Source organism: Molossus molossus, unplaced genomic scaffold, assembly GCF_014108415.1.
Source record: "Molossus molossus isolate mMolMol1 unplaced genomic scaffold, mMolMol1.p scaffold_m16_p_10, whole genome shotgun sequence".
NCBI lineage: Eukaryota > Metazoa > Chordata > Mammalia > Chiroptera > Molossidae > Molossus > Molossus molossus.
In genome coordinates, this window is record NW_023425345.1 from 76712561 (window position 1) to 76783464 (window position 70904).

At 43.3% G+C, this 70904-nt stretch overlaps 2 protein-coding genes and 1 non-coding gene across 7 annotated transcripts; 2 read left to right on the forward strand and 1 right to left on the reverse strand.

Moving 5' to 3' along the window:
- Window positions 1–1938: 1938 nt before the first annotated feature.
- HNRNPA1 (heterogeneous nuclear ribonucleoprotein A1) lies at window positions 1939–6195 on the reverse strand. 2 transcript variants are annotated; one of them, XM_036251795.1, is made up of 11 exons: window positions 6116–6195; window positions 5456–5572; window positions 5013–5159; window positions 4655–4865; window positions 4462–4554; window positions 4285–4377; window positions 3839–3913; window positions 3450–3608; window positions 2760–2915; window positions 2519–2584; window positions 1939–2277 (listed from the first exon to the last, which is right to left on the reverse strand). In XM_036251795.1, exons 1-10 carry the CDS (start codon window positions 6128–6130, stop codon window positions 2529–2531), a joined length of 1122 nt encoding a protein of 373 aa, XP_036107688.1. In that variant the 5' UTR covers window positions 6131–6195; the 3' UTR covers window positions 1939–2277; window positions 2519–2528. The 2 variants fall into 2 exon arrangements, with proteins under 2 accessions (XP_036107688.1, XP_036107689.1); XM_036251796.1 differs by lacking the exon at window positions 3450–3608.
- A 623-nt stretch (window positions 6196–6818) lies between these two features.
- On the forward strand, window positions 6819–52301 carry CBX5 (chromobox 5). 4 transcript variants are annotated; one of them, XR_004958314.1, is made up of 6 exons: window positions 27677–27872; window positions 31806–31986; window positions 37155–37341; window positions 41359–41459; window positions 44128–46160; window positions 50211–52301. XR_004958314.1 is itself a non-coding variant. In XM_036251797.1 (5 exons), the coding sequence occupies exons 2-5, from the start codon at window positions 31850–31852 to the stop codon at window positions 44276–44278; spliced, it is 576 nt and encodes a 191-aa protein (XP_036107690.1). In that variant the 5' UTR covers window positions 6819–6926; window positions 31806–31849; the 3' UTR covers window positions 44279–44407. The 4 variants fall into 4 exon arrangements, 2 of the variants coding, with proteins under 2 accessions (XP_036107690.1, XP_036107691.1); XM_036251797.1 differs by lacking the exons at window positions 27677–27872; window positions 50211–52301 and adding an exon at window positions 6819–6926 and having other exon boundaries at window positions 44128–44407; XM_036251798.1 differs by lacking the exons at window positions 27677–27872; window positions 50211–52301 and adding an exon at window positions 27613–27633 and having other exon boundaries at window positions 44128–44407.
- Window positions 30589–30726, forward strand: LOC118624895. The gene has a single exon (XR_004958551.1).
- Window positions 52302–70904: the final 18603 nt, after the last annotated feature.

Below are 70904 nucleotides of genomic sequence, written 5' to 3' on the forward strand. Positions count from 1 at the left end.
ACTTACCTTTTAGCCATGAACTTGGACAGATGAGTTTCTGTTTTTTTTTTAAGACAGTTGATAGATAGCCTTTAGTAGTAGACTCCTCCCTAGAAAAGCAAACAACCTTTAAAACTAGCTTTTCCCCAAGACCAAGTCCCAATCTCAGGCTAAACCTCCCACTCCCCCCCACATTAATGGTCCACCCACCCTCCCCCGCCATCATTTTGGGGCAGATTCTAATGCATTACTTTGAGCCATTGTTTTAAGGAAATGGGTCAAAGGAAGGTAGGAAACAAATCAAAATTAAAGGGCTAAATTTATTAGTTACAGTCGAGACAGTTAAAGTGCTCATTTCCTTCAATTGATATGCACCAAAACTAGGGTGTTAATTTAAAACAATCCATCTCCAGAAAAAACAAGTTCAGCTTTACTGGACTAGTTTTGGCTCAATATTATAAGGAGAAAATGTAACAGAAAACTGGATTTTAGATAACTATATGGATGTAAGTAAAATCTGTTCTTACCTACCAGCATAGCAATAAAACCTTTCCTCCTCCTGGTTCTGACCGCTAGTCCTAAGAGTCAGGTGTGCCTTACTTTTGTCTGCCTCCTTCCTTGCGATGGTCACTGAAACTTCACTCCCTCCTAGCTTTCATGGAGCGTGCCGTGGCCTGCCCCTGGCTTATCTGTACTCCACATACCACAAGTGTCTACTCTCAGCTGTAGAGTGTCTGAGCTCGGAGCCATTCGCGCTATACTTGCTAGCAGTTCCTAGTAGCTGAACATCTCTCCTGGATCTTTAAAGGCATTGTCAGGAATCCTGAGGTATCTGCAAACTCCCTCAATAGTTAAGGTTCCACCTGCCATTGCAAACTCAGCCAGTATCAAAAACCCATGGCACTGTATCATCATCCATCCATGCTTTCCCACCCACCTCCACCTCCCCCCACACCCTCCCAACTTCCAAGTTAACACACCCAAGGGATGAAATACAGTCCTAGTGATAAACAAATCTCTATGCTACTAGGTAGGTACAATGGCACTGAAATTGAAGGTATCAAAAGGGCTCAAAAGAACCTATATACAAATAACAATGACTGGATATTAAGGAACTGTTAAAAGATTTAGAAATCATTTTCTATACAATTAACATTTTAGAATGGTTGTGTGATCTTGTGCCACGTTTAAAGGAAAACTGCAGTTACCATTTATTTGTAAGCAGTATGGTTCCTCAACATCTCCGTAATTTCCATCTCCAAACAGGCAACTATTGTTGATTAAAATCTATAAACCTCTAAAGACCCACCCAACCAGAACAAAGTAAACTGCAGTTTTCCTTTAATGTAAGCCTGGTTTGGTGTAGGGTCATGAAATTCTTACTGTTGCTGGTCAGTTTAAAAATGTCTCCCAAATACTTCTAATCTGTGGACTTTGGGGGATGGCACTAGCCAGCAGCTGGTTTCTATTCTCTGGCAAAGTTTTGAACTTGAATTGTGATAGAAGCAATCAACATTATCAAGGGTAGTGGGTAGGGAAAGTCCAAAGCTCTGCCAGTCCCAAATCCATACAGTTGTCATTCCATTCAAGAGGATATTAAATCGTTTATTGAGTACACATGATAATGGATGATACACAATCTTCATACCCATCTATAATTTTATCTGGTACCATAATTCAATTTAGATATATTGCATAGGATGTGCCAACAATCATTAATAACCAAATAAACTCCATGACTCTGCTTGGGTGACCCTTTTAATGGTGAACTCCAGGTCACAACACAGTAACTATCAATCCAACTATACCAAAGTTTCTGAAGACAATGGCTTCTGTGCCCAAGCAGGTTGTAAATAAATTTCAAATGGAACCTGGCATCACCCTGAAGGAATTCTAACTTCACACTGTTGGGGTAATTTACCAAGATGGCTTCAGAGCAGACTAACTTTACACAGCACATTTAAAAAAAGACACATTTATTCAGCGTCATGATCAGACTATTACATTTAGCAATCAACAGCATGGGTGCAAAAAAAAAAAAAAATCTACATTAAAACCCTTTGTTGGAATGCTTTACACTTTCCACAGAACAGAAACTAAAATAACCTGTTATACAATTAGTCACAAATACAGTCCTCGAGTTTTTTTTGCCCATTCACATGAGTATTGTCTAAAACATGTCTTCTTTGTAGCAGCTAGGCCCTGCCACCACTGTGCTTGGCTGAGTTCACAAATCTGTTGTAACCTGTAGCTTCCCTGTCACTTCTCTGGCTCTCCTCTCCTGCTAAGCTTTGTTTCCTGTTGAACAATATGGAATAAAGTTGTTAATCTAAACATATTAAGACTTAAGGCTACAATCCAATAGCAAGTTTTTGTTTCCCACAAATTTTGCTGATCTGAATATTAACTTAATATCCACAATTTTACTGAAGTTATAATGTTAACTATGTTGCACTGCTTGACTACATTAGGGTTACTAGGTTCATTATCAATTTTAAAAATTAAGCCAGAACACACACCAAAAAAGGTGCTTACTTACCTGGCAATAATTAAAACCTTCTGCCACTGCCGTAGCTGCTGCTGCTGCTGGAACCGCCATAGCCACCTAAGAATAAGAGTTATTCCTTTAAACTTTTGGAAACACCAAAAGTAACACTTTTATATTTGAGACAATAAAGTTCAAATCTGAGTTTAAGCTCAGACTATGTTAGCAATTTGATTGCAAATGTAGCAATTATAAATATATTTAATCCTCTAATACACACATACACGTACCATACCTTGGTTTCGCGGTTTGGCAAAGTATTGGCCTCCACCACCATAGGGGCCAGAGCTTCTGCCTCCAAAGTTCCCTCCTTTCATGGGTCCAAAATTTGAAGATTGATTATTGTAATTGCCAAAATCATTGTAGCTTCCGCCACCTCCAAAATTGCTTCCTAGGAAAGGAAAGAGGGCATTTATCTGTGACTTGAGAAAGACGATCATTTAAAAATCTAGCATTTAGAGTGGGGAAAAACAAACAAACACACGACCTGCCTTCCTCCCAAACTGATGGCTCCAATGTTTATCTCTGCATTTAATCTGTTCTGGACAAGGCATTCAGTTGAATAATCCAGGATTTAACTCACCATGACAACACAGGTATTCTCTAGCCTTGAAGGCTTTATCCACCCAGGAGCACTGCAAACACATTCTGGATACATCAACTAAGTGCCTATGGTCCCAAAGAAGACACTAAATCCTACTAGAGCTAATCTAGTTCCAGTTGAAGACTCCACTATCAACTTATTCAACTATTTGGGAGTGAGGCGGCCCCAGCTTTAAGCTGGGAGGTAGCATAGTAAGCCCATTTGAAAGTACCATGCAGTGTACCACATAATGCTTTAAGAGCAACTAATCCCCACATGGGCATAAATTCTACAAGGCTAATCTAGCTACTGCACCAAGTACCTGGATCACTGGATACCTACCACTACCACCGCCAAAGCCGCCTCCGCCTCCTCCGTTGTTATAGCTGTCATAGCTGCCACTCCCGCCATAGCCACTGCCCTGGTTTCCATAACCCTGTCCACCACTTCCATAGCCTCTGCTTCCTCCAGAGTAACCAGGGCCGCCTCCTCCATAACCACCTACAAGAATACAATTCTTCTCAATAAGACAAAAGTATTCAACAGTCAAAATCTGTTTAAGCATAATGGGGAACGGCCTGCTTTCATCATGCTGTTGTTATGGCCAGTTTAGCTTGGCATGCACTAGATGCACTCAAGTTTAGTCTCTACCAACCTATTCTATAGGTCGCCAAAAAACTTTTTACCTGTTTACTTCATATAAAAGGAGAAACACAAACCACAAAACTCACCATCATTACCAAATCCATTATAGCCATCCCCACTGCCACCATATCCACCACCACCACGGCTGCCACCAAAGCCACCTGGAAGAAAGCAGAATTTTAAAGGTTTGAAGTACATAAATTGCATACAAATCACAGCCCTGTTAAGTACCAATTTTAGGATCTCTCTCGCCTACCCCCACATTCCCTTAAAGAAAAAAAATCAATGGAGAAAAAATACCCTTGGGTGAAGATTAACAATAGTTCCGGCACTATAAATATTATTTCCATACCTAAGATTTTAACTTATGGTTAGTGAGAAGCCAGAACTACATGTGGATAAAATGTAACTTCGGAACTTTGTGGCAGTAGTTACAATACTGCCACAGATTGCACAAAAGACAAGTCATCAAGCTAATTAAATCACAGGCTTACTATTAATTAGTAGTATCAAAAATTACAATCAAATATACCTCGACCACTGAAGTTTCCTCCACGACCAAAGTTGTCATTCCCACCAAAACCACCTCCACGACCACCTCCAAAGTTTCCAGAACCACTTCGACCTTAAGAAAAGAAGTTTTTTAAAGTGTTAAACCATACAAATTAGAATTAGTCTTGTAGGCTTAAAAAAAACGCAACAAACCCACCTCGTTGGCTGGACGAAGCACTAGCCATCTCTTGCTTAGATAGGGCTTTCCTTACTTCACAGTTGTGTCCATTCACAGTATGGTATTTCTGAACTAAAAAATTTCAAAGATAAAAAAACAAACACAGTATCTCAGGGTTTGGAATACAACTTGAATTTTAGAACTCTTAGCACATTTGTCATCTGATACTCACTGACAATCTTGTCTACAGAGTCATGGTCATCAAAGGTCACAAAAGCAAAGCCTCTCTTTTTGCCACTGCCTCGGTCAGTCATGATTTCAATCACTTCGATTTTCCCATACTGTTCAAAATAATCTCTTAGGTGATGTTCTTCAGTGTCTTCTTTAATACCACCAACAAAAATCTTTTTCACAGTTAAGTGGGCACCAGGTCTTTGAGAATCCTAAGAGAAAAACACAAAAAACTAAATTTTTTATACTAGCAAAATCTAGCCCAAAATTGAGATTGAAGTTTGTTAAGAACCTCAATCTTAAGCCCACCTGTTCACACACTTCCAAGTGGCTACTGGAAAGAATAAACCATCACTTACTTCTCTTGAGACAGCCCTCTTTGGTTCCACAACTCTTCCATCCACCTTGTGTGGCCTTGCATTCATGGCTGCATCCACCTCTTCCACAGTGGCATATGTGACAAACCCAAAGCCTCTGGAGCGCTTGGTGTTTGGATCTCTCATCACCTGAGATGTAATTCATTTAATACATAGTAAGATCCCCCAAACCACGGTCTCTTCCACCTTAAATAAGTTAACAGGAAACTTCACACTAGCTTTAACACAAAGTCCTTTTTTCCTATTACCCGTCTAGTGTAAAATCTATTAAGGAGCTTTTTAATCACTTAAATCCACACCATCCCTTGCCAAGTTATTTCCAGCTATAACCCTGGTGCTTACCTAAGTATTCAACAAGAACTACAGCAAGACAAGCCAAGTAAATCAGCTAGTTCTATTGCCCTTTTGTCTCTTCCCAGGCTTACCACACAGTCTGTGAGCGTTCCCCATTGCTCAAAATGGCTCCTCAGACTCTCATCGGTTGTTTCAAAGCTCAAACCTCCGATAAAGAGCTTCCGCAGCTGTTCCGGCTCTTTGGGAGACTATGAATAGGGGGAGGAGGAATGGGTTAAGTGGGACTACAACGTAAAACACCTTTCACTTAAGAGAAGCAAAACTAGACAAGAACACTCGTAGCACTCATTGTTCCTTTGGGTCACTGCAAGCCATGTGCTTGTCCCCATTGGGGATACGGCACGCTGGGGGCTGAAAAACCGCGGGCGCATGCGTCCCTACTCTCTCCGACGCACGCGCAACAAAAGGTCTGAGCGGGAGGGGCTCCGCCAATAAGAAACTATAGCTGGTTTATAAAAAGCTCGCCTGAAACAAGGGGGAAAAAATCGACTTAACTTGCCTAAGAGTTTTACTGGGAGGAACGAGCAACGTGATAACTAAGGGTTGCAGAACCGCGGCCTCATGGCCACGACGAGGACAAAATGGCGACCTGAAGTTCGAGATGGGTAGGCCCTGAACACGACCAAAGAACTGCCGAATGTGCGGGTACAAGCGGCCAACCCAAACTGCATCCCCTCGAGGAAAGAAAGAAGCGGAGAAGAAAATAAAGTTGGAAAGAGTGTCTTACCCACCTCTGACTTAGACATGACGACTGCAGGACGGGAGACTTCAAAGATGCTCACTCGGCGACGTCCACCGGCAGAAAGGAGTGATCTAATGAACGTATCTGCCAGCCTACCTTCGGCCTCTCATTTTTATCCCGCCTCCTCCCTTGCGGCATTGGTAGACTCCGCCTCTAAGTAGCTCTGATTGGATATTTAAAATGGTTTCCCGCTACTATTGGTCTGTGGGGTCGCATTGATGTTGAACGTCATCCGTTTGGGCGTTCTACGCAATGCCAACCCCTCGAAGCCCATTGGTTTCCGAGTAATATTATTCTTAACTTGTCTGATTGGCTAGCCAACCAATCATTCATGTTTGAATGTACCTAGGGTATTTAAATAACTTTTTAGTCCTCCACGCCTCGAATATTACATTCTACTCAGTTGTCAGAGCATGATTAATACTATGTATCAAAAAACAATGTGACAATTTTATTTTTTGCAACAACCGCCTATTGAACTCCTGTGTAGTAAAATGGCGAGTTTACGCAGGCGCATTAAGAAGTTCCGCCTGGCTCAAGGAACACGTGAAATGGCGGGCGGGAGACGGCGGCGAACCTACAGCGCCTGCGTAGTGGCGGGAGTTGTGCCCCGTTTTGCGCAGGCGTAATGGGCGGAGAAAAGGTCTGGTCTCAGGATTGGTAGCGCAGGCGCAGGGAAGGATCTGTTTTGGCGGGCGGTTGGCGTTGCGCAGAAGACGGCAGCAGCGGCGGCTTGTGGTCCGACCTCATCACAGAGGAACAGGGAAGACATTAACGTGAGTGATCGGTTTCGATCCCGGGTAAGTAGCGGACAATCTTCCCTACCTGTACAAGGTCTTGAACCGACTCCAGTTGGACCCGTTATTGTGTGAAATGAATGGACCGCGGGGGTGGGGGCTAGTGAAGGGGGAGCGGTGGGTTCGACCAACCAATAGAAGAACGGGGGCGGATGTTTTGTCGTCTTAGTTTCTGCGGGGCTTTACCCCGAAGAGTTTGATTGGCAAGTGTACAGGCCAATTGGGTCTGTCTTTAGCTGCCGACTGATCAGTCCTTGGGCCATCGGAATGTGGGAGGCGGGTTTTCTCCTCCTGAGTAGCGTCTCATTGAGCCAATGAACGAGAAGCGCGCGGTAGGTTGGGCTCCTCCCAGAGGCAGCGGTTTGACTCCAATGGGAATGAAGGAGTCCGGCGATTAAATGGATGGACCAAATCTGTAGCCAGTGGGACAACAACGCGGCACTCCTCCGCGTCGTCCACTCAGCACTCCAAAAGACAGAGGTCTTAGATTTGGGATGGTGAGGAAGGGTATTCAATGCCTGTGATGACGCATCGGGCTGGATATTTTGTCCACGATGACTTTTTTAACGAAGCCTTTAGGCCTCCATCCTATAAACCTCCCTAGTAGGGAAACTGTACATTTGCTCCTGTATATCTCGAGTTTGCTATTTCCCCCTCACATCTGTATATCCCACCATCCACCGTAGGTTTTGGGGGGAGCAAGGGAACTCGACTTTGAAAACTAGCTGTTTAGGAAACTGACTTATGTTAGAACGAATGGCATAGATTTGTATGTACTGTCGTGGAAAGGCATCCAAGAAAAATCTACATACTGCATATTTCCACGGAGAACTCGGTATTTGTAAATAGAGAAAGTTCTAGAAAGCTACGGTGGGATGGAGGCAGATTGGATCTAGAATGTTTAAATCTTAATAATTTGTGATTAAAATATGGTCAGCGGTTTTTTGTGTTTTCATTCATAATCACTTAACACCATTCTTTACACCTCAAAAGAGTTCTGTTTTTCCCTTAGGAACTAGGGTGATCCTCAGTTTAAAAGGATAAGTAAAAAAGTATTTAGTACCTACTAGGCATCATACTAAGTGCTTTACAAGAATTATCCATGTTCCCAATACCTTTTTAGAGTCTTCTTTGAGGGATTTTCCCTACCATATGTCTCTTTCTTTACACCATTAAAGAGTTTCTAATCCCCTCTTTTTGCTATTTCTCTGAGCATGTCTGAATTTGGATAAGAAGGAAGCTGCTTGAGGAGAGTGATATTTAGGGTGTTGATGGCAGAAGGGCTTATCCATCCCCTGGATTCTTCTGTTGCCTTTTATATTTATTTCAAAGTGTTTATTTTACATTCAGTCCATCTTTCGTTGGTAATGCCTGTTCTTATTCCAAGATTTTTAGTAAAATACAGAAATTTTCATTACATTTTGGCTAAATCAAAATATATACTGCTCTCTCTATTCACTAATTTATTCAGGGTCAAGGGGAAAATGTTAAATACTGTAATAAGCAGCTACATATGAAGTACCCTAATGATTAGAGACCTTTCTATAAAAGAGAGATGATTTCAGTTGAGCTTAGAGTGTACAGAGGAGGGATTTTCATGTTCTCTGGCCTTTCAAAAGGACAGACCTATTTCATATTTGATTATAAACTATTTGTAGGAATGCTAACAACACAGCTGCTTAGCTTATAAAAACTAAAGAGATATAGTTAAGAGTATCTGTCCCTAATTTAGGTTTGAAAAGATTACAGTCTTGGTCTATAGGGTTTCTCACCCTCAGTACTATTGACATTTCTGGTGGGATGAATGCATCTCACCTCTCTCTAACCATTTTTGTGACAAGCAAAGTGTCTCCAGACATTGCCAGATGTCATGGGGGTTTAGAAGCAAAATCTCTACCAGTTGAAAACCACTGATCTGAAATGACAGATGCACCCTGGATGGTTTGGCTCAGCGATTAGAGCGTCGGCCTGCGGTCCAGAGAGACCCAGGTTCGATTCCTGCTAAGGGCATGTACCTTGGTTGCAGTTTGTCCCTGGCCCTGGTTGGTCGTGCTAGAGGCAGCCACTTGATGTGTCCATTTCACGTTGATGTTTCTCTCTCTCCCTCCAACTCTATATGAACAAAAAAATGGAAAAATGTCCTCGGGTCTCGGGTGAGGATAAATAAATAAAAATAAATAAAATGACAGATGCTAGCCCTGGCCCGTGTGGCTCAGTTGGTTGATCATCCCTCCGTGCACTGAAGGGTGACCAGTTTGATTCCTGGTCAGGACACATACCCAGGTTTCAGGTTCTATCCCTGGCGGGGCGAGTATAGGAGGCAGCTGATAGGTGTTTCTCACTTTGGTGTTTCTCTCCCTCTCCCTTCCTCTCTCTCTAAAATCAATAAAAACATATCATCAGGCGAGGATTAAAAATAAATAAATAAGTCTCTCTCTTCCTCCCCTACTCCCCTTCCCCTAGCCCCTCCCCCCTTTCTCCAGGCACAAAAAAAAAATAAAAAATAAATAAATAAGATAAAATGACAGATGCTTGAATTGATTTTCTTGTCAAAATCTTTTACCAATTTGAAATTTGAGGAAGAAGGTGGGTAAAGTGTTTAGAAGGTAGCCTTTGGTAAATGGATCACTAAATCCTGATGATTATCTCTTTAGATACAGAGTGATTATTGTTCCATTGAACAAAAGGAAAATTTCATTAAGTTTTTTTTTTCTTTTTTTATCCTCACCCGAGGACATTTTTCCTTTTTTTTGTTTTGTTTTGTTTTGTTTTGTTTTGTGCAGATAGAGCGGGAGGGAGAGAGAGGAAGAGAGAGAGAGAGAGAGAAACATCGATGTGAAGGGACACATCGAGTGGCTGCCACCTGCACGACCAACCAGGGCCGGGGACAAACTGCAACCGAGGTACATGCCCTTAGCGGGAACCGAACCTGGGTCTCTCAGGACCGCAGGCCGACGCTCTAACCGCTGAGCCAAACCGGCCAGGGCTCATTAAGTTTTTTACCATTGATTGTATCTTATGTTTGGCCTCCAAAAATAATGGCAATTGTGTTTTCTAATAAGGTAGACTTGCTTCTTGCTGTTTACCTGAGTTAAGCCTCTTTACTGGGATTCTTTTGGATCAATGTCTCAAACATTTTTTTATCCTCACTCAGGGATATTTTTCCATTTGTTTTTAGATAGAGTAGAAGGGAGGGAGGGAGAAAGAGAGAAACATTGATACGAGAGAGACACATTGGTTGGTTGCCTCACTTAGGACCCCGACTGGGGCCAGGGGTCGAACCTGCAACTTAGGCACATGACCTTGACTGGGAATCGAACTCGTTACCCTTTGGTCAGTGGGTCGACGCTCTAACTGCTGAGCCAAATGAGCCAGAGCTCAAACTTTTTTTGACCTTGATCTTCAGTAAGAAACTTTTTTATATGTGCCCCTGGTGACACCGAACCCGGGATTCTCTGGTCCGCAGGCCGACACTCCAATCACTGAGCCAAACCAGCCAGGTCAAGAAACACATTTTATTCTGACCCTGTGCACACAGTGAAACAAGTTTCACTGTACAAATAAATGTGCAAAGCACTCTGGCGGTTTTTTGCATCTATAGTACACTATTACATTTTCTTAAAAACATAGGTCATTTTCTACTGAACTGATTTCACAGCTGTGTACAGACCCACAGTTTAAAGAAAAAAGAAAAACAACTTATCTGTAGAATAGGTAACCAAGTGATGCCACCTTAAATTACTCTCTGAGTGGATTCCTCCCATCTCTACCTACTTAGATTTGTAAACAAATAAATTAGTGACTCTTTATTTGATTTTTTTAATATATTTTAATTTGAAAGATTTCAGGATTTTAACGTAGTCTTTTGGTTTACTGAGGTATACAAGTAAAAATTGCTTGTTTTATTGTGAATTCTTTTACAGTGCCATAGTTAATAGGTCTGATGAACATTTCTCTGGTGGGGACATTTTAGTGGGTCGTTTTTCATTGAAGTTCTGAGAATATCACATTGAAAATTCAGACTTTAGACTATTTTCTTGCCTTTTAAAAAAATACTGATTTTTTTTTTCTTTTTGAGAGAGAGAGAGGAAGGGGGAGAGAGAAACATCAGTTTGTTTTTCCACTCATTTATACATTCGTTGGTTGATGCTTGTATGTGCCCTGACCAGGGATCAAACCCAAAACCTTGGTAAGTTGGAACAACACTCTTAACCAACTGAGCTACCAGACCAGAGCTTTTTTCTTGCCTTTGGAGTACCTGGCTTGGTTGTTAACAAGATAAAATGTTGAGTCTGTGTTACAAAAAATTAAATTTTAAGCACTTGTGCTTAGTTCTTAGAGGCAGCCAAACCTAAAAGGGAAAATAATAAATTTTCACTGAAAACCAATCAGTAGGTGAGCAGAATGATGGTTGAAGGGGGAAGAAAGAACATAACCTCTGAAGTGACTGGATTTTTTTTTTTTTTTTTTTTAATCCTCATCCGAGGACGTTTTTACAATTTTTGTTCAGATAGAGTTGGTGGGGTGGGGGGAAACATCGATGTGAAAGGGACACATCAAGTGGCTGCCTCCTGCACGACCCAACCAGTGCCGGGGACAAACTGCAACCGAGGTACATGCCCTTAGCGAGAACTGAACCTGGGTCTCTGGACCGCAGGCTGACGCTTTAACTCATGAGCCAAACTGGCCAGGACTGAAGTGACTGGATTTCTATATGTGTAGGAAAGTTCTGGTGGTTTTCAGAGCCCTGACAGTAGCTCTAGAAAAGAGAAAACAGTATCTAGGGCACAAAGTTTTCTGAGGAAGACAAGTACTTTTTACATTTATTGAGGTACAGTGTTTTATTTAAACATAGAGCATGATTTATTTATTTATCTTATTGGAATAAGCCCATTTAACAACTCCTAGTAAAGCACATCTTTTCTTTTTTGTTTTTTTACTTGCTCTGTTTTCATTTCTATTCACCTTATGTAAAATTGGGCCTAACCCATGGCTGGTTTGGCTTAACGATGAGAGAGCATTGGCCTTTGGACCAAAGAGTCGAAGGTTCGATTCCCTGTCAAGGGCATGTACCTTTGTTGTGGGGTCATGCAGGAGGCAATCAATGGATGTATCTCTCTCTCCTTCCCTCCTTTCCACTCTTAGAAAATCAGTGGATGAATATCTTTGGGTAAGGATTAAAAATAAAACTGAAAAAAATATTGGGCCTAAAGCTGTGTGTTGTAGATATTGATTTTAAACAGTAATAAATTATAGTGTGAAATATGCCTTGTAACTGACTCAATCAGTATGGCTGCTATTTACACATTGTTGTTCATGAACTTGGACTCTGAGCTATCATCTTTTTTCCTATCATAAACTTAGGGGTTTTTTTCCTTCACTCCTTGTAGAGGATGGCTTTAGCTGATCATTGTACTAATGGGAAGGAGTCCAGGTCATCCTGAGAAAAGTTGGCTTGTGCAGAGTCCAAGATGCAGATTTGGATTTCTGTAAGCCACTTGAAGCCACATATTCATTTCTGATGACAACTTTACACTTCTGTTGGCAGAACACCCACAGTGACAACTGTTGCCTATGTTTAGTCTGTCCAGGAGCTCTACCAGCTAGCATGTTTGGGGGAAACCTACACTGTTTTTCTTAGCAGCTATGTAAATATTAAACTTTTCTGAGTTTGTCTTCTCAGATCTGCCAATATTTTTAGGTAAATTCCATCCTCTGATTGCCTCAATTTACCCTTTGAAATAAGGGATTTAGAGGTTTTAGGCAATCTTTGGGCCATTTGAAGCATACTTCTTTTTTTAATCAGTAATTGATTTTATATATGTCCAGTTTATGATTTTATTTATTTTTTTATCCTCACCCGAGGACTTTTTTTTTTTTCCGATATTTTGTTCAGATAGAGTGGGAGGGAGAGAGAGAGAGAGAGAGAAACATCAATGTGAAAGGGACACATTAAGTGGCTGTCACCCACACAACCCAACCAGGGCCGGGAACAAACTGCAACCGAGGTACGTGCCCTTAGCGGGAACCGAACCCGGGTCTCTCTGGACCGCAGGCCGACGCTCTAACCGCTGAGCCAAACCGGCCAGGGCTAGTTTATGATTTTAAAATTATTTCCCGTGTGTTCGTTTTTTGTCTCCCTGTGTGTTAAATTCTTGTGGCTGCTATAACAAATCACCACAGACTTGGTGGCTTCCATTAAAAGGAATTTATTCTCTCATAATTCTGGAGAACAGAAGTCTGTAATTAAGGTGTTAAGCTCTTTGCCTTTTTCAGCTTATGATAATTGTTAGCCTCATCTCTTTTCTCTGTTTTCACATTCTCTTCTCTGTGTATTTGTCTCAGAATTCCTTCTGCCTCTTTTATAAAGATACACATGATTGCATTTAAGGCCCACCTGGATAATTCCAAGATAAATTCTCTTTTCACATCTGTCAGTCACATTATTTGCCATATAAGGCAATACTGACAGTTCTAGGAATTAGGACATGGATATTTTTTACATATATATATATCTTTATTGTTGAAAAGGTTACTTATGTCCCTCCTTTTTTTTGGGGGGGGCATGGTATCTTTTTTTGTAGCCATCATTCAGATCAGTACACCTTGCTTCTCTAACCCCTATCCAAATAAATTTTACTGAATTCAAAAAAGAAAAGGTTACTTTGAAACAGCGGTTCTCAACCTGTGGGTTGCGACCCCTTTGGGGGTCGAACAACCCTTTCACAGGGGTCGTCTAAGACATAACAGTAGCAAAATTACAGTTATGAAGTAGCAATGAAAATAATTTTATGGTTGGGGGTCACCACAACATGAGGAACTGTATTAAAAGGTTGTGGCATTAGGAAGATTGAGAACCACTGATTTAAAAAGGGGGGGGGGGCAAAGGAAGGGAGGGGATCAGGAAACCTGGGTTCTTATTTCTGCCATAAAGTAGTGATACAGTAACCTTGGGTGAGCCATTTGTCCTTTTGGGTCCTTCATTTCTTTATTTTACATGGAAGAATTTGGGAAGGTGATAGCTAATAGCCTTCTAGACCTAACACTTGCATGAAATGACTCCTAAAATGTCTTAAAGTTTGGTTTTGAAGTCAGCAAATCAGGAACTCATCCAATATTTTGGGTCAATGTTGTTCTGTTGTATGGTCTTGCCTAGGACTTGAGAGACAGAAAACTGAGTTGTTGGCTAGTTGTCAACTCCCTGGGGTATTAACATTAACACAGTATAACAAACCTGTACTTGTTAATTGTGTTCAGATTTTCTAAAAAGAGAATAATGGACTAGCTGGGCCATTTTCTATTATCATGCAGATGAGGCTATAGATTTTGTAGTCTGGATTTCCTTTCTAGTAAGAGTAATTTGTCAAAATTAAACACTGACGGATTTTTCTACCTGAAACTAGGTCATGGGCCTAGTTTTAGAATATTTTAAACGTAGTCTTACTCTTCAAACTCAGAGTCCTTTGTGCTTCATTGCTAGGAATGAGACTAGAAAGCATAGGATTAGTTGTTGAAAGGACTATTTCAAGATCAAGTTTTATAATACTCATCTATTTCTTCATAGAGGAGGAACCAATTGAATTCAAGTATTTTTCTGAGTGTAATCTACATTTCTTAGAATAAAGCAAATTTATATCTGAGCCAGCAGGCATAATTTAATTATATCAGAATAAAATGCCCTGTGCTAAAGAGGTCAGTCAACAGGTTGGGAACTCTATCTTAAGTTTGGTTTTTGAGGTAAATACTTGAACTTCATGTGCCTTGTTTCTCATGAGGGCACATGGAGTAAATCAGTAAGACTCACCTCAAATGGAGTTGTAGAGTGTGATATACTGCTAATTTGTTCAGTACTTTACAACAATAAATTGTATCAAAGAATCTGATAAAACAGGCAAACCTCATTTATATGAGTAGTTGGAGACAAGCATAGATAAAACAGATAGTTCAGAAAATTCATTAAAGTTATTTTTAACTTCATCTATCATCAAACATTTTACTTTCTGTTTCCTGTATATTTTCAAAAGTGTTTTCTTCTTTTTCCATAACAGACATGAAGTAGGTAAGGAAAATAGCCAACACCAAGTTAGATGATAAAGGGATCAATTCATCAAGAGGACAACAATTCTAAGCTTTGTACCACTAATAATAAAGCTTCGAAATATATGGGAAAAAAAACAATAGGCTCTGGCCAGTTTGGCTCAGCAGTTAGAGCGTCGGCCTGTGGTCTGGAGAGACCCAGGTTCAGTTCCCGCTAAGGGCACGTACCTCAGTTGCAGTTTGTCCCCAGCCCTGGTTGGGTTGTGTGGGTGGCAACCACTCGATGTGTCCCTTTCACATCGATGTTTCTCTCTCTCTCTCTCCCCCTCCCACTCTATCTGAACAAAATATCAAAAAATGTCCTCGGGTGAGGACTAAAAAAAAAAAGAAAAAACAATAGAACTGAAATATATACATCTGCAATTGCGTTAAACAACACACTTCTAAGTAACCCATGGATCAAAGAAAAGATCACAAAGAAAATTAGAAAATATTTTGAACTGAATAAAAATGATAACATGAATATCAAAATTTGTGAGATGTAACTAAGTGTTTAGGGACAAAGTTATAGTATTTTTTAAAAATATATTTTTAGCCCTGGCTGGTTTGGCTCAGCGGTTAGAGCATCGGCCTGCGGTCCAGAGAGACCTGGGTTCGGTTCCCGCTAGGGGCACGTACCTTGGTTGCAATTTGTCCTCAGCCCTGGTTGGGTCGTGCGGGTGGCAGCCACTCGATGTGTTCCTTTCACGTTGATGTTTCTCTCTCTCTCTCCCCCTCCCACTCTATCTCAACAAAATATCGAAAAATGTCCTCGGGTGAAGATAAAAAATAAATAAATAAATAAATAAAGTAACTATTAAAAATAAAAACAAAAAAACACAAAAAGGTCTAAAGTTGGTGACCTATTTTTCTGTCTTAAGAACCTAGAAAAAGAACAGCAAATTAAACCAAAAGGAAGCAGTAAGTAATTGATGAAGTAAAAAACAAAAACACTAGAGAAAAATGAATAAAACTGAAAGTGGGTATTTTGAGAAGATAATAAAATTAATAAACCAAGTGTGATAGGGCAGGGGAAAAAAGGATACAAATTACTAGTAACAAGAATAAGAGAAGGCATATCATTACTGATCCTTCAGACATTAAAATAGTAGTAAGGGAATATTATGAATAACATGCCAGTATATTTGGTGTCTTAGATGAAATGAATAACCTTGAAAGACAAACTACTAAAGCTCACTTAGAATACAGAACTTCACTAGCCCTATATCTATTAAGGAAATAGAATTTGTAGTTAAAAACTTTCCCACAAGAGAAGTTCAATCTCAGATGGCTTTACTGGTGAATTTTTCTTTTTTTTATCCTCACCCGAGGCCATTTTTTCTATTTTTTTTGTTCAGATAGAGTGGGAGGGAGAGAGAGGAAGAAAGAGAGAGAGAAACATCGATGCCCTGGCCAGTTGGCTCAGCGGTTAGAGCGGGAGCCTGTGGTCCAGAGTCCCGCGGTTCGGTTTCCGCTAAGGGCACATACCTCAGTTGCAGTTTGTCCCCGGCCCTGGTTGGTCATGCGGTGGCTGCCACTTGATGTGTCCCTTTCACATCGATGTTTCTCTTTCTTCCTCTCTCTCCCTCCCACTCTATCTGAACAAAAAAATAGAAAAATGGCCTCGGGTGAGGATAAAAAAAAGAGAGAGACGGGGAAAAAATGATATCAATTTTTTCATCCTCACTCAAAGAAAGTTTTCCATTTTTTTTTTTTTTTTTAAGCTAGAGTGGAATGGAGGGAGAGAGAGAGATTAGCTGGGGATCGAACCTGCAACCAAGGTATGCATCCTTGACTGGTAATCAGACCTGAGACCCTTGACTCCTCAGGCTGACACTGTAACTGCTGAGCCAAACTGGCCAGGGCAGCATTTGTTATTTATTTATTTATTTTCTGGTACGTGCCCCTAGCGGGAACCAAACCTGGAAAACTCTGGTCCGCAGGCCAACACTTCAACTGCTAAGCCAAACCGGCCAGGGCAGCATTTGTTATTTTTACTTTCATCTTCTATCAGACATTTAACTTCTATTGCTTTACTTATTTTTTTAATCTATTATTTATTTATTTATTTTATCCTCACCTGAGGACATTTTTCCATTTTTTATTCAGACAGAGTGAGAGTGAGAGAGAGAGAGAGAGAGAAACATCTATGTGAAAGGGACACATTGAGTGGCTTCCTCTCCCAGGACCAACCAGGGCCGGGGACAAACCGAGGTATGTGCCCTTAGCGGAACCGAACCCGGGTCTCTCTGGACCGCAGGCCGATGCTCTAACCACTGAACCAAACTGGGCAGGGCTTTAATCTATTTTTTTAATTGATCTTAGGGGAAGGGAGAGAGAGAAACATTGATCTTTTGCTTCCTGCACATGCCCAGACTGAGGATTGAACCGCAACTTGGGTATGTGCCACGACCGGGAATTTAACCCTCTACCTTTTGGTGTATGGGATGATGCACCAACCAGCTGAGCCACACCGGCCAAGTCTATTGCTTTACTTTTTTTTTTTTTTTTAATCCTCACCCGAGGACATTTCTCCATTTTTTGTACAGATAGAGTGGGAGGGAGAGAGAGGAAGAGAGAGAGAGAGAGAAACATCGACGTGAAAGGGACACATCGAGTGGCTGCCACCCGCACAACCCAACCAGGGCCGGGGAAAAACTGCAACCGAAGTACGTGCCCTTAGCGGGAACCGAACCCGGGTCTCTCCGGACCACAGGCCGACGCTCTAACCGCTGAGCCAAACCGGCCAGGGCTACTTTTTTTTTTTTAATTAAGTTTTTTTGGTTAGTCCTTACTCAAGGATATTTTTCCATTGATTTTTAGAGTGGAAGAGAGAGAGGGAGAGAGACATTGATGTGAAAGAGACACATCAATTGGTTGCCTTACACATGACCCTAACCGGAACCAAGGATCAGGTATGTGCCCTTGACCTGGAATCAAACCTGGGACAGACACTTTGGTCCCAGGGTTGATGCTCTAACCGGTGAGCAAAACTGGCCAGGGCTGTTGCTTTATATTTTTGAAGTGTTTTCTAGTTTTGTTATTTTTTTTCTCACACAGCAGACCTCTGAGATAAGTAGGGCAAGTAACTAATACCCTAAGGTTAAGTGGACTGTTCAGTTCAACCTTTCAGTGATTTAGTTGGAATAGGACCCAACCCACATCTCATTCCTTCCTAGTTCTGATATATTTTCTAAATATGTTTTTATTGATTTAAGGAAAAGAGAAAGGGAGAGAGCGAGAGTAATACCTATGTGAGAGAGTAACGTTGATCACCTGCTTGTCACACACCCCAGCCAGGGATCAAGCCCATAATCTGGGCATGTGCCCTCACCAGAATTGAAGAGCAGACCTTTCAGTGTACAGCACGATGTTCAACCAACTGAGCCATACCCTCCAGGGCCTTAGTCTTAATAAAGTTACCCCTTTAGTTTCTTTTAATAACCTTTGGAGACAGGGCCAACCACTGACTTAACCAAAGACAAACTGTTAGAATCCTCAGCCACTGAGCTGAAGACTAGGCTATACTCAGTGCCCTTGCAATGCTTGACACTTACTAGGCCCTCAGTCCCTCAGTACATATGCCATAACCAAGCAAACAATTTTATTTTTTTTAATCCTCATCCGAGGACATTTTTTGTACAGACAGAGTGGGAGGGAGAGAGAGGAAGAGAGAGAGAGGGAAACATCGACGTGAAAGGGACACATCCACATTGAGTGGCTGCCACCCGCACGACCAACCAGGGCCGGGGACAAACTGCAACCGAGGTACATGCCCTTAGCGGGAACCGAACCCGGGTCTCTCCGGACCGCAGGTGGACACTCTAACCGCTGAGCCAAACCGGCCAGGGCCAAGCAAACAATTTTAGAGCAAGGATCAGAATTACTATATTAACCATCCTTTTGGTATAGGATTTGAATCGGGATTGTAGTTGGAGGCTAGACAAAAAAGAGATTCAGGAACATCTTACTTGTCTTAAGTAACATGTCAGAATGCTCAGTGGAAGAGCTGGGCGGTCTGAGATTGGCCATTCCTATAGCTGTTTATCTGATGGTGGCCTTTCTTTGCATTTAACTATCAATATATGTGAAGTGTAGAGCATACTTTTATGATATTGTGGCATAGTAACTCATACTTAAATGTCAATATAGATACTTGCAAAGACCTACAAGGTTCAATAATTTCTGGTGTGGGTTTGTTTCTCCTGTCATCACCCATTATGTATTTTTTTTTACAGCTTTTAAATTGCCACAGAGAGAAATTGGTCAGGATCATAATAGATAGCCAAGGAGCTGCCAAGGATATTGTTGTATGGGATGGGGAAAAGTTCGATACTGGCTTTATTTTATTTATCTAAATTGCAGGGTATGACAAAACTATGCCATATGTTGAAGGAATGTTCTCTTTTACTCCCTGAAGTTTTATAGTCTGAGATATCTTTCTTATTCCAATTATATAAAATCTCCATTTTTGTCAGTAAGTGTTAATCTGATTTTAGCATATTGATTTAAATTCTAATACCATCTCAACAGTTAGAGGTATTTTAGTTATGGTTATGCAAATTAATTTTTATATCTCTTTTTTTTTTATCCTCACCCGAGGACATTTTTCCATTTTTTGTTCAGATGGAGAGAGAGGAAGAGAGAGAGAGAGAAACATCGATGTGAAGGGACACATCGAGTGGCTGCCACCCACACAACCAACGAGGGCCGGGGACAAACTGCAACCGAGGTACGTGCCCTTAGCAGGAACTGAACCTGGGTCTCTCTGTACCGAAGGCTGATGCTCCAACCGCTGAGCCCAACCAGCCAGGGCTAATTTTTATATCTCTTGAATGTCTTCACTAAACTTAGATTATGAGAGAATGTGAATTGTATGGCATAGTAAAAACTCTTCCTTAAAATAGAGGATTTGTTGAAATGACCTGAAGGTGCCTTTGTAACCCTTAAGCTGCTGATGTCCAAAACTAAATGGTGCCAAGGTAAACACAAAGTTTTAATTTTATGGCTGTTTGAAAAACACTTTATGACCTTAATTTTATTTAGTGGTGGATATTTTAGTTGTCTTTTAACCCTTCCATATTTTGTGAACATACTTTGCTAAAGTGGTATGCAAAAATCTGAGATTCATGGTAATGTATTCAAACATGGCTGTTACTCAGTTTTCTTAAGATTTGTTTATGATGAAATCTCCAGGTTCTTTTTAAAATTTTTTATTTATTTTTTTCTTTATTGATTTTAGAGAGAAAGGAAGGGAGGGGGGAGAGAGAAACATCAATGAGAGAGAACATCGATTGGCCCACCTCCTGCATGCCTCCCACGGGGGATCGGGCCCACAACCTGAACATGTGCCGACTGGGAATCAAACCTGTGACCTATTGGTGCATGGTTTGACACTCAACCACTGAGCCATACCAGCTGGGAGAAATCTCCAGGTTCTTTATGAAAGATGAGAGGATGTAGTGCATGCATCATCACATTTAATTAAGAGAGGGTGGGTGTGAGATTAACACCCACCTGAGGCCATAGTGCTTTGAGTTCAGTACATTCCAAGGATAAAGTTGTTGGAAAGTACCATCTGGAAGACATTTGCCCATAGTACCGCCACATTCTACCTTATCATAAATCTTGGTATCTAACCTCTTGCCTAGTGATGGTTTAAGTGTGTCCTAATTGAATTTAATGAAGACTGACACTTGAGAGAAAAAATTCAGTAGATTTTAATAAAGGAAAAAAACGAATCCCATATAAAATTATTATTTTGTGGGAATGTGATCTGGTAATGAGATATCAAGAATTTGTGTATTACGGCTAAATAAACCAGTGAACCAGAGTTACAACTTCAAGGAGTTCTGAGTATTGTATAGCACATGTTCATTTATATTTTTTATTTTTATTTTTATTTTTTTTTATCCTCATCCGAGGATATTTTTCCATTTTTTGTACAGATAGAGTGAGAGGGAGAGAGAGGAAGAGAGAGAGAGAGAGAGAGAGAAACATCAACGTGAAGGGACACATCGAGTGGCTGCCACCCGCACGACCAACCAGGGCGGGGACAAACTGCAACCGAAGTACGTGCCCTTAGCGGGAACCGAACCCGGGTCTCTCCGGACTGCAGGTCGACGCTCTAACCGCTGAGCCAAACCGGCCAGGGCCATTTATATTTTTTAATGGTGGTTAATCTTGGAGGACAGTGCAGCCAAATTAAAATTTTAAGGCAGCCTTTATCTCCATTTATGATGTATATGTTTTAATCTAAAAGGAAAAAGGCCCTTTACTCCCTTGCTCAGTGAAGCAGAAGGCTTGGATAATCAATAAACAGGATACTTGGTCCCAGAATCACTCTGAGTGGTTGAAGCAGTGCCGTGGCCTGATTTTTAAAGGATCGCAAACTGGACCTGTGCTAGCCAAAGGGAGAGCGTTTCCTCTCTCCACACTTCCTATTAATAAAGTTTGTGTTGTCTATATGTGGCTTGTTAATGATAGGGGTGTTAATGACGACAGTTAATCTTTTTTCTCAACTCTTTCTGAATCCAGTCTCTTAAATAGGCATTTAGAAAGCTTTTAACTCCTCTTGAATTGGGTGCTCATGGGCTTTCGGTGGAGGTGGAGTGATAGTTATCAGCCCATTTAACAAAACCTGAGATCGCCCGGACAGCTGTAACGTGCATTTCTATGCTGTGATTTTGTTAAAATGGCACATGGCTAATACTTTGGAAATCATAAATCTAGTTGAAGCAAACATCTTTTTTTTTTTTTTTTTATCCTCACCCGAGGACATTTTCCCATTTTTTGTACAGATAGAGTGGGAGGGAGAGAGAGGAAGAGAGAGAGAGAGGGAAACATCGACGTGAAAGGGACACATCGAGTGGCTGCCACCCGCACAACCCAACCAGGGCTGGGGACAAACTGCAACCGAGGTACGTGCCCTTAGCGGGAACCGAACCCGGGTCTCTCCGGACCGCAGGCGGATGCTCTAACCGCTGAGCCAAACCGGCCAGGGCGAAGCAAACATCTTTATAGAGGGTATTTTAGTTTTATGGAGTATGTCTTACTAACCTAAAACTACTTGTACTTCTTCTAGATCCTGAAGAGCAAAGAACATAGACCCCATTAAAATGTGTTTGTAAATTTGGTTTCTTTTCATCTGTTTTGTTTCAATAAGGCTACATAAAGGACAATTTGAAGACAGCGCTATAGCTGACAATTTATAAGTCACTAACCTTCCCTAAGGGCGTTAGGGGAGAAATGGGAATTTCTCAAGCCTGGGCCTAGTAAAGTCACCCATCAGTGGCATGTTAATACTTGTGATAGGGAACTTTGCATATGCCCTCACCTTCTCCTACTTTTCAGGATGGCTTTTTTTGGGAATGATTTTGCCTTCTTAGTAGGCTTATAGAATTTATATTAAAACTCTAAAATGAAGAGAGAGCTCGTTGATTATGCTTTTTGACGTTTGGCCTGGCTACTGCCTCCAAATAGTTTAGTGGGTAGTTCAGTGAGGTAACTTACCAGTTACTTTCCATTACTTCTTAAATCATACAAAGAAAGCCTAGAGAAATATTTAGAATTGTGATTATCTCTCTCTCTATATATATATATGCTTTTGCTTGTAAATAGTGATGAAAATAAAATTTGTTACACCAAGATCTAAGAAAAGCCACCAAGACAGCTGGCGTTGAAAGGGGGCTGGAGGGCCCTCACTCTCGCTGATTTGGCTCAGTGCTTATAGCGTCTGTCCAGATTCCCTGTCAGGGCACTGCCTGGGTTGCAGGTTTGATCCCCAACTCCGAGCAGGTTGATCTGTCTCTCACATTGATGTTTCTCTCTCTCCCCTGTCTCTCTCACATTGATGTTTCTCTCTCTCCCCCCCCCCCGCCTCCCTGCCTCCCTCCCTCCCTTTCACTCTATCTAAAAATCAGTGGAGACATATCCTAGGGTGAGGACTAACAAAAGAAAAAAGTGGCTGTAGGGACTAGAGCAGAGCCTACGCAGACATGTCAGAGACCCAATGTGGGTGGTTCTGTGGTTCTAGGATTGATTGGTTAATGCAAATGTTAACCATCATCTGTTTTTCTGGATTTCCCCAGTTTTCCTCCTTAATTTCTGGGGATTGGCAGTTTTAACACTTTTTTTTCTTTTATCCTTATGTGGAATTTTTTTCCCCTCTCCTCTGTTTCACGTCCTCACCCACCGCCCTCTTTTTTTTTCTGTAAGATTCATCTGTTAAAGCCTTCTCCTGTCATCAGCTTGGAATGTGGGTTCTTACTGTGCCTGACTTCAATGCTCTTTGATGTTCTTCCAAGGCTGACTCTCACCAGATCCCTGGTTTAGATGTCTTTTCCCTGACACTGAGAGGCTTGTGAGGTGAATTTGTCTTGTGTCATTTTTATGAAGGGTTGGTGGGGCCTGCTCTTTTCTTGTATCATTTTGGGCAGTTAAATTGCCAGAAATGTTGTTGATCCTTTAACAGAGTTCCTGCATATATTCAAGAAAGGGGTGAGAGCTGTTATGCCTGAAAGACTCTAGGAATTTGAGATGCTACTCACCCCTTCCCATGAAGATTTCCACAAGGATAAGGTTGCGCTCAGAGTCTCATCCTCTCTTTCTCCTGCATGGTATCGGGATTCTACCTTAATCACTCCATCATCCTGCCAGCCATGTCTCATTTCTCATACTGGAACGCTCCCTCCTCCCAAGCTCAGCGTGAACCACCAGTCTTGATGCTTTATCTGGTCCAGGCTCTAGCCCTTAAATTGTCTGTCTGGCTTTGTGTTTCATTTGACCCTAATACACTGGGTCGCACTGTCTAAAAGAGAATTATGTCCCCTCCGATGTCTGAGTTCATTTCTCATTTCTTACTGCTGCTCCTGAGCAGATCTGTAACTTCAAGGTTAAGATAAGACACATTCCATCAGAACTATGTCGTCATCCTTGCCAGCTTCTGATCTGTGACTGTCCAGGAGATTTACAAGACAATTGCATGCCATTCTTTACAGAATATTATGGTTGGACTCTGACTTCTGGCATCAGGCCCAATTTGATTTGTCAGCTGTTACAAAACCCATTTCCCAAAGAATAAGGGACTTTAGGCAGGTCTTAAGAGTGGGAAGGAGGAATTGATCTGTTTATTTTCTGCTGTTTTAGGGAGAGGGGTGGACTCCAGAATATTTGTGTCCCTTTCCTCCTTAAATTCATTTTTTTCCCTGAAAGGATAGTGTTGCTAAAGTAGTAGTGTTTCTCTCATTCTTTCCTCTCCATTATCCCTTCGCAGAATTACTATTAGTCAGTCATCTTTTCATTCTGCCATCTCCTTTGTTTTTCTGAGTTTTAAGGCATAAGAATAAGTATTTTACTCTTAAGAGAGAACTTACCTGCCTATTCTCTGAAGATTGAATTTATTGTTGCCTAATTAACAGAGACACTGTTCCTTTTTTCTTGCTATCTACTAACATGTTGAGCTGCAAGAGTTACTGCATGTGATATGGTTTAATGGTTTAGGAATTTGGAAGGTCATATTTCTTGCTGCTGTTGTATTCGGCCCCGTAATATTTTTACAAAAGCTTCTTTTTAGGGGACTGAACAGCTATTTGATTTCAACATAAACTCACCCTTTTCCCTAGGAGGTAGACAGTGGGGATTTATTTGGCCCATTTTAGTGATTCTGGGGTTAGATCGAAAATTTATTTACTCAAGATCACACATGGCAAGTTAATTACAGAATCAGAACCCTGATCTAATTTCCTTGGCATTGTTTTCATATACCAGTTAAAAAAATTTTAACTTCTATGGCTGATAGTCTTTTTTTTTTTTAATCCTCACCAGAGGACATTTTTCCATTTATCTTGAGAGAGAGAGAGAGAGAGAAACATCGATGTGAGAGAGACATATCCATTAGTCACCTTCCTCACCACCTCTACCAGGGTCAGGAACTGAACCACAAACAAAGCACATGCCCGTGACCAGAATTTAATCCTCGACTCGGTCCTTGGGTGGATGCTCCAACCGCTAAGCCAAACTGGCCAGAGCTCAAAGTCTTTTTTAAAGCCCAGCCATGGCTCAGTGGATTAAACCTTGTCCCATGGACCGAGAGGGCCGTTCAATTCCAGGTCAGGGCACATGCTGGGGTTTGAGGCTTGGTCCCCAGTAAGGGCTGTGCAAGTGGCAGCTGATGGATGTATCTCTCTTCCTCTCTCTCTAACAAAAAACATATTTAAACAAAAATAATAAAAGGGTTTATCAGGCCATTGCTAGCAACAAAAAAAAAAGACCAGACTTGGGGCATGAAGTCTAAATCACCAGCAAGCATGGCTAGGTAGGAAAGACAACATGTCTGTCTTCCCTGAGTTTTGCAAGCATTTTTATACATTAGGTAGGGAGGAGAAAGATGTCATTGTTCTGAAAGGATTTAACATTAGCTAGAGACAAAAGGGTTGGGAGTAGGTGAAACAGGGCTAGTTCTGGGATAGGCATAGTGGAGTCCTTAAGAAAGAAGTATCCACTCCTATGATTAGCAATGGGCAGCAGATTGAAAAATTCTTGTGTAAATAAGATGCATAGGCTCCTGGGATTCTGTGGTACTTGGATAATCTCAGAAAAAGCCACCTGGAAATTAATTCTAAATTCCAACAGATTTATAGGAAATGTGAGCAGTCTTTTGTCACAGCTAGTCCACAGTTAGTAGTAACAGACTAATATTGTGTCTCTTTTTCTCATTCTCTGACTGCTGTAATTTTAATTCAGAATGGTTCAGAATATTTTTCTTGTCACCCCTAAACTCAAATTTTGTATTAGTTAGGGAAAGTTAAAAAAAGGCAAGTTTTACTTAGATTTCATGGTGGGTCCATTCAAATTTGAGGAAATCTGTAGTTGAAAACTGTCTGCTTTGCTCTTATACCCTGTAATTTCTTCTGTTTGATAACCAGAATAATCACTGTTCTTTGTTTTCACCTCAATAGGGTTGCTTTTTTTCCTCCTTATTTTAAAATTATTTTTTAATCCTCACCCAAGGATATTTTTCTATTTATCTTCAGATAGAGTGGGAGGGAGGGAGCGAGAGAAACATCAATGTGAGAGGGACACATGTATTGGTTGCCTCCCGCACAGCCCCAACCAGGGCCGGGGATGAACTGCAACCACATTATGGTGCCCTTGATCAGAATAGAACCCGGAGACTCCTTGGTCCGTGGGCTGATGCTCTAACTGTTAAGCCAAACTGGCCAGGGCTCGCTCGCTTTCTTTCTTTCTTTCTTTCTTTCTTTCTTTCTTTCTTTCTTTCTTTCTTTCTTTCTTATCCTCATCCAAGGACATTTTTTTTTCATTTTTTCTTCAGATAGAGTGCGAAGGAGGGAGGGAGAGAGAGAGACCGAGAGAAACATCTATGTGATAGAGCCACATCGACTGGTTGCCTCCTGCACTACCTGACCAGGGCCGGGGATGAACCAAGGTATGTGCCCTTGACTGGAATCAAACCTGTAACTCATTGGTCTGTAGGCCAATGCTCTAAACTGCTGAGCCAAACCGACCGGGGCAGATTGGGTTGCTTCTGCAGTCAAATGCTCTACTCCTGAGCTATACCCTCACGCCCTGCTTTAGGTTGCTTTTGCTTGTCCCTTTTTATTACTTTTATGGCAGCCACCTATGGCTCTAAAGACAGTTATCTAGAAAGCAGAGCAAGTTTTAGAGCCTTCTAAAATGTTCTTTAGGGCCAGGAGAAATGTAAATTTGTAGAACTGCAGGTCTCTGTATCTTTTCCTTGTCTCATTCCTCGTTTTCTCATGTACTAGGGATGATATACATAATTTTAAATTTTATATTGTTTGGATGGGCAGTAATTATTTTAAAATTTGTTATAGAACAAGTACAACTAAAGACAAGTGGTACACAGTAATGGTTGTAGCTGGACTGCTCTCTCCTCCCCTTTTAAAAACTACTTAATTTAAGGATTAAATAATTTTTCTATCTATAGTTCCAGTTGAAAGATTCTTTGGTAATGATTCTTTGGTAATGTTCTCTGGGTTTGTTTCTTTATCTAGTAATATCCCCAAGAAGGACACTTACATAGTATCCCAAATACTCTCCTTCCACTTTTTGCGTTATCTCCCTCTTCTCTCTCCCTCCCCCCAAGCAATTTTAATTAATTGTTCAGTGACAGATGGCCTGTGTAAAGTGCTTCTGGTGGGCTGGATTAGGGGGTGGGTGGTTTGCAGTGATTTTGTTGGTGGAAAGACATAGCCTTTCCCCTCCCCCTTCCAGTTGAGCTATAATCCGGTTAGATGATCTTAAAATGCTATTGATTAATTCCCAGTGGTTTTAGAGGAATAAGCACAAGTTTTGGATTTAAAACCCCAAAACGAATTCCCTTGAACTCTTGAGGCCAAGGAGGGTACCTTCCAACTTCTTTGCCCAGTCTTCAGTGAAAAGGAAAGTTAAGGCTTTTAACTTTTTAGTTTGTGTCTCCCCCTCTTAGTCTAGTACGGCTGCCAGTTGCCATGGCAACGGACTGGGACAGCTGCGCAGTGGCGCCCAGGCAGCTGGGTGGGGGCGGGGGAGCTGCCAGCCCGCCAAGCCCCAGATCTGGGAGGGGAGGCCCCTCCTGTTAGCCCAGAGGGAAAGAAAGAAGTGGGGCGATCCGGTAGGTAAAGGAGGGAACCCCCATTCATCTTCTCCCTTTGGGGAACCCATTCTGCTTGAAGGTATAAAGGGAGATTTTCCTCTTTTCTCCCTCAAACTGAAGAACACATGTAAATCCTTGTTTTTCCTCGTAAGGCTGGGGAGGCCATAGCCACAATGCTTAACTGCATGCATCTAACCCAGGGCTGGTTTTAACCCCAGCGCTCTGACCTAAACTGCTCAGCTCCCGGAAATTCCAAGGTGAGTGGGGGTGGGGTGGGGTACTCTCCCTGGAATATGACATTTCCTGTCTCTGGTGAGGTCGGAGGCTGTTTTTATTTTAAATAAATCAAATCAGATATTTTTTCTTGAAGCTTAGGACTCTCTTCTAAATTCATGGAAAAATTATTTCGAAATCCTTTACTTACATTCTTTTGCCCACCCCCTCTTCCGAATAAAGCATTTTTAATGAAAACTTAGTTTTATTACAGGGCAGTAATGGTTACGGACAGTTTTTTGAGTAGGCAGACCTATTGCTAGTAAGTTCTGGAGATTCGGTGTCCAACTATATATTCTTGGGATAATTCCTTAAATTTTGCTATTTGAAGTAAATTAAATGCAACTTTTTATGCTACTTGACCTGAACAAAATTCTGAGATTAGTAGTGGCCTTCTCTGGTCAAAATGGAAATATTTTTATAGAGAGTGCTGAAAATTTTTTTAAAGATCACAGCAAAATAAATATGGAGTTCAGCTATGAAAACAATTCCTGCTAATCTATAATCCAGACTGTAGGGACCATTTAACATGGTTAAAGGAGAATTCTTAAAAATGATTACGGTAACAACGTGGGAATTTAAAAAACTAGATTCTCTGTTGAGTACCCTCTGGTTCTGCATATTTCTGAGCTTAACTCAATTTCCATTTGTGTTGCCTTCAGCTTTCCTTGGGCCAATGAATGGTTCCTCTGTGTTTTGAGGCTTCATGTTGATGTGAGTCTAGGGCCAGACTTCTCTTTCCTCCTACTCTTTTTTGGCCCAAAGTCAACTTGAGTTAAAAGGAGAGGTACCTCCTTAACTATTTGTATTAGTTGAGCCTTGAGAATTACTGAGCAAATCCAATGACTAATTTTAATTTTTAGGACTAAAACATTTTTTTCTCCTCTCTGCCTCCCTCCCATCCCCAAATGAAAAAGGAGGCTTAGTGTGTTTGAGATGTCAGTCTTGCTTTTGTGAGCTGATGGATGCTCTGAAGAGACAAGCTCAATTTATATACGGGAAATGTACCGAGTCACTGAAAATGTGGTGAAAGATGCCTGAGCAGGCCTTTTTTTGTGCTAAGAGAACAACCGGTCAAGATGCTCAGAGCAGGCGAAAGTTACATTTTGCTGGCTTTTCTTTTTTCATTTTTATAAAGAACCTTATTTACCTTGGACGGAAAGGCTTTACTTCTATCATGGTTTGCTCTTTCTCTTTTTTAAAAAATTTAATGAAGCATTATATATTTAAATGTTTTTAACCAAAGAACTTATATGCATGTATGCGTAACCAGTGGATATAGACAACAATGCTGGGGTGGGATGGGGAGGAGGGTGTTTGGGGGGTGGAAAAGGAAAAACATCTGTAACAAAAATAAATTAATAAAAGTTGAAAAAATATGTTAATATGTTTTTATTGATTTTATTTTTTAGAGAGAGAGAGAGGAAGGGAAAGATAGAAACATTGATTGGCCGCCTCCTGAACGCCCCCTTCTGGGGATCTAGCCTGCAACCTATGCATATGCCCTGACCAGGAATTGAACCGGGACCTCTCAATCCTGGGACGACACTCAATTACTAAGCCACACTGGTGGGGCTATCATTTTTTTTTTCTTTATTGATTTTTAAAGAGAGAGGAAGGGAGAGGGAGAGAGAGATAGAAGCATCAATGAGAGAGAACCTCGGTTGACCACCTCCTCATGCCCCCCTACTGGGGATCTGGCCCACAACCTGGGCATGTGCCCTGACTGGGAATCGAACTAGCGACCTCTTGGTACATGGTTCGATGTTCATCCACTGAGCCACACTGGCCAGGCTATCATACTTCTTTTAACTACAGATTTTCCATATTTCTATTTGAGTTCCTGACTTGTAAACAGTTACAGAAGTAGCCAGGAGAAACATACCACACTACTTGTCTTTTGGAATCTGAAATTAGAGGAGTTAGACAGTGTGCCATCTAATTTTGGTCTTGTTAGTCGAAGAGAAAGTTGTGGTTGGGAAAGTGGCAGTAGATCTGTTGTTTTTTTAATCCTCACCTGAGGGTATTTTTTCATTGATTTTTAGATAGGGAGAACAAGAAAGAGAGAAACATCGGTGTGACATGGATTGGTTGCCTCCTGAACGACCCTGACCGGAATAGACCCATTTTTTATTAAATTCTTTGGATTCCTATGTAGAATGCTTCAAGGCCTGAGAGAAGAGTACAGAGCAATTGTGTTATGCCCTTTGCATCTCGTCAAGAAGAGACAGAGCCTTGGCCATTGTTGTTCAGTTGGTTGAGTGTCATCCCATGCACCGAAAGGTTATTGGTTTGATTCCTGGTCTATGCACATGCCTGGTTGCATGCTCAGTCCCCATTAGGGAGCATGGAGAAGGCAGAGTATCAATGTTTCTCTATCTCTAAAATCAATAAAAATATATTTTAAAAAAATAAAGAAGAGCCCTGGCTAGTTTGGCTCAGCGGTTAGAGTGTCGGCCTGCGGTCCGGAGAGACCCAGGTTCGGTTCCCGCTAAGGGCACGTACTTCGGTTGCAGTTTGTCCCCGGCCCTGGTTGGTCGTGCGGGTGGCAGCCACTCGATGTGTCCCTTCACGTCGATGTTTCTCTCCCTTCCTCTCTCTCCCTCCCACTCTATCTGTACAAAAATGGAAAAATATCCTCGGGTGAGGATAAAAAAAATAAAAGATAAAAAAAAATAAAGAAGAAGAAGAGACAGAAACTTGTCCTGGCCTGTGGTTTCTCTGTTTCCCTGTGCTCAGTTGTAACGGGGGAGTCTGGCAGGACACACAGCAGTCTTTCTCTCAGTTTAGGAGGGCCGTCCAGAGGATAGGGCTGGCTCTTTTTTTTTTTGGATCCTCACCCAAGGATATTTTTACATTGATCTTCAGATAGAGCTGGAGGGAAAGAAGGAGGGAGAGAGAGAGAGAGAAACATCGATGTGAGAGAAACACATGGATTAGTTACCCCCTGCGCAACCCTAATCGGGGACAGGGATGAACCACAACCCAGGTATGTGCCCTTGGCTGGAATCGAACTTGAGACTCTCTAGTCCGTGGGCAACACTCTTACCACTGAGCCATACTGGCCAGGGCAGGGCTAGCTCTTAAAGACATGAGAAACTTGGTTGGCTCGGTTGGTTGGTGCATCGTCCTATACCAAAAGATTGTGGGTTCTGTCCGGCCAGTGTGGCTCAGTGGTTGAGCATCAACTCATGCACCAAGAGGTTATCGGTTCGATTCCTGGTCAGGACACATGCCCAGGTTGTGGGCCTGATCCCCAGTGGGGGGCATGCAGGAGGTGGCCAGTTGATGTCCTCTCTCATCAATGTTTCTGTCTCTCTCCCTCTCACTTCCTCTCTCTCAAATCAATAAAGGGGAAAAAAAGGAAAAAAAAAGAAAAAAGATTGTGGGTTCTATTCCCATCAGGGCACATACCTAGGTTTCTTTCAGGTTCGATCCCCAGTCAGGGCGTGTATGGGAAACAACCAATTGAGATTTCTTTCTTACATTGATGTTTTTTTCTCTCTCTTTTCCCCCCTTCCTTTCTCTCTAAAATCAATAAACATATCCTTGGGTGAGGATTTAAAAAAAAGAAGAGACAACTAGTTTTTTTTTAAATCCTCACCCGAGGGTATTTTTATATTTATCTTCAGACAGGGAGGGAGGGAGGAGGGAGGGGGAGAGAGAGAGAGAGAGAGACAGACAGACAGACAGACAGACATGGATGTGTCTACACATCAATTGGTTGCCACCTGCATGACCCCAACTGGGGCCCGGGACGAACTGAGATATGTACCCTTGGCCAGAATTAAACCTAGGACTCTCTGGTCTGCAGGCCAACACTCTAACTGCTGAGCCAAACCAGCCAGGGCAAGAGACAACTAGTTTTAACTCCTCACATGGATTCTGACCATTTATTTTGTCCTTCCCATTTGCAGGAACCCAGTGGCCTTAGTACTTCAGGTGGAACCGCGTGTACGACATGGGAAAGAAAACCAAGCGAACAGCTGACAGTTCTTCTTCAGAGGATGAGGAGGAGTACGTCGTGGAGAAGGTGCTAGATAGGCGTGTGGTTAAGGGGCAAGTGGAATATCTACTGAAGTGGAAAGGCTTTTCTGAGTAAGTGCCTTCTCTTAGGCCTTAGGACTCTGAAGAGGTAGACACACTTGGTTTATTTCCTCATGAACCACTGCCATTTTGTCTTTGTCTTTCCCTACCTGTACTCTCCTAAGAGTCAGAAGATACAGCAATAAACTAAACAAAGTTTTTCCCTTTTTGGAGCTGGTGTTCTAATGGTAATGCTTTTGAGAGGCAGTATAATGAATTGATTAGAAACATAGACTTGGGAGCCAGATTGCCTGGGTCCAGATTCTTTCGACACCACTCAAGATAGAAGCTGGGTGCCCTGGCCAGTTTGGCTCAGTGGTTAGAGTGTCAGCCCGTGGACCCAAGAGTTGCGGGTTCGATTCCAGGTCAAGGGCAAAAACCTCAGTGGGCAGGTTCGACCCCCACCCTTGGTTGGGGTCTTGCCAATTGATGTGTTTCTCTCACATCGATGTTTCTCCCTCTCTTCCCCTGCCTCCTACTCTGTCGAATAATCAATGGAAAACTATCCTCAGGTGACGATTTAAAATAATAATAATAATACATTTTTTTAAAAGATATGAGCTGAGTGACCTTGGTTAAGTTCCTTAATCTATTTTCCTCCTCAATAAAATAGAGATAAGAAATAATACTTGTAATACAGATGTTGGGTAGATATACTGAACCGACACATAAGCTCAGTGTAAGTAGAAACTTTATTGTTACTATTCTTTTGAATATAACTGAGCTAAAATATGTACATTGAAGATGGTGATGAAGAAGAAGTAGTTATCGTCATGGATACCGTAGCCCATAGCTTTCCAAAATGATCCCTGGATCCTAGAACTGTCCTAAGATGAAGCACTTACCATTTTTTTTTCCTTTTTATGTTTCTTCCAGTTCTATTGTTACTTAATTTTTAAATTGATTTTAGAGAGAAGGAGAGAGAGAGAAACACTGATTTGTTGTTCCACTTGTTTATGCGTTCATTGGTTGATTCTTATATGTGCCCTGACGGAATCCAACCCGAAACCTTGGCATATCGGGAGCATGCTCTTACTAACTGAGCTACCTGGCCAAGGCTGAAGCACTTATCTTTTTTTCTTTCCCTTTTTTTTAGAGATATTGGAGGGAAGGACTGGAGGGGGAGAGAGAGAAAAACATCTATGTGAGAAAGACACATTGATTGGTTGCCTCCCTCATGCACCCCAACCAGAGCCAGGGATCAAACCTGCAACTCAGGTACATGCCCTTGACTGGGAATCAAACCTGTAACTCGGGTCCACGGGCAGACGCTCTAACCACTGAGCAAGACCAGTCAGGGCTGAAGCACTTAATCTTAATGAGATTTAAATCTGAGGTCACAGTCCTGTATCATTGTACATTGTCAGCAATGTATGTATGTATTTTTGAAATTTTCAAATATATAGCTGAGGCCAAAGAAACTGAGTGAACACTCAGACACATACCACCTAGTTTTGTTACAGATATTTCTCCTTTTTCCCCCCACTAATTCCCCCCTCCTGGTTATTCTTTTTTGTGGAATAAATAGAACTAGACACATTGAAGCATAGAAGAAGTACCTTGAAAGGTAAATATATATGAAGCTGTGTAATCATTAGGCATTTTGCCTCAATTGTTGGTTAATTCTTTTCTCAAGATGCCTGATAACAAAGAATGAATTTCTGAGAACCCCAATGAACTGATAGGAAATGGTTTAGGCTCCTTAGAGTGGTGCTGTCCAGTAGAAATATAATGCAAAGCACACGTGTAACTTAGAATTTTTTTGGTGGCCACATTAAAAAAAATGAAATTAATTTTAATATGTTTTATTTAACATAATATACCAAAGTGCTATTTCAACAATAATTAATTTTAAAATTGTTGAGATATTTTACAGTGGTTTTTCATAGTAAGTCTTCAAAATCTGATGTATATTTTATATTTTATAGCACATCTCAGTTCAGATTAGTCACATTTCAAGGGCTCAGTAGCCACATATAGCTGTTAGCCACCATATTGAACATCATAGCTTTAATATATAGGACTTAAACATATTAAAAGATTCAGTGTTTTGACAGTATCTTTGACAAAGGTATGAATCAGGAGCCTTCGGAACATACTTAAGGTTATTTCATTATATGAATCAAAGATTCTAATCCAGAGCACTGTTTTAGGTGGGACAGTTTGTGCACTACAGGTTACTTAGTATCTCGGGCACACAGAGCACTAAATGTGGGTAACACAACAATCAGAATATGCCCTCCATGTCTCTAAAGAAAGATAAAAGAGGAAAAGACAATGCTTGAGTTAGGCAGACTAAGCATTTATCCTTTGTCAAAAATGCCCAGGATTTTATTAAAGACTGGAACAAATTTTACCCCTTTGGCATTGTCTACAACTAAGTATCTATTGTTTGCTAGGCAGTGGTCAGATTCTACCTTGGTTGATGTAGAAAACAGCAATATCAATATGGCAGGAAAAGGATAATCCAATTAAAGGACTTGCTTTTCATGCTGTGAACAGACTTTCTCCTACCCCTACATCTAGTGTTGGCATGCCTCATGATTTTGGTACTTTAAATTTCTTCTGCAAATTAACCATATGGCCTGTGGATTTGGGGAAAAGTTACTATATGAGGATTTTTGGGGGTGGGGTGGGGCGGGAAAAGGGTTATGAGTGAAAAGCTTTTCTAGTTCTAGCTCAAATGATTGTTAAACATAAATTTTGTCTCATTCTTAAGCTCCTTTTGCAGAAAGTTGTTTACGTCTAAATATCTCAAAATTTTTCATCATTCTGCTTCTTATTTGAGTCAAGTATGTCATTTGTTAACATCATTCCTAAAGATAGCTGTTTTATTTATTTAGTTAGTTTTATCCTCACTCAAGGACATTTTTGCATTTATCTTCAGACAGAGAGGGAGGGAGTGAGAGAGAGAAACATCAGTGTGAGAGAGACACTTCCACTGGTTGCCACCCACACAACCCCAACCGGGGCCAGGGACAAACTTCAACTGAGGTACGTGCCCTTAGTAGGGATCGAACCCGGGACTCTCTGGTCCACGGACCGATGGCTCTAACCGCTGAGCAAAACTGGCCAGGACTAAAGATACCTGTTTTAAAAACAAAAACAATAAAACATCTAAAATAGATAGTACATAAAATAAAAATGTTCTCAAGTCAATGAAAGTACTGTAGAAACTGCTTTGATATATTTACAGATGTATCTTAATATAAACTAGTCCTCACTATGTAACCAGAAGAACCTCTGCCACTGGCTAGGAGTAAAGAGGATGTCTGGTGTAGTTTTTCCCATGTAGGTACTTTTCTTGCTTTGATTTCATAAGCTTATGATGGAGTTGGGGGTTTGGTTTTGTAAAACCCATGCTAGGAATACAGAACAACTGTGAATACCAATTATTTGTTTTTCTCATAATAGGAGTCCCTTGATCCAAGTTTAATTAGACCCAATTTAGTTTAGTTTTGTTTTTTTCTTTTTTATCCTCAACCGGGGACATTTTTGCATTTATCTTCAGATAGAGGTAGAGAGGAAGGAAGAGAGAGAGAGAGAGAGAAACATCAACGTGAGAGAGACACATTGACTGGTTGCCACCCACACAACCCCAACCAGGGCCGGAGACAAAACCGCAACCGATGTGCACGCCCTTAGTGGGAACTGAACCCGGGTCTCTCTGGTCCACAGGCGGACGCTCTAACCATTGAGCCAAACTGGCCAGGGCTAGTTTTTTTAAAAATTGCATTTATTAATAGGACTTATTTTTGACTACTTAGTAACAATAGACTTGAATCCAGACCATTGAATTAATGCACTCAAATTCCTACTTCTGAGTCTTCTTATGGTTCATCTATATTCTAATGATTTAAGCACTTACTGCCTTTTTTATAAATAACGGTTTCCAATCCTCCAATAATTGGTTGACATTTTTTCAAAATATAAGTAACATATTTAACTGGGGGTAGATGATCTGTTAGATTGTCCTCTCATAATTTGCATAAATGATTATATGTATGAAACCACATTATTTTGCCACTTATAAAGTAGAATTCATATTTGAGTTATAAACACTTCTATTGAGGGTATAATTTATAACCCATAAAAATCATTCATTGAAAGTGTATGATTCGTGATATTTTTTTATCCTCACCCAAGGACATTTTTTGTTCAGATGGAGTGGGAGGGAGAGAGAGAGAGAGAAACATCGATGTGAAAGGCACACATCAAGTGGCTGCCACCCGCACGACCCAACCAGGGCCGGGGACAAACTGCAACCAAGGTACATGCCCTTAGCAGGAACCGAACCCGGGTCTCTCCAGACCGCAGGCTGATGCTCTAACCGCTGAACCAAACCAGCCAGGGCTGATTTGTGATTTTTTTAAAAGTAAATTAATTAATTTATTTAATGTTTTTATTGAATTTTTTACAGATACGAAGGGGGAGAGAGAGAGAGAGAAAATAGAAACATTGATGTGAAAGAGAATCATCAACTGGCTGCCTCCTGCACGCCCCCCTACTGGGGATCGAGCTGGCAATCCAGGCATGTGCTCATACCAGGAATGGAACCAGGACTTCGCAGTCCATGGGACCATGCTCAATCCACTGAGCCACACCAGCTGGGCTAAGTAAATTTATAGAGTTGTGCAACCATCCTCACACTCCAGAATCTCCCCATGTTTTCTTGAGCTTATATCTAGTTAATCTCAAGACCCAGATCCAGCTTCAGGGAAACCACCAATCTGCTTTCTGTTTCTAAATGGTTTTTCCTAGACATTTCATATAAATAGAATCAGATAATATAGTCTTTTGCATCTGGTTTCTTTCACCTAGCATGTTTTTTAGGTTCTTCCATGTTGTAGCATGTATTAATTAGTATTGTGCTCCTTTTTGCTGTTGAGTATAGTCCATTGTATAGATATAGCAGATATTGTTTATCCATTCACCAGTTCATGGACATTTGAATTGTTTTGGCTATTAAAATGCTGCTATAAATAATTGTGTGCAAGTTTTTTTTGTAGTTATATTTTTAAATTTTTTCTTGGATAAATTCCTAGGATTAAATATGTTTATCTCCTGTAAGTATAGGGTTTCTTTCCCTTTTGCCTACTTGTCTTTTTTAAACTAAGGCATTGGATTCTCCCCACCCCTATTCACTGTAATTCTTTTCCTTTTTTCTCTGTTCTTTCCAGGGAGCACAATACTTGGGAACCTGAGAAAAATTTGGATTGCCCTGAGCTAATTTCTGAGTTTATGAAAAAGTATAAGAAGATGAAGGAGGGTGAAAATAACAAACCCAGGGAGAAGTCAGAAAGTACCAAGAGGAAATCCAGTTTCTCAAACACTGCTGATGATATCAAATCTAAAAAAAAGAGAGAGGTAAGCTTTCTTTCCTCTTTTTCCCCACAAACTACTCTTTTGCCACCCCTGTATCCTCCCTTCCCCTCCCCACCTCCCCGTTCTCCAAAAAGAGCCTTATTTTGTTTATTTCTGTTCTAAGGATGGCCTGCAAGGTAAAATTGTTGAACAAAAGAGCTTCCAGGGAGGTATGTTGATTAACTACAGCGCCCCCTCCTGGCTGAATGAGAAATGTAATATATGTACACTGAATTGTATTAAGGTGGCAAAATTAAATCCCTGTAAAACATTCAGCCACTCTCTGTTTTCTCCAAAGAAGAAGGCTAAGGCTCAGCTATCTTTTTTTTTTTTTTTTTTTTCCCGACGTGCCCCTAGCGGGAACTGAACCTGAGACTCTCTGGTCTGCAGGCTGACACTCCAACCGCTGAGCTAAACCGGCCAGGGTGGGCTAAGCTATCTTAGAGGGGAAGGGTTTTGGTGAATTTTTTAAGGATAGAAAAGGGCTTTAAAATGTTTACCACTTCACTTCGTTTTTCTTTTGTTCTAAAGATAGCCCTTACTTTCAAGCCTTTATATTCTCTCTCTCTTTTTTTTTCATTGAGATGAAATTCACATATATACAATTGACCATTTTATTTATTTATTTTTATTTTATTTTTTTTGTTAATCCTCACCTAAGGATATTTTTTCCATTGATTTGGGGGCGGGGGGGCCAGACTTCACTGAGAGAGACACATTGATTAGTTGCCTCCTGCACTTGCCCTGAGCCCCTGCTGGGGCTGGGGATTGAACCTGCAACCCAGGTCTATGCTCTTGACTGGGAATGGAACCTTTCAGTGTGCAGGCTGATGCTCTGACCACTGAGCAACACCAGCCAGGGCTATAATTAACCATTTTAAAGTGTATAGTTCGGTGACATGTATATTCTCTTTCGATCTTATTTTTATGTACTTAACATAAGAAATTAATTTTATTTTCTTTATAAACTCCACCTGAGGATATGTTCATTGATTTTTTATTTTTTTTTTAAAGAAGGGAAGAGGTGGAGAGAGAGAGAGGTGAGAGAGAAACATAGAGTGGCTGCTCTCCTGCATGAGCCCCAACTGGAGCCAGGGATCAAACATGAAACCTAGGTATGTGCCCCAACCCGGAACTGAGCCTGAGACCTTTCAGTGCACGGAACAGTGCTCCACCAACTGAGCCACACCAGCCAGGGCTTCATCTTTTGTTTGAATCTTTATTGTTCAGTTTGGAAAGTCTGATGATGAAATTTTGGTTTGATTCAGTTGCTTTAGTCTTTTTGATCTTTAGGTCTCAAGTAACTAGTATAAGCAGTGTTATTGCCTCCTTTTTCATCTTTGCACACATATACGTACATATACCGCCCTCCCCCCACCCCAGCTTCCACTCCTTTCATTTATTTCAAGGTTGTGAAGTATTTTGTGAAGGATGTATATCATACCCTTAAAGTTTAATAAAATAAAAGCATAAGCCTGCTTCTGAATCTTCTAGCATCACTGTCATAAGCATGCCTATTTATCTTCATTCTACTTGGATACCTGTCTTTCTAGAGCATTAGTTCTCAGCTCTGGCTGTACATTAGAACCACAGGGCTGGGTGGGGGTGCTTTTAGAAACCTCCAGAGTACAACATGCCCCAGACCAGTTAAATTCAAATTTCTGTGAGTTGGATATAGGCATCAGTGTTTTATAGACTTATACAAGTGATTCCTGGTCTCCATAGGAGAGAAAATGGGAGACCAGCTTTCCTAAAAGGATTGATATAAGAGGGAAAGATTGCAGGCTGCAAGTGAAAAAGGGCTCTGGGTTTGTGTCTGTTTCCTTATTTGTTTCCCTCATTAATTTTATTTTTTATCTGATTTTTAAAACTGCCCTATTCTGGTGAGGTGTGTATATCATTATGATAAACTATATCATTATAATAAACTGCTGGTAAAGAATTTGAGAATGCCTTTCCTTCTCTAAGGAGCTAAGATTTGGTTCATTCTTTCTTTTTCTTTTTCAAATGTATTGAGGTAGCCCAGCAGGCATGCCTCAGTGGATTGAGCATCATCCTATGGACTGAGAAGTCCCAGTTCAATTCCTGGTCAGGGCACATGACTGGGTTGCCATCTCAATCCTCAGTACATTATATACATTTCAGGTGTACACTTTTATAATAATTTTTTTTTAAAGTAGTCCTTTGTAGTCTGGCTTTTGTCATTTGATTAATTCTGCAATTAAGTAAAGAGACCAAAAAACAACACAGTGTAGGACTTCTAACTAGCCATTTGTGACATAGAGTGTGTATTTCCTCAACTAAGGTTTCTGTCTTTTTAAAAAGGAACAATCTGGCTTCGAGCCACTGGCCATTGCAGAGTTTGTTCCTGAGCTAGATTCTGATGCTGCTGACCTTGAAAACAACCCCCACTCGTCCCTTACATTGTAATGTTTATCTGGGGTCCCTGACAGCATTCTCAACAGTACTGGTGGCTGTCAGCTAGGCAGCTAGGAAGATAGGTGATTGTATGTTTTAAAGGTACAGGAGGGGATTGCATTTCTTTCTTTAGACCACTGCAGAAGAAATTTGTTAGTCGGCATTATGCCTGATTTAAGATTACTGCCTGTGTGATGATTTTTGCATTTTCCTCGCCTCGTCTCCTATTCAGCAGCTTGAACATTTTTCTTCTCTTTCCTTCCTATGTGGCAAACTGTTTTCAGCCGCCGGCAATGATTTATGACTCAGTTCATGTGCCAGCATTCCAGCTGTGAGCAGCTGTGTGCACATCTGGGAACCTCCTCCCCTTAAGAGCCCCCAAAAGAGACTTAGTTTTTGAGTCAGTATCTCCCCTGATCCATGCATGGAATTTCCTTCCCAGTGTGAGTTCTTGTATCTTTGGGGACCACCTGAACCATGAATGTTTGTATGTCTCAGAAGAGAGCAAGGAGGGTGAATGTCAGATCAAAGAGATTTTACTATGAAAGTTAGATATCAGATACTAGATCATTTGCACAGTCTTTCTCTTTCATAATAAGGTTTTTTAAATTACCTGCTTTGTGTCCTGGCCGGCGTGGCTCGGTTGGAGCATCGACCCTGTATATCAAAAGGTATCAGGTTTGATTCCCAAGGGCACATACCCAGGTTGTGGGTTTGATCCCCGGTTGGTGTGTGTGTGGGAGGTAACTGATCGATATTTCTCTCTCTCTCTCTCCTTCCCCTTTCTCTGAAGTCAATAAAAAAAATTTTTTAATTACTTGCTTTGTATAAAATTTTGCTATTTTGTTTTCACCAGTGCCATCACACCTGAATCAGACCCTGTGCTCCTTATCTAGACTGCATGATTGCATTCTGACCAAATGTGAATACTCCCCTAGAGAGTAATCAGTTTGTTTGTTTTAAATCACTGTCCGGTTCTGTTCTCTAATGCTAATGACTCATCCACGTCAGGAGCGGATAGGCACAGACCAGGGCCTCTTCTCCAAATGCATGGGAAATACAGTATGTGAGCTCTGAAAGAAATTTGTTGTTTTATGGTACCTCTGTTCTTTCATAAATATAGATGACTATGTGGAAAGTATTAAAAATATTGGTCAGTGTTAAGGTAAACTGAAAGTCTGAAAAAGTAAAGATTAAGAGGTGTGGTATATTTGAAGTTTATAATATGAAAAAGGGTTTAGTTTGGGTAAAATAGACTTGTTTATCATCTCAGAAGCAATTTAGGGGTAATTTATATCATTAGAAGATTGAATTAGAGGAATTTCTAAATGATGACTCCAGGATACTTTAAGGGATATTAAAGAGTTTTAGGAGGCACTCCTAATCTTGAAGGAATACTGGAGAGACAACTGCATCTTCTTGCAAAAATATCTTTCGGCATCACTGTCACTGGGTGGCTCAGTATTGTATTTCTTAAATTTTAAGAATTTTATTACAAAAATGGTAACAGATAATGTTAGGTTGTGCTTTTGTTAAGCTGAGAGATAGGGAGGTTTTAACTCTTTCTCCTAGCCATAACTTTTCTTCATTTTCTGTTTATAGCAAAGCAATGATATTGCTCGGGGCTTTGAAAGAGGACTGGAACCAGAAAAGATCATTGGGGCGACAGATTCCTGTGGCGATTTAATGTTCCTAATGAAATGGTGAGAGCGATTGTGTCTTGCTCTACAACTCTGGGTTATTTTGCCAGTGACTTGAATTTGTGTGGAAGGTAGGGAGGGAAGATTGAGTATTTTCCAACCAAGAATTTTGATTGTCAAGGTTCTTTAATTGACGTCAACTGTCAATATTAAATGGGAATTATGGTTTGGAATGAATTCAAGAATTCAAGACATTTTCAAGCTTTGTTATTAAGCCAAATTATATAATATTAGCCCACATATCAGAAAAGGGTAGATTTGAGGTAGGAAACATAAACATACCTAACCATTTTTTTTACACAGTTCTGAATCATTTACCAAGACACCATGGCCATGGCATAGGAGTTGAGTGGGCTTTTGCCATCACTGAGGACCAACACCACAATAATGTCTAAAAGAGAAAAATAATCTGAACAAAAAACATTAAGAATAATACTGGCCTAAGTACAAGTTATTTCATCCGGTGGAGGAAATGGCTCTTAGAGGAAAGTGTAGCTACTTCCCTTCAATTTGGTTTCTAAAAGACAGGGTGATTTATGGTCTGGCCCCCAGTGCCTCCTCTATCCCAGTGTTCTGAGCTTATGGTTTAGGTTTGGAGTTCATGCTCTTGTGCACTTAAGAAGCTAATTACCTTAAATGTATAATCAAAAGGTTTAACATTTTATTTGATCAAAATTTACTGGTAAATTACCCAAAAACCTATTTTTGAAGACTCACTCTAGTCTTTTCAGAAGTAAGGAGCTGTATTGACTGTTTTCCCACTCAGTCATATGTGTTACTTATGATTTATAATCACATATTAACTAGCTCTTTGCACCACAGTCCAAATTTGAGTATCTTCTCTAAGCTGTGGGTTTTCCCTCTCCTCTTCTCACCCATAAGACTTACCTCTGTGAATTAAACATCTCAGTTTTCTGGACAAGGAGGTAGTTGTCTTTGCTCACATCTCATTGGAATTTTGATTAAAACATTTTTTTTCCTTGATTTAATATCCTGATTAAGGAATTTGCAGTTAATTCCTACATTTCATTTTAGCACTAGATTAAAATTTTTTCCTACTCCCTTTTGTAAGTATTGTTTCTGACTTAAATTTCTGTTTTTTCTTATTGTTCCAATTCACAGTTCTGACCAAAAGGATAAAGAATGTTTAAAGCCCTGGCCGGTTTGGCTCAGTGGTTGAAGCATCAGCCTGCGGACCAGAGAGTCCCAGGTTCGGTTCCTGCTAGGGGCATGTATCAAAAAAATAAAATAAAATAATGTTTAAAAAAGGACACCCGATGAGGAAGGTTAGGATGCTTTCCCTTTGATGATCCAGAAACTGGATTGATCAATTTATGCATAATCGATAAGGATAAATGTAGGTTGATTGCATAATCACTCACATACTTACACATACAAATAAAAGTTATGGGGGCAGAATTTATATAATTTTTCAGCCTTTTGATTAATCCTGCTATGTTTTTCAACTAAATTCTAGCTGTGAAGATTTCTGTTTCTGTCTGATGTAGTAGTTAAATGATACTCACTAATACAGTAGTCAGTAATATAGTCACCCTCTCCCCCTTATTCATGGTGGATACCTTCCAACCCAACCCCCACTCCCTGCCCAGTGGATGCCTAGAAACTGCTGATAGTACTGAACCCTATATGTACTGTGTTTTTTTCTATACATACATACCTATGATAAAGTTTAATTTAGCCCTGGCCGGTTTGGCTCAGCGGTTGGAGCGTCGTCCTGCGGACCAGAGAGTCCTGGGTTTGGTTCCCCGCTAGGGGCATGTACCAAAAAAAAAAAAAAAAAAAAGTTTAATTTATAAATTAGGCACAGTAAGAGATTAATAACAATAACTAATGATAAAATAGAACAGTGTGTGGTAATCAACTTATGTGGTCTCTCTCTGTCTTTCAAGATACCTTTATGTATAGCATGGATACATTGGACAAAGGAATGATTTACATCCTGGGCAGGACAGCATGAAATTTTATCATGCTACTCAGAACAGCACACAATTTAAAATTTAGGAATTATTTCTGGAATTTTCCATTTAATAATTGTGGACTAGTCCTGGCCAGTTTGGCTCAGCGGTTGGAGCGTCGGCCTGTGGACCAGAGAGTCCTGAGTTCGGTTTCCGCTAGGGGCACGTGCCAAAAAAAAAAATTGTGGACTATAGTTGGCCTTGGGTAACCAACTGCGAAAGCAAAACCATAGATAAGGGTGAACTACCATAATTTAATTCATTTACTTAAATTTTTCCTTGAAAATATTTAACTGGACCCCAATAAAATCAATACAGATTTTTTAAAGAAAATATTGAGTCCAACCCATTTGGTTCAGTGGATTGATTATTGCCCCGTGCACCAGGAGGTGACCAGTTTGATTCCCGGTCAGGGCACATGCCTGGGTTGCTGGCTCAGTCACCAGTAGGGGGCGTGCAAGAGGCAGCTGCTTGATGTTTCTTTCTCACCCTCTCCATTCCTCTCTATCTAAAAGTCAATAAAAACATTAAAAAAGAAAAGGAAATATTGAACTGATAGGGTTCTCACTTTGAAATCAGGATGAAGAGAAAATCAAGTTAGCTAAATCCAGAAAATGACAGAAACCTATATTTGGACAGACTCTTACTCTTACTTCCTCTTCTTTTAAGTCTCCTTCCTATTTTTTTCTCTCCAGGAAAGACACAGATGAAGCAGACCTGGTTCTTGCAAAAGAAGCTAATATAAAATGTCCACAGATTGTGATAGCATTTTATGAAGAGAGACTGACATGGCATGCATATCCTGAGGATGCGGAAAACAAAGAGAAAGAAACAGCAAAGAGCTAAAGGAGGGGATGGTCTCTGTCGTTTCTCTTTGTACATAATACATTCACCTCCCTGCCTCCTCTCCCTTCTACCTACCCCCATCTATCCTAAACACATTCATAAAAAATGTGCTTATCACTGTGCTCCACAGGAGAAATGTTGGTATTGGTTCTCTTATAACATAACTGATGGTCTGATTCATGATAAGTGTCTCTCTGTGAAGACCAGGCATTTGCATACTGTGTGTAATTCCCACAATTTTTTCCTTTGCCCTGATCTCTTTATTCTACTCCCCTGTGATCTCAAGATGAGTTTTAACTTTTGAATCACCTGAGAGTCATGATATTTTCAGGGTTTGTCACTTTTAGATTGGGGGATTTTGTCACAATGCTGGTGAGTTTTGGTTCTTAAAACTTGTTTGATGATCAACTAGCCTTTGTTTGAGATGTTGGGATGGAAAAGATGTTGCCCGTCTTTTTAAAAAGGCAGTAGCAACTGCCTACCTGTTGGGGCTTTCCCAACCTCATTCAGCTCTATCCAGGAGAATACAGGGTTCCTGGTGTGGTCTTCTTGGCCACCCTCTGTTGTTCATCCTCACCCATCCTCCTAGAATAGCGCCATCCTTGGAGGACTTGAAATTTGACATTTAGATTTCTCAAGGCACACTCCTTTCAGCCCCAGGACTTTTGGCTTTGTTTTTTTTAGCAATCCCTGATTCTGCTTCTGCAAGGTGGTGTAGTCTGTCATAAAGTGACAAGATTATTAACTGTGGAGCTTTTTAGCTGTTAGTACATGAGGATGGTGGGGTAGGATACAGTTGTCTTTATTATCACATATGGTATATATGTATTATTTCCTTCCATCCCTCACATTTGGACTATATATTTATGTAGGTGTGAGTGACTGCCTGGTGCTTGCTTGTGCCAAGGTGCTAGGCACCGTCCAACCCTGCCAACTTCTGTGGCCTCCCAAAGCATTCCTGTTAACCAAAGAGGCTTCAAACCTGACCCTCACTTCTCAGTGGACCCAAGTTTCCCCTCTATGCCATTATTTTCAGTGAGGAATTTTTGGAGGGGAGCCATTGGCCACACTCTCAATTTTAAATATTCATAGCATTTATAGTCATAAATGTCCTTGTTGACTCCTGAATTTGCCAAGAGTCCCCAAAGTATTAATGCTCTTCCTTTTCCACTTTAAAACTCTTTGTATCTTCTTTTTGAAGATGCATTTCTATGGAAGACTATCACCTCGGTGAGTGACAGGCCTTGGCATTAGCATGTTGACACAACCGTCTTTCCTTACTCAGCAAAATATTTCCCTTTTAGCTTCCTCCTGTTTTGCCATGATATTGAGAGTTTATTTTTCTGATAACCTGTCTGTTTTCTTAGTAATGTCCTACTTCTCTACTCTTTTTTTCCTTTGGGGAGGGGAGGGGGCGGAGCTAGAGAATCAAAACTAAAAGCAAGGAAATAGCAGGGTTTTGAGCCTCCTTGTCCTAGTGCAAAGCTGAGAAAATAAGAATAAATGCTTGAAATAGCCTTAACTCTATAGAGTTCACCAGCCATCAAAGGTTGTTTTTTTGTTGTTGCTTTGATTTTTAAAACAGCTGGCAGAAGCATTCGACCATTTCTAGATTATTTTGAGTAATGAGGGGGAATGAATATCTTGCTCTAGTCCACAGATGAGCTGAATAATATACAAATTATATACCCATTCTTAGCCTTTGTTAACATTGCTTCTCTGCCCGGCTACTGATTGAATTCTGTGTGCTTCTATAAATTATGTCAAAAATTATACTGCACAGTTGAAAAGACAGTCGTTGATGCAGTGAAATGACAGACTGGAACAAGGAAGACTGGTTTAAGTCATCCAGGAAAATCTTTCTGAATGGAAATGTGATTAGGTAAGAACTCACAACCCACACCTCAAGTAGGTAGAGGTTTTAGCTCCATCTTCCATCATTCTCTGAACGAATTAAAGACCTAGAGCAAGTGCTAAATAATGGACCATTGTTACTAATCTGATGGACATCTAAGAGAAAGGGTGGTCAGGAAATAGATCTGTCATACAGGTAATCAAAGATATCAATTAGAGTAGACAAGGAAGGATAGGACAAAAATAGGTTGGAGCCCCTGGCGAAGTGATCTGGGTCTCAATTTGCAGGTGGAGAAAATGACACCTTATCCATGTAGCTAGTGTCTGTCTCCCAGGAGCAGGGGGCATGTAAACTACAGTGACCATATTTTTAAAACCAAAATCTAGCATTTGGACAGAACAATTCTTTTGTACTGAGTGTGATTCTGAGAAACCTGGGTCACATAGTTGCCAGGGTTATAGGTAATATTTAAGACATTCATCAAAATCTGATTTTGTTTTAAAAACCCCAGTATTATATCTTCATCACCTTATTCTTCATCTTTTGTCCACAGTTTATTGAATCATGGTTTGTACTGAGTGCCACCAAAACAACTTTTGTTCTCTCCCTCTCCCTGCCTATCCACAACTGCCTCTATAGGAATGTCGGGACCCTGAAGTCAATACTAATTTCAGCCCTCAGCAGAAAGGAAACCAGATGCCTCCCTATGCCTCAAGGTTTTGTTAATGCTGAGTATCTGTCCTGGCCCTTGGAGAATTGCAACCTCAGACGGAAACTTGTTTACATGGGTTTCCTCCTGTCAGAAGAGTTAGCCATGGGCTAAGCACTCTTAAACATCTAGATCTCAGATGCTCAGTTTGTTTTTCCTGTGTTGAGTTCTTTCAAAACATCTTTCTAATAATTTCTTTAGTAATCAGCACTCAAGGATCCCCCTTTCACAGAATATAGTAGAGCTTTGCCCAACAGAGTCTACCAAGGTTATTGTAGCCGCTTTTCTGAGCCCTGGCCAGGACTGATACTCTTACATTAAGATTAGCTGTTAGGAACATCAGCACTGATGGAAGTACCCATTTTTTAAGCTGGGGTGAGCCATATCACTTTTCCTCTTGTAGTCAGTTTTCGTCTGCTCAAGGGAGCATTTAGACCTATGGTGCTCTCTTAACACTCAAAAGTCTGGATGATCCTTGGCTGTTCCCCCTCAGCCATATCTGTGTATTACTTTGTTTTTCATGAAAGGTTGGCCCTGTTCCCATAGCTTGGGCAGTTATTCTTAAATTTGTATTCCTGTTTTGTAGACACCCTGCCGTCCACTTACTTTATATTAGGCCAAATCATAGGGCCTTAGAGAAGGTGCTTGGGATTTTCGTCTTGTGACTGTTGCATCTATGTTTAGCCAGCTCACCTGAAGTACAGAGGGATCTGAGTTTGGGTTGGAGAGTGGTTGTCTTTGCCCTTAGGGTTTGAAATCCAGGGTCTAAAATACTACTTTCCAATGACATGAGAGCCCCAGGAAGGGTTATGTAATTAGATATAAAATGTAGAAATTGTTTCTCAGAAATTAGGTCAAAGGAAAAGATTATTTTGTACCCATTACCCCATCCTTTTGGTTTAGATTTTTAGAGTAGAAATTATAATGTTGAGATCTGTAAATCAGCACACCAAGCAAGCATACCTGTAGCAAGGTGGAGAAAGGAAAGGTCTGGACCCAATGTATTCCAGTTGCATATTGGCTTTACCACTAATTGTAAGTTATATATTTTCTTTTTCTTCTATTACTGATTTTAGAGGGAGGGAGAGGGAGAGAAACATCGATGAGAGAGAACATCAGTTGACTGCCTCCTGCAGCCCCCCTCTGGGGGTTTGGCCCACAACCTGGGCATGTGCCCTGAGCGGGAATCAAACTGATTCTTGGTGCATGGGTTGATACTCAACCACTAAGCCACACCAGCTGCACTAAAAGTTGTATTTTCAAAAATAGAGACTTTACCAGCCTTGCATCCAAGAGCATATGCTAAGAATTGGGTACCTCCCGCCCAATTAAAAGTGGCAGAGTTGTATTGAGCTGTCCATATCCAGCCACATTAGTGTATATCAACATTCATTCAACATTTTTTGGCCCAGGGGATACGAAGTTCAAAAAGATGCAGTCCTTGACTTCAAAGAACTGTTACACTGGTGTGGGGTAAACCTACTAATAGCAGTTCAGTGTAATGGTTTAGATGGACACACATTTCTCATTTGGGGGCAGAGACAACTGTTGATATGGTCTGTGGCCCTAAAGTAGGGGGCTAACAATTAGTTAATATGTAGAAAAGACCTGTGCCCTTGGATGAACTGAGTTAACTGGTCATAGGTAGACCACAACAAGGGCTTGTTTAATTCCAGAAAATAAAAATAATGGAAGGCTAATTAGAAAAGCTGCTATTACTGAGAGAACAACAGGTGAGTGGGGATTGAGAACCCCAGATTTCGGTTCCTATTTTAGGCTCTTTGCCAAAGTAATTAATTGTATAGTTAATTCTTGTAGCGAAAGTATTAACTGTGTGGCAGATTTAGTTATGTGTTGTTACTTTATTGTGGGTTCTGTAACATTTATTCCACATGGACATTTTATCAGAGATTCTCACACCGTTTTCATTTTCTCATCTCTTTCAGAAGAATTAACGTGACTGGTTTTAAGCCTAAAACAGGGACATATTTGCAGTGATGAGAGATTTGCTAAAAAGAAGTCGTGGGGCACATCTGTTAACACCTGGGCATCTACTCTGGGCAGTAATTTTATTCACTGCAGAGACTTGTCTCAATTACATGAAAACCCGCCCCCGAATATATACATATCCTGGAATTTTAGATTTGATCAGTTTAGGGTGAGGCCTAGCTTCACTGACCTTAAGAATTTTTTTAGTTCTGACCACAAGAAAAATATACTTTTCTCTGCCTGGACAATTGAGAGTTGACTACTGGTGGAAGTCAGACTTCCCAAGAATTAGAATAACTTCTGGAAAATTATAAAGTGTGAAGTTTTTTTGGATAGCTTCGTAAAAACAATCCTAGTTTCTTTTTGCTTGCGCTGGATTTCTTGAATTTTAAACTACCTCATCTTGTCTTTCTAGAGTTACTTCAACTTGTCATTGCCTCTAACATGCTTGACTTGGGCTGTTTTTTTATGATGGATTTTCCCCCTATTCATTGACAGCATGTTCTCTTGCCCTTTCATCCTGATCCTTCTGTCACCTAACATAATCCTCTGTCAGAGAAATGTTTTAAAATAGTGTAAAATCTTGAAAGTGATTCTCCAAATGCTGTTTGTCTCTGAGATCAGTAAAAGAAGGAGTTAAAATAAGGTGGGGGGTGGGGGTCGGGGTTGGGGACAGGACTGCACTGGAGGCCGCCTAGAAGGGAAGAACCATTAATTAAGACAATTTCAAAGTCAACTGATTGTGATCATTAATGTCACAATAGATCAAAACCTAATTATCACAGCCTAGGTAAGAGCCATCAGTATTAATCAGAAAATCTAATAGGAAACTATTATCAAGAAATTAGATCAAATTGAATGCAATGAACTTTTTATCTTGTCATTCTGTGTTTGTGTGTGTGTGTGTGTGTGTGTGTGTGTGTGTGTGTGTGTGATGTCCCCTGGCATTGGCAGGTGTGACCCTCACAGTTGATCCAGGTCCCAGTGGGCAGTTTGTCACACTGAGGAATTCAAACACAGACTAAACCTGAACTGTCATTGCCACTTTAATCGGCCTTGAACTTGATCATTGAGATTTGTTTGGTGTGATCAATCAATGAAAAAAGGCTTATATTTAGGTCTTGGAGTGGTTAGTATTTCCTGAAAGTAGAGTATCCCTGATGAAAATATACTATGTGTGTTGCTAAATCATTTGAGCTTCTGATGTATTTGATTCTAAACCAAGGCGGGCTGTGGATTTAGTCAACCTCCCCACCCGCCACTCCTGCTAGTTTTAGGATGAGGGTCATAATGATTTCTACCAGAATCCACTGTAAATCCAAGGGTGGGGGGAGTATTTTTTTGTTTTGCCTTTTGTTAAAAGGTTATGTCTTTGGCAGGAGGAAAGAATATTACAGGAGTCTTATGACTAGTTATAGAGAAGACTTTATCCCCTCTCCTTGAAGTGACAAATAGGGAGCGGTCAACATTTATATCCTTAATCTTGAGCTGTTTATGAGGATGCCACAACTCCAGAAGGTGAGCTGAGTCCAGAAGGGTTGGTAAGATGTTGTCTTTGAGGAATTGTGGGGAGGGGCCAGAAGCTACAGGAGGGTGGTTGGTGGTGCTGAGGTTCCTATGCTCCTAGTTTAGCCTGTAGAGGATGTTGCTGCTCTCACCACTATTGCTGGCCTTTCTCCACCAACCTTGCAGCTCAGACCACTACTGGGGAATGGTTCTTATTTCTCTTCCTGGTTCAGTGTGGTCTTGCTTCATTTTGGATTTTAGGAAATTGGGTTACTTGGTACAGAACTTTGGGAAATCAGTGTGACTTAGTTCTTTACTTTGCTATTTAAAATGTAATTTTATTTTCAAAACATCCATTAACACATGGCTTTCAGAAGCAGTTTGTTTCTTTACGGTCCCTTGAGTATGCTAGATAAATAATAGCCCTCGGTTAATACTTGTGGGTTGATTGAGTTTATCTACTTTGCAGAGTGATGTGTACTTACTAGCTTTCTTTCGCTCCCAAGTGCACTCTAAAAAGTCACATGCTCTAGGGAGTGGAGTTAAGAATTGAGTGGATTCTGACTATGTGCCAACCTCAACTGATTCATAATGGCTGACCTTGGGCAAGTCACTCCTTTCAATGCCTCAGTTCCCTATCTGTCAAATGGGGATAATAATACTGACCTACCTCACAGGGGTGTTGTGAGGCATTGTAAATCAAAGTTGATAGAATAGTTTAGGGTCCTCAGTGGAGGATGCTTTGAGCCGAAGTCCAGGCCTAACATAGGCTTTAGTCCTCACTGAGCTGTCCCAAGGTTGGAACCACTTAGTGACCTCAGAAAGTTTTCTGCCCCCCCACCCCTCATCAAAGCTGCTAGTTCAGATGTTGGCTGTTTTTTTGGGAATGTTGGAGTCTGAGTCCAGACTTAGGATGTTTTGGGGGAAGGCACTTAGTATTTTCTACATCTCACATCCACACAGAGAGCCTATTTTAGATCCAAGAGCATTGGATTAGGGAATCATGAGGCGGGGATGCTATTGCTTGTTTCTGCAGGTTGGGAATTAAGGTCCCATGCCCCATGGACTTGGAACAGACTCAGTTTGTCTCAGAAGCAAAGCAAAGACATTGGGTTTGATTTATGTCATTGCTTACCACTCCCCAAAATGACCCCCACACAACTGGGACACTGCAGCCCTTTGTGGTATCTGTACCTAAGCCTCTGCCTCCCCACAGGAACCATCTGGTTTGGAAAACATACCTACTTCCAGTCCCCATTGGAAAATTTTTTAAGAGGTATGTTTAATACTCAGAATTGGGCATTGATACTCTAAAACTTCATCCAATTCATTGCATTCAGCATCTGTCAACTCTTGCAGGGTCCACAGTGGGAACCTGACTGACCCTTTTTTTCCTCCAGTTTTTTTCCCCTCCAGTTTGGGAAAACTTTTGACACTATTTCTATTTGCCCAGGTGTGGGCTCAAGAGCCTTACTCTCCATCTCAGTTTAGGGGCTCACTCAGCTCCTCTCCCCAATAGGGCTCTTTCTTTTCCTCCTTGGCCCTAGATGTGTAACCCATGAAAAAGCACAAGGTCCTGGCCTCCTGCTGCAGTCACATTCCCGTTATCCATGTTTTGTGGACTCTGCACCTCTGTTCACCCAGCATTGGCAACACCAGGTGTTTCTGTGGAGTTCTGGAGCATGGAGAGACACTGTCTGAATCCTGCCAAGTAGCCATGAGTTGACGCGTGCATGGCCCACAGCCTTCCCACGAGATGGGATCTAAGAGACTCGAGAGGCTGGGTTTCTCTCATCACTACCATCCTGAGTAGCAAACAAACCACACTTTGTAACCAGATTTCTGAATGGAAAATGGGAAATTGAATTCTCTGGACTTTTCAGTTTGTGGGGGAGTATTGGTTGTGTTTCTTATTTTAGCCAAACATGTCTGCTTATGGTTTTTAAATTGTTCTTTTAGGATAAGTGTGAAAATATACATATATATATATATATATATATATATATATAATTTTCACCTTTTAAATGTAAATGTTCCAAAGTAGGAAATTTATGTGTTTCTACAACTGACATCCAATGCAGACCTCATTCTCTCCCCCTCTTCACCCTCCTCTTTTCCCTCTTTTCATACTCTTGTATTGATTCTAATAAAATGGTTGCTTTTCAAATACGGATCCTGAGTGATGGTTTGAAGATCTGGTTCTTAAGGCTAATTTGGGTTCTGCAATGGCAGCCAGTAGTCACATGTATTTCTGAAAGAGTAAGTTTTGGAAAGCAAGGGCTTTTTTCTTTAAAAAAAATTTTTTTTAATTGAATTTAGAGGGAGTGGTAGGGAGAGGGAGAGAGAAACATCGATGAGAGAAAACATCAATTGGCCGCCTCCTGCATTGCCCACACTGGGGATTTGGCCCACAATGAGGGCATGTGCCCTGACTGGGAATTGAACCAGTGCCCTCTTGGTGCATGGGTCCATGCTCAACCACTGAGCCACACCAGCTGGGTGCAAGGGCCTTTTTCTAAGGATTGTTGGTCTCTCGCTTTCTGCAAATAGCCACAGGGTGGCGCACGCTTGAGGGAATAAAAACATGTATCCTGTTCTTACTCCATTCCCTTAACCAATTCAGTTTGTATGCCTTTCTCGTATCATTGCTTGTCTCTGCACCCAGTGGCTCAGAGAATAAATATTACCCTTCAGGAACCCAGGGACTCCTAAATGAGTCAGCTCCTGGTTGTTAGAATTGTGGAAAAATATATTGACAATGTAAATCCCAATATGTGTGAGTTTATAAATATAACTTTTACTATCTAATTTGCTTCATAAATACCAAAGAAACTGTCTTCTCTGAGGACCAAGTGATTGTAGGTCAGGAATATGGTTGAGGGTAGATTAGGAAGGAAAAAGTAGATAATCACAAATGTATTGGTTGATATAAGCCTGGTGCAGTTGTGACTAATGGAGATGGGCAGAAACTCAGAAGACTGAGAAGTGAAGGATCACAGAACCTAGACATCCTCCCACCGAGATGTGACTCCTCTGAAGGCTGAGCCCTCTTGTTTCCACCATCTCATCCAATTCTCCCATCTCATGTTCCCTTCTTGTTGCTGAGTTATAGGGTCTCCTCAGTCTAATCTCGTAAAGTCTTATGAAGACATCTGTAGATTGGCTGGTTTAATGGTCCATGAACCCATAAACATGGGATAGGAGAGCCATTTGGTCCACTTCAGAGCCAGACCCTTCTGGACATTATTTATTTCCTAACTCTGAAGCCCGAGCCTACTTGCCCCCTTCCCTTTCGATCTCTCTAGTTCTCTCACAATGCCACTTTGCCTAGGGCCCATCCCATGACTCCCAAGGTTTTGACACCTGCACTGCCACTCCTAAACAACTGTTTCTTGGTTTATGTTTCCCTCCAGTGTGTCAGGGGGTCTACCTGCATAGCACTCATTCCGATGAGCTCATCATCGCTCATAACTCTTCTAGGAATCTTGCCACTTGGTGCTCTGGAGAAGCCCGGAGCTGGGCAGTTCTGCCTCCCCTTTTGTCTCCACTAAATGGTTGCACAGCGAGTGAAATCAATGCAGCGCTGACAGCTAGGGGAAAATGGAGGACCACTGTGTGGGAGCCTGTGCTTAGCTGGATCACTGAGCACACAGCTTGGAATCATCCTGTTAGAGCAAGCAGCCCCCAGGCAGCCTCTGCCTGTACGAGGAAGCGTGAGCTGGGGGTGAGAGCCTAGTGTTGGCGGCTGCAGAGGGGAGCCTATTTCAGCCTGTGGACATGCCAAGCTGCTACTCAAACCTTAAATGTGACCTGGGGTGGGGGTAGGGGGGGCAGACAAGGCAAAAGCTGGAGCCAACCAGTGTGTAAGCATGCCACACAGACACCGGGGCTCTGTTATTCCAGCAGAGATGAAGGAAAGAAAGCAAGAGGGAGAAACCTCGTCATCTCACCTGCTTAAAGTCAGGGACAAGCTGTAGGCACAGGAGAAGGGTCTGGTCCTCAGTTCCTTGGATCCTTTGCCTTTGTTTCCTCCTCCCACTCTACTTTCCTGCTCCCCCACCCCCTCTACAGCTGTAACATCTTGCTTTCCAGGTGCTGGCTCCCTCCTCTCAGCTTGTCTTTATTTGTGCATCTGTATTTTTTTTATGGTTTCTCTCCTTTGTCTACTGTATCATGTGTGTTTTTCCCTTTCTTTGTCTTTTTTCCTCTCATTTCTGTTCTCTCCACCCCATGTTCTCTCCACCCCCTTTAAATTCCATAAGCGGCCTCAATTTGGACATTTAATTTCAACTCCATCAAATTATTGTCTTTGTGCAACAATCTAGGACTCTTTATGAGCTTTCTACCCCATGCCACCTCTGGAAACAGGTGCACCTCTTTCTGTGTTTAATGTGATGCCCCCTCCCAGACGGGAGAGACAGTGCTGGCCCAACAGCCTCATGCTTCTTTTCAGCAAAGCCTTATGTGATCATTTGGTTATGAGCCAGGGAGAGAGGAAGAGATGCTGAAAATTGAATTTGCTGATAAGTTGAGGGGCTGCTGAGATGAGAAGGTTTGGGGTTATTATTGCACCTTGCTTTTTTCCCACCTCCCTGTTGCTGCTGTCTTCTGGGGAAGGAAGCTGGTGGGGAGCTGTGGTATTGGCCACAGCCACTGCAGCTTATGAAAGTCTGCTTCTACATCTGCAGCAAGGATGGGGGTGGGGGCAAGTGAGATCTGTAGCCTGGGAGGAGGGCAGGTGAACCAAAGCCCTTGCCTGTGCCATGTAAAGATGGGATGGATGCTATTTCAGTAGCAAGCCGCACCTCCCTAGACAGTCTGGTTCCCCCTTACTCCCCTGCCCCACTATAACTCTCTGCTGCTTATGTTTCAGTGACTCCTGACAGGATCCAGGGAGCACAGCTTCCAGAGACCTGCGTCTGGCTGTGCGCCTTTTTCCGCTGTCACATACCCCCTTTCTCTAGTTCCTGCCTCACCATTCCAGTCATGTCTGCATGGGGCTGGGAGGTAGAGGGGATGGAGCTGCCACATTGCTACTCGGAGAGGGCAGGGCTGGGGCTACCTGCTCCTCCTCCGGGGTGTGGGCACATCTCTGGCTTCTAGACCAGAACACAGAGGATGCACCCTCTTTTCATATTTTTTTCTACCCTTCCTTTTGTTTGCCCCTCCCTTTTTCTCTTGTTCGTCATCCTTTCTCAGTTATTGTTTTTCCCTTTTTTTTTTTTCTTTATTGATTTTTTAGAAAGAGAAAGGAAGAGAGAGATAGAAACATCAATGAGAGAGAACATTGATTGGCCACCGCCTCCTGCATGCCCCCCACTGGGGATTGGGTCCACAACCTGGGCACGTGCCCGGGGACCTCTTGGTGCATGGGTGGACTCTCAACCACTGAGCCACACCGGCCTGCCTGTTTTTCCCTTTTAATCATCTCAGTTTCTTTTTGCCTTTCCCCCCCTCCTCTCCCTTTTTTTTTAATTTCCATGTTTTAGGAGTAGAGAGCTAATAAGAAGGTTTGAGGGAAGGAGTTGAGAGGGAAAGAAAAGTTTAGATTGTGTTTCCTCTTCCCCTTTAGAGGTGTGAGGAATGGGACTATTGCCCCCCCCCCCCCCCCCCCCGAGATTAGAGCATTTCTCCATTCTTAGATCTCCTGCTTCTCTCAGCAGTGATGTCTAAAACAGGGATTCTTAACCTTGAAAACCAGTTTCTATTTTTATTGGGTTCTTTGTGATTTTTATTTTTTAAATCCTCACCCAAGAACATTTTTCTATTTATCTTCAGATAAAGTGGGAGAGAGAGAGAGAAATATCATATCGGTGTGAGAGAGACACAGCGACTGGTTACCTACCACACGACCTTGACCAGGACCAGGGAGGAACCGCAAAAGAGGTACATGCCCTTGGCCAGAATCAAACCCCCAATGCTCTAACTGCTGGGCCAAAGTGGCCAGAGTTCTTTGTGATGTTTGTATGCCATAAAGACCCTTGCCATCCCCACGAAAAACAGAGTTCTCTGTATGGTATTTTTCTGTTAAAAATTTTAAGATAGCCCTGGCCGGTTTGGCTCAGCGGTTAGAGCATCAGCCTGCGGTCAGGAGAGACCCGGGTTCGGTTCCCACTAAGGGCATGTACCTCGGTTGCAGTTTGTCCCCGGCCCTGGTTGGTCCTGTGGGTGGCAGCCACTCGATGTGTCTCTTTCACGTCGATGTTTCTCTCTCTCTCTCTCTTCCTCTCTCTCCCTCCCACTCTATCTGTGCAAAAAATGGAAAAATGTCCTCGGGTGAGGATTTAAAAAAAAAAAATTTAAGATAAACTCTGGCCGGTTTGCTCAGTGGTTGGAGCATCGGCCTGCGGACCAGAGAGTCCCGGATTCGGTTCCCGCTAGGGGCATGTACCAAAATAATAATAATAATAATTATTATTATTATTTTAAGAAAATAACTTGAGTTATTTGGGATGTTGCAACAAGACTGGAAATCACTGTTTTTCAGTGTCTAGCTAAATCAATTAGATCTTTATTTCTGTCCTAACTTTTTGCTGCCTTTCAGCATAAGAATAACAACTTCCCTCTTTGGGAGTTTCCTGTGGCTCCATTCATCAGCATAAGGGATCCTGGGCAGGTAGAAACCATTTCCCTGATCTCCCCCCCCCATCTCTGAAAGGCTGACCAATAGAGGGAGGTGAGGAATGGTGAATGACTCTCTCATGCCCTTCCTTTACTTCCCCCAGCTTCTTTCACTAAAAGCTGAGAGAAGGGTTTCTGTTTTGGTTTAAGGAGCTGGGTCACAGGTGGTTGAGGCTGAATTTGCAAATTTGGATAGAGGAGATGAAAGAGAGAGGAGGAAGCACAAGGTTGTCCCTGTGAAAAACTGGGAGACTGGAATGAAACGAGGAAGGATGGGAGATGAGAGGCTTGGAAAAACAGATGCGCAGGGTGTGTGCGCGCGCATGCGCACTCATGCACACATGTGCCAAAACACAGATGTGAGGAATGGAATGTGGAAGCTCACAGAGGGGCCTGCAGGCTCTCTGAAGCTGCCTCCTCTGCCTCCAGGCAGAATGTCTTCTTCACCCAGAGACTGATGGCTGGAACTTCACTTCTGAAGAGCTCTGGGCAATGAATCAACTTAGCACTTACCTTCATGTGTTTTGAGTTAGAATAGTCTTCACCCTGGACTGAACGACTGCCCTGAAAGTCTAAAAAATATTTTTGATTACTGCAGGAGGCCCTTCTGCATCCTGAATGACTTCAGTTTCCACTCTGGTGTGGGAGGTGGAGGGCCTAGAATCCTGTTGTCTTCTCTCAGTCCCCAGTCCCGCTTCAGGTGGTCCCAGGAAGGTATGAGAGGGGAGTGTGTGTAGGGGAATGTTGAGGGGTTGGTGGTACAGCTGTCATTGGCACCCTAATGAGCATTAGAGAGTTCTCAGAACTGAATAGATTTTGCTATCTCCAAAGAAGACAGGGCAAACAGCTTCCATTTTCCCTACATCAAAATGACCAGTCTGTGTGTCTGTGAGAGTTGGAAGGATGTATTAATTTGAATATAGTTCTCTAAATATATGTTTTTGCTCATATGAATGTATTAAGTTCCATTGAGTCCAGACTGAGTTACTCTAATGGAAGGGAAGCAATGGCCTAGGTAATTCAAGGCAGCAGATAATCCCCAAATCATTAATGAGTATGACTGAAAGGCACTTTGGTTTGTACTCAGGACAGGCTTTGAAAGGTGCTTTGTGGGCTTCTCTGGGTCAACAGGAAGAAGTCATTTTAATGGAGGGAAAGGAAAACTGCTCTTAGATATGCACGAGGACAGTCATCCAGATCAGAAGCAGAAAATTGCAGGCAATGTGTCTTCAGGTAGAAAGGCAGGGAGACCAGAGAAGTCTTCAGGGGCAGCATGCTATTGGAAGGCCAAGGGAATAAAGAGTGGCAGGATTGCCCTGGCTGGTTTGGCTCAGTGGTTAGAGCGTCGGCCTGCGGTCCAGAGAGACCCGGGTTCGGTTCCCACTAAGGGCATGTACCTCGGTTGCAGTTTGTCCCCAGCCCTGGTTGGTCGTGCGAGTGGCGGCCACTCGATGTGTCCCTTTCACATCGATGTTTCTCTTTCTCACTCTCTCTCTCTCTCCCTCCCTCCCACTCTATCTGTACAAAAAATGGAAAAATGTCTTCGGGTGAGGATAAAAAAAAAAGAGTGGCAGGACCAAGTTTGGAGAGAGACAGGTTAGAAAGCAACATAAATTCACAACTGACCTCGCTCCTAAATTAGCCAAAGCACCAGCCCAGAACAACTGGGCACTGGGAAAATATCTGGCCCTTCAACTCAGCCTCATACCTTTGAAATAGAGGTGGTTCCCATGTTTCCCTCTCAGCTCTTGTTCTCATCCCACTGTTTCCTTCTTCTGCGATAGCTCATCCACTCTTAAAATTTCAACCACTGCTTATAATAAGGTTCATTAACCCCAAACCTGTTCTCTATTCCCTCTGAAACCACTCGCCTCTGCTGCCTCTTCCTGAGTATCCTGGAGACTTCTTAAGGTCAAGAGCTTTACTGAAGGGATTATGTACCATCCTTGCTTTCTGGAACTCCCAGTCTAAGAAGTAGTTGGTGTTGGGGGATGGCCACTACAGACAGATGGACAGTGAACAAGGATGTGAACATAATTTGAAGAATAACATGACATCAAGGGAGGTTGGATTTGTCTCCATCACCAACAAGTGTGAAACTCACTAACACCAACAGTTGTCAAGACCTTCACTGCGCAGACTGTCTGGCCCCTTCTGGCCCCAGTCCTACAGACCTCCCTCCTGCCCTCCTGCTTTCAGCATGGGACTGTCTTGGTCTCAATACCCTTATCAGTGAGGCTGTCCCAGCAATGAGGTTGTACATTATGTCCCTTGAAGTCCTAGAAGGTGTTGGTTTCTGAGTTTGAGATCTCCAAAAAGTGGGTCATAAATCATTGTTAGGACCCTGGTGGTGTCTCAGGTCTGGGAGGGGACAGAAAGGGGAACTGAAGGAAGATGATGAAAAGCTCCCCTAGGAAAGCAGGGGAAAGCATCTGGGATAGAGAGAGGATAGGATTTCTGGAGGATAAAAAGGATGGGAAGAAACTAAGTCCCAGAGGAATGACGAGAGAGGAAATGGAAGTAGAAAGGGTAGGTGTAAAAAGGAGAGAAAAAGAAAAGAGAATAAAAAAGAAGGCAAGAAGGAGGAGGTATGGTAGGGAGTGAGGGAAAACACGTGAGGGAGGGGCACTTGAGTTGTGTCCACGTACCTCCTGTACACCATTGTCATGAAAGAAGGTGATTAAAGTCTTGATAGGAACATCTTCAAGTTCTGTCTGTGGGCTGAGGGGAGAGGGACGTCCAATGGTGCCCAGCCTCTTGGATGTCATAATCCCTGACACATACATACCAGCCTCCTATATGGTAATGAGTTGTTAGTTGTCTCACCCAGAAAAGATGCCTGGTGGGCTCCATAAGTAAGAGTACGTTGGAACCCTATGTTGTTGCCTCAGTGTTTGGCACAAGCCCTGTCTGGTGTGAAGCTGGATCCAGACTGCATCTCTCGATGAGATAGGACTCTGTGTGTATATCTAAGGGGATGTTAGGGTTAAGGATGATGAGTCTTAGCATCAGTGCAGAGAAGTCCACCAAACTGAAAATAGGGGGCAGGGGTATGAGGGAGGCTCTGGCCTGAGGAAGGGTAGGGTGAATCCTGGATAGAGTCCGAGAAATCACTGTTGAACAAAAGATAGAGCAAAGTGGAGCCTTCCTTGCAGTGAATACATTTATACCTCACCACTCTGAGGAGATAGCCCTTTGAGATCTGCCCAAGGTGCCACAGTTGATTAGTGGTAGAGCCAGTCCTGGAACCCAGGTCTGTCTTCCCCAGAATTCCCTGTGTATTCTGTTTCCAGAGGAGTTGCCAGTGCCCCTCCCATTCCTAGGATGCCTATTTAGGGCAAGATTAGGATGCCTAATCAAGGACAGGCCGGGCAATTAGGGGTCCTGGGAGCCTGCTGTGAGTTGGCTACAGGAGCACAAAGCCACAGGGGAAAAAGGAGACATGGGAAAGTGGAGGAGAGAAATGGGACACCAAGACCTGCCTTGGAGGGGTAGTAAGGACAAGGGAGGGAGGACTAAGTTCTCAGAGGAAGGCTCAAACGGCTCTCCCATCTCTAGCCCTTAGGCAGCCTGAGGCGATTTGGGAGTTTGTGCTGCCCCCTGGTAGCCATTGAGGGAACAGCAGAGAAAACCGTTCTCTGCAAACATGCAGTATGTAGGACCTCACCGTAGGGATGAATGTCTTGCTGTCCTGCACGTTCTTGCAGAATGCATACTGGTGAAATTTGAGGCTCTGGGAACCTCAATCTCTTAAGCTTCTTGGCTTAGATTGTTAGTGGAAGTACTTTCCTCCCCAGGGGAAGGGGGCAAGATGGATCCTCACATCTGCTTGGAATCTCAAAGAATCCAACACCTTTTTTTGACATATAGTAAGCATTTCGTGAACTATTTCATTCAATCATTGTGAAGTCCCTATTAAGTGGTCAATATTGTTGCCATGTTATAGTTGAAACAGCCTCAGAAAGAGGAAGATAATATTTTTCCAAGGTCAGGCTGCACTAGAGTTTGAACCCAAAAGGAAGGGGGAGAAGGAGCTTACCTATGGACTCACAGAGGCTGTGTAAAGGCTGCTTGGGACCAGTAGAGCCCTGAGTGTCTTCTGTGTGTGTATCATCTTCCAGATGCCTGGGAAAATTGCAACTTCATTTATTCATTCACACATTCAGTATTTATGAGCATCCCCTGGTGCCAGCCTGTGTGTCTGGGGACTGGGACACAACAATGAACAGACATGGTCCCTGTCTTAACTGACCGAGCTCCACAACCTGTGGTGGCTTACCAACCGTTTATGCAGTAAGTGCTAATAGATATAATTACAAATTGCCAGAGGTCAGAAAAATTAGGGAGATCTCCCCAGAGGAGGGAATGTTTTAGCACTGATTTAAAAATGTGTTTGTCAAGCAAACACAAGAGGGAGGGGAAGTCCAGATGGAAACAAGGTGCAGGTAAAGGCCAGGCAGAGGGAGAGAGCTTATTGGGAATTTAATGATTCTCCCGCAGGTTTGTGTAACTGAAGCACAGGCTGTGATGTGCCTGAGACTGGCTATGATGCAGGAGATAAAGCTAAAGATCAAGAAAAGAGGGATGCTGGCAGAATGTGAGGGGCTTTCCTTGGCGAGAGTGAACAATATAAGCTTTATTCTCATGCCTAGGAAGCCCACAGAGTTTTAAACTGTTAACCATAATTTGACCTATTTTTTAGCAAGGTACCCTCGGAGGCAGGACTACCATTTTAGGGTGTACGCATTAGTCCTGGCAGGAAACTCCGACCAGAAACCGGGCCCGAGGAGCCAGGGAAAGGTGAATACATTCAGGAGACACTAACCAGGTGGAGCCCAAGAGTGACAGAGGAAAGGGATTTGAGGTTTCAGGTAGAGACTACGGCCGTGCGAGGCAGACAGATGCCCGGAAGGTGGCGCGAACCCGGGGAGGAGGGGCAGGCAGGCAGTGCCGGCGGCTGCTCAGGGAGGTGTGAGAACCCGCCCGCACCCGGGGCGTGAACAGTGTGGCGGCGCGGAGAGAGCGTCCACCCCTCGTGGAGCCTTGGCTCCCGGAGCCGCCTGCCACGAATTTATGGCCCAAAGCCGGATGCAGCTGTGAGCAGCTGGGTATGCAAATGTATGCAAATTTGCGTTGCCCGGGCCCTGGTTTAGTCGTTAGCTGCGTGAAAGAGTGGGGGAAGGGGCGCAGCGTTGTTGGTGCTCTTCCATTCCCCCAAAGATGTTCAGACAGTGTTAATGTGGGGTGCATCTTTCCTGCTCTGACAGTCTCGCCTTGGGACCGTGACAGTCTGTCATGACTAATGTGGGATAGGTGGGATACCCTCCCAGTTCCCAGTGACCTGTGCACCCCAACCTCATTCCGCCTAAGGTGTAGGCAGAGGGTCCCTGGCACCTACCCTACGTGAGCCCCTCTCCCCCCTGCCAATGAGAGTTTCCTTCCTACACTGCGAGCGGAAAGGAGCCCCAGGGCTGGGTCTGATAATCCCATACGCACCTCAACCCCAGAGAATTCTCTCTCCCCGCCACCGGGGAAGGGGAGGGTCGGAAAGCCTGTCTTCTTTTACTCCTTCATTGCCATCCGTCCTCTTGCTTCCCATCCACTTCTAGAGAAGTTCTTCCTAGAGTCTAACCAGTCACACTTGCTGTTTTATTTTTACTTGTGGTTTGGTGAGAAGACTGTATTCCCGAAGTTCCTGCTGTTGGGTTGAAGGTATGGGGATGGGGTGAAGGATTTCTGGGCACAGCTAGTCACCAAAGTCCCCTAGGGGAAAAGGCCCTACCTCGGGCAGGACCTAGAAGGGAGTCTGGGCTGGGGAGGGTCATTTTCCGGCTCTGGCTCCCTTCCCTTGCCGGCTCTTCCCACAACAGCCACAAGGGGTCTTCCTTGCGCTAAGAATGGGAAATTCTGCGTCAGGCTCCGGTGCTAGGAGGCAGGGGCACCTGGTGCAGTGTCCTCTCTGCGATCCCCGAGTACCCAGACCCGCCCTACCCCAGTGGCTTCACCCAGTTGCCGACGACCTTCAGTTCTCTGACCTAGAGCTCCGGACTGCAAGTCGGTAGTCATGGATCGCCCGCTCCTTCTTCTAAACCTAGGGAGCAGCCAGAGGGCTGGCAGCGGAGGCGAGGAACTCGGAGAGGGCACATAGTAGGCGCTCAATAAATGTTTTTGAGATGAATGAATGTGGCAGTGTCCCGTTCAGAAGCTGGTGAAGGGACGAGATGACCTAGACGCGGTGGAGCAGGACCCCCTCCCCAAAACAGGAGGGCAACACAGGGGCGGTGCAACACCCTAACGGGGAACTGAGGCCATCTATGGGTCCGGGCGCGAGGGATTTGGGTATCGGTACAGCTGGAGAGGTCCGGTAGTGAGAAGGAAAACTGTAAGGGAGGGAGCAAGCAGCCAATCAGAAGGCAATCTTGAATTGCCCTGACTACAAGGCGGGAGTAACGAAAGATAGGGACCCCTAAAAGGAGATCTTGTCGGGATGGGGAAAAGGATATCAACGTGGAAAGGGGGCTGGGTGTTTAGATTGTTTAGCTAAAAGAAGGAAAGTTAAAGCAACTACTTTCTCTCGTGAAAACGTAACTTGTTAGGTTTAGCTGAAGCTGCAGCAGGAAGAATGGTGGTCAGACACCAGAAAGGACTTACCCGTTGGAGTCAGACCTGGGTTTGAGGGGATGGAGTAAGGGGATGATGTTATTCCCGGGAGCTGGAGGCGAATTACCTAAACCCACTTACCATGAAAACCCTTCATGGGTGGTGGGAGCGGGAGAGATAATTAGATACAGTTGGTGGAAGCCAAGGTAGCGGCGGCAGCCCTTCACCCACGGAAGCGCCTGCAGGGTCCGGGGAGTAGGCGGCCTCGGACCAGGTGCTCTCACTCTGATCGCCCACCAGGACACCTGGGTGGCCCCGAGACACCTCCCTACCCCTCTGCCCGGGCTTGCGGGGGGAGGGGGGGAGGTAGGGGCTCTCCCCAACCGAATGGGGCGAGCTGTGTCTGGATGCGTCGGAGTCCCAGACCACACACTGGCGGCACAGAGCTGGAAGATCCTACATAGGCTTCCGTAGCACATCGCCGGCGCTCCCCCCAATTTGGCGAGCCCAGGGTACTTTCTGAAATATCCTCCCCGTACCCTTCTGGAAGCTTGCCCCATTCGCGGTGGCCCGTTCCCGAGTTCTCTTGATTCTCTATTCAATAGTTTCCCTGGTGATCCTTCATCTGTGACTTGGGACCACAGCGTGATTAACATACAGTAGGGACACCAATATAGCCTTGGGTTTAAGTCTTGCATTCACTAATCGTGTGACCTAGGATTTTAAAAATATTTTTTCTTTATTGATTTTAGAGAGAGAGAAAGGGAGAGAAATAGAAACATCGATGGGAGAGAACATAGATTGGCTGCCTTCTGCATGCCCCCCCACTGGAGATCTGGCCCACAACCTGGACATGTGCCCCGACCGGGAATCAAACCGGTGACCTCTTGGTGCCTGGGTCGATGCCCAACCACTGAGCCAAACCGGCCGGGAGATGTATGACTTAGGTTTGAGGCCTCCATTTCCTCATCTGTGAAATGGGAATGTACTCCTGTCATGTTCGATCGAAAGGAGGACTGCATTTAGTAAAGGAAGAAAAAGCGTTTTCTTTACGTAAATGGGTGTTGGAGCCACGTAGATACCCGCGGATGCAGGTATAGGTATGCCCGCATTGACACACACATATTGAGGTCCTTGGAGGGGCCAAGTCCCGGTCGCTGGAGACGATCAAGCAAAAGTCAGATGTTAGAGATATAACCCAAGAAAGCGACGGGTGACCCCAGAACTGGCTCTTACAGACCTAGGATACGATTCTCCAGGGCGGGACCTTCGTTCTCTGCGGCACTCTGGGTGTAGCCCAGCGGGCACCGATTCAGAAACTCGGAATGGGAGACCCCACTGTGGGAGCCACGAGTCCAGCCTTGCGGGACGGACGCCCAGCAGAGGGCGCCCAGGCCAGAATAGCCACCTCGCTACAGCCCTAGCAAGAGCCCTCTCCAGGCCAGGCCCGGCCCGCCTCCCGCGCGCCCTCTGCTGGCCATAGAGGGGCACCGCCTCCCAGCTCCCTCCTGTGGCCAACCCTGTGGGCGGGTTTCTGCTCATCTCTGTTCTCCTCACCACGCCCCCTGCGAAAGCCTCAGGGAACCCAGAAGTCCGATCCTTCAGCCAGGCCCGGCTCTAACTCTCCCTCTCCCTACAGCTCTGTGCAGTAGGTTCCAGCTCCTCCCCACCCTTCAGAAGTGTAGTGATACCCCTTTCCCCATCCTGACGCTGGACGATGGGGCGGTGGGTGGTGAGGAAAATCTCAGCAGTCTCATGTGTAAAGTCTCTATCCAACCTGCCTGGTTCCAGCTTCCGGGCCATTCCCAGGTCCCAACCTCTTGGTCCTTCAGAATCCTCAGCTCCGACAGGCTTCAGCCTTCTACCTGGCCCCCTTGCCTATCACCTCTCCTCTGCACTGCCTCTTTCTAAAACGCAGGTCATGTCCAGCCGGTGTGGCTCAGTGGTTGAGCGTCAACCCATGCGCCAAAAGGTTGCCAGTTCGATTCCTGATTCCCGGTCAGGACGCATGCCCAGGTTGTGGGCCCAATACTCAGTGGGGGGCATGCAGGAGGCAGCCAATCGGATGTTCTCTCTCATCGATGTTTCTATCTCTCTCTCCTTCTCATTTCCTTTCTCTCTAAAATCAATAAAGGAAAAAAAATTTAAAAAATAAAAATAAAAAAGAATAAAACGCAGGTCACTCTCTTACTTAAATCTCTAGTAACTCCCATTGCTTACAAGAAAAGGGCCAGATTGGGGCTCAGGCCAAATCCTTTATGATTTGGCTTCTTGTCTCTTCAGGTTTCCTTCCTGCTTCCCTACATAGTTCTCCAGACACATTCTGTCTTCCAAATCTTTGCACACACTTTTCCAGCTTTACTTGGCAAACTCCTATGTATTCCTCAAGGTCCAGTTTAAATGTCCCCTCTCTGGGATTTTTTATCTCTGACATCCCTCTGTGAAAGCGGCTTCTGTGCTTCCATGGACTTACACACACCTTTTTAAAGGCACTATGTTGGGGAATTATATATTTACAAGTCTGTTTCCTCCCCAATGAGTACTTGGGCTCCTCTAGGGCTAGGCCTGATTCTTTTTTTTTTTTTTAATTGATTTTAGAGAGAGAAGCAGGGAGAAGGAGAGATAGAAACATTGATGAGAGAGAACATCGACGGGCTGCCTCCTGCATGCCCTTCACTGGGGATTTGGCCCACAACCTGGGCATGTGCCCTGATTGGGAATTGAACCGGTGACCCCTTGGTGCATGGGTTGACACTCAACCACTGAGCCACACAGGCCGGGCTAGGCTTGATTCTTATTTGTCCTTGCACGTACTGGCAATCCAATAGAGGGTTTCTCAGATATTTCTCAGACATCCAGAATCAGTGTCTTGTGTCTGCCTCAAGGCCTGGAATATGGCAGAGATACCCCCGCCTGTTTAAAGACTGACTGGACATGTCAGTCATCTCCTTTGCTCTCCGCTAGAGCAGGTCTCAGCTGTTCCTCCCCCCTAGGAGATCAGCTGTCCCCTCTTTCTCCCTGCTTTTCGCTTCCCTCCCTACTGGGAGTGGGTGCTGCAGACCCTCTAGGTTCTGGAAACACAAATCTAACTCCAGTTAGAACTTTATTTCTCAAGAGCCCAGAAACAGATGGTAGGGGGAGACTTCTCCCTGCAGAGGCCTAAAGACACCCCACTGATTCTTGGACCCCATCACAAGTCAGCCCACCCTCACCGGGTCCTTGCTTGTCTAGCCTGGGGCTTGGGGCTAAAATCATAAATTTGGGAGACAAGAGGTGAGATAAAGATCATTTGTTGAAAATAGTGTCATCAATCATTTGCCAGAGAGAATACATGCAAGAATTCCCCAAACATGGGTGCTCAGCTACCCCCAAGCTCCCTGTTATGCTCTCCCTGACCCCCAACAGTGTCCTCCCCAACCCCCTCCCCACCCAGGACTCCCTGGTCAGCTCCTTCCAGGGCTTAAGGTTGCCTGGTCAATGAATTTCAGTCCTTCCTATCTTGTTCTCAGACCCCCAGGTCCCCTCCTCTCCTACCTTGGGAGGGTCTCAGAATGGAGAAGTCCCATCCCCCACCCTTCCCTATCCACGTTAATGAGCACATTTTTGAAAGAGCCTGGAGGGGAGATTCCCAAACTCCTAGTTGCAGAGTTTCAGGCTGAGGATGAACAGATAAATAATGGCTTGCCAAATTAATTAATTATTTTATTAGCCTGAGTAATTATTAATCAGGTCATTAATCACCCAGCTGTGCACTATCAATAGTAATTGAGTGGTGGTGGGGGGGCAGGGTGAAGAAGGTTATGGCTTTAAGGTCTGGCAGCATCTGGACCTTCTCCTGGTCCTAGGCAGGTTTGGGGAGGTGTGTAGGCCCCATCTCTCCCCCACCCCACCACGCTTAGGCATTAGGAACGGAACAAGGTCCACCTGGTCCCTTTGCAAGAGCAAGCACCAATTTCTTCCTTCTCTTTCCAACTTTCAGAGTTGACAGATGCAGGATGCTGAGGCTGGGACATGCACACAGAGGTGAGAGGAAAATAAAGTGAACTTTCACTTGGGAGTGTGTTTGTGTTTGAGTCTGTGTGTGTGTGTACAGGGTGAGGACAGTGTGTGTGTGTGTGTGTGTACAGGGTGAGGACTGTGTGTGTGCGTGCATGTGTGTACAGGGTGAGGACAGTGTGTGTGTGTGTGTGTGTGTGTGTACAGGGTGAGGACAGTGTGCGTGTGAGTGTGTATGTACAGGGTGAGGATTGTGTGTGTGTGTGGTGTGTGTACAGGGTGAGGACAGTGTGGGACCTAGTGGGAGAGACAAGGACAGAGCCAGGTGTCTAGATGCTCCCATAATGTCAGTCTGACCTATCAGTTGATATTTAAGAGCAATGCTTGGATTGACTCAGAGTTTTGCCTTTAAACCTGAAGTTTTGGGACTGTGCAGATGCCACCAGAGAGGAGGAGAAATAGAGGAGGAAGAAACGGGGGGGGGGGGGGGGGCGGCAGATAAGACAGAGTGGGGGAGAAAAGGAGGAAGGAGGGAAGGATGGACATAACTCTTCACCTTTGGGTTTTGTATTTTTGTCTTGCTGGGATGTCTGGTGACTCCCTCTGCACCCCTTTTTCCATACCTTACACTCTGCTCAGGACCTTTTTTGAGGGTTGGAGTGGACCTCAGTTTCTGAATCTTTCCCCTTGGCGGCTCCTGGGAATCTATCCATTGCCCTGTGGGGTTGGAGAGAGGGGAGATGTGAGGATAAAAGGAAAAGGTGAAGTGGTGGCAGATTATACTTGTCTTTGACACCAGAGTCATTAGGTGAATCTCACTTCCATCCCTCCTGCTGTTTGAAGATCCCATCTACTCATATCTTTGTGTGGTGTCCTTTCAGACAACAGCAAGCTCTTCTCCCTTGTGTTGCCCTTGTCCCCAGGCTTTCTTTTCTCTGGGCCAGGTGCTCCCAGGTCCCCTTCCCTTCACTGCTCACGTGGGGAGGGTCCAGTGATCATGTTTTGACCACCCTGGTCCCTCTGTTATAGCCCTTTCACTTTCTGTTTACAGTGAATTTCACTCTTTATTTACAGTAGGCCCTGCTTTGTTTATGACCTGCTTGGGGTCAGTTTCATTTTGTATCTCAGGCTCCTCTCTCATGCATTGTGTGTTTATTTCTCCTCTTGACACCTTCTTTGCAGGCCCTTCCTAAGACCTCACTCTGAGGGGGCACAGGGCAGGGGAAAGCCTGGGTCTGGGAACCTGAGCCCTGCAGCTTGAGAAGACATTGGGCTGAGAGGGGGGTTGGGGTGGTGGTGGCTCCCACTCTTGGCCTGGGGAGGGTGAATGCAGGGATACCTACCTAGGGAGAGGAAGGAGCTGGAGGTGGCCCCTGCATCCTGAGGAGGACTTTCAGAAGAGGCCTTACATGCCCAGCCCCAAACGCTCAGGCTCTGTGAGAATATGGACACCCACACTCCTCAGGTCCTGGCCCCTGCAGGGCCTGTCCACTGGGCATCCCTGTTCAGTGTATCCTCTCAGCAGAGCTCTGGGGGCAGGGCAGGGGGTCAGGCGCAGGGGCAGCTTCTGACAAGACAGAGCCTGTCATGAGATAAACACAAACATGGGGCCTGGAACCCAGTCTCTTGTTTGGAATTCTTGACTGCGGCTGGGTAGGTGGGGTGGGGGAGGAGGAGAGCAGACCTACTAACAGGGTCTAGGGGTGCAGAAAGAGGGGACTGCAGCTCCATAGCCCTTGACATTGCTCAAGGACTTGTTGCCGATGACTTTGAGGAAAGGGCTAGCATTTAAAGTTCCCTGAGATGGACCTACCTGCTCATGAAATCGCTCAGTTGATGGGCATGCATAAGGGAACAGAGGGTGGGGAGATCTGGGGATTCTCAGTGTCTGGGCGTCAGGAAGGGAGATGCAGCCCAGTCTCAGCCATGGTTATAAGTTTTCCCTCTTGTCTGACTTCCATTCCTCCTTTTGTAAGGGACCGCGGGAGTGGGGAGGAGGGACTGAGAGTGGAGGAGGCCAGGTTCCTTGTTCTTCCCTCCAGATTTCTCCCTGGGAGTTGTTCATCTTCAGCCAGGTTCTGAACGTTTTCTGGAAGACACTCCAGGGAACCTGCTCCAGCTCTGCCAGAGTCTTTATCTTGCCTGAAGACAGACTCAATTAACCTCTTCCCATCCCCGGGGTGTGTGCGGACATTCTCCTTCACCCTAGTGGCCCCCCTTTCCGGGTGTCTCTGGGGCATCACAGATATTCCTCTTTTTCCTTGTCTTACCTGTCCCCAGTCTTTGTCGGGGTTGGACATCACTGGAAAGGAGGTATCTTATATTTTCTCTCGCTCCCTTCCCCTGAACTCTGTCTCTGCCTCACTGGGAAGCCCTTCTTCAAGGTCTTCCTGCATCTGTCCTCTTCCATTCAGTTTCATTTGTCCTAACTTTTTCGTAGAACACAGGTAGTCTAGTCCTTGATTTCTACTCCAAACCCTCTCTTGGCCCTATTACTCTTGGCCTTCTTATGGATTCATCGAGCGTTTCCCAGACTCTTGGAACACTGGAGAAAACCTCCTGTCTTGCTGGGTCCCCTCTCCTTAAGTCTCAGATTTCTAGGCCTCAGAAGGGAGAGGATTATGCAGTTCTACCCATTGACAGCAGAGGGCAACACACACAAGCCCAGGTAGAGGAGTGTGGAGGCTGAGGAGTGTGCGTGGGGTGACCCTGGTGGGAGGTGGAACAGCAGGAGCTTGTAGCATAGGTAGTGGTTTATGGGTAGAATTAGTGGAAAATTTTAGGACCACTAAATAGGGCAGAATCTCTAGTTCTTTGCCTTATTTACAAATTTTATAATAGCTAATAATATCCACTACATCGGGGGCCACCAATTTATATGAATATGTCAAATTCTCCAAATGACCATGAGGTACTATTACTTTCACTTTGCAGAAGGGTAAACTGAGACTGGGGAAGGTTAAATCATGTTGAATCATGTGCCCAAGGTCACACAGCAAGGAACTGGCGGAAGTGGAATTCGGTGGTCATTATGAGGTGGCCTATGCCTGGGGGTCTTCTTCTTCCTCCCAGACACTCAGTAAGGGGCCTGGAAGGGGCCCTCTCGGCGCCCACCCAGCCCCCTTCTTCCGGAGTCCAGCAGGGTTCAAAGAAGAAATTGGGAGGCTGGGCAGGGGACCCCTGCCCCCAGAAGCCTCCCTCGGCCTGGCCAGATGCCTTTGGGGCCTGGAGACAAGGGCTGGAGAATGGGGCTGCCATAAACAGTGTCCGGCTGCACCGCAAGGCTGTAAAACCAGCCCAGCAGAGGCTGGAATGTGGAGGGATCCAGGAAGGATTTTCCGGCAGGGTCT

Excerpts from the sequence above, each read along its gene's own strand:
- HNRNPA1 (XM_036251795.1), bottom strand. Across the intron at positions 3,914-4,284 it reads AGGAAACTTCAGTGGTCGAG|GTGGCTTTGGTGGCAGCCGT; the intron begins GTATATTTGATT and ends GCTTTCTTCCAG. Across the intron at positions 2,585-2,759 it reads TGCCAAACCGCGAAACCAAG|GTGGCTATGGCGGTTCCAGC; the intron begins GTATGGTACGTG and ends TCTTATTCTTAG.
- CBX5 (XM_036251797.1), top strand. The coding sequence starts at position 31,850 with ATGGGAAAGAAAACCAAGCGAACAGCTGACAGTTCTTCTTCAGAGGAT. Across the intron at positions 31,987-37,154 it reads AAGTGGAAAGGCTTTTCTGA|GGAGCACAATACTTGGGAAC; the intron begins GTAAGTGCCTTC and ends TGTTCTTTCCAG. Across the intron at positions 37,342-41,358 it reads AATCTAAAAAAAAGAGAGAG|CAAAGCAATGATATTGCTCG; the intron begins GTAAGCTTTCTT and ends TTCTGTTTATAG.